Consider the following 72,089-nt stretch of genomic DNA (forward strand, 5'->3'; position numbering starts at 1 on the left):
TCATGTCATCGCTAGGAAGGCCTTAAGCCTCTCATTCTAAAAAAAAAATACAATAACACTTTAGTGAGGGGCTCTCACATCATATGAGAATGCTAAAGAGGCCATATACCTCTCTTACTCTAATACAACCACTCTCTAGTGGGGGGTCTTTAAACCACTATACCATCACCAAGGAAGCCATAATAAGCCTATCACTCTTCAGTGAGATCTTTCTCTAGTGAAGAGCTCTTAAGACCCATACTATTACTAGAAAGGCCACGGGCCTCCCATTATAATGTGATATCTCTTTAGTTGAGGCTTCCAAGCCCCTATGCTGTTGACAAGGAGGCCATGAGCCTCTTTTTACGACCATTAAAAGACTTAAAATATATTTCCCTCATCTTTTTAAAATATTTTCTAAGTATAAGCTCACACTCTTTGGATTTCCTTCCGCTTTTTAGAAAATTTCATAAGTATAGGTGTTGACATGGGCCTGTCCTATTCACCCTTTGAAAATTTTCTAAGTATAGGCGTCAATAGGGATTCGTTCCCCTCAGCCTCTTAGAATATTTTAAAGTATAGGCTCACCCTCCCTGAATTCCCCCCACCCTTTAGAAAAATTTTTAAATATGGGCGTTGACATAGGTATGTCCCCTCCATCCTTTGAAAAGTTTCTAAGTACAAGTGTAAATAGGGATTTGTTTCCTTATGCTCTTAGAATATCTTCTAAGTATAGGCTCACTCTTTTGGGGTTCTCCTCTGTCCCTTAGAGAATTTTCTAAGTATGAGTGTTGACATGGGTTTGTCCCCTCTACCATTTGAAAATTTTCTAAGTATGGGTGTTAATAAGGATTCATTCTCTTTAGCCTCTTAGAATATTTTGTAAGTATATGCTCACTATTCTTGGGCTCCTTTCTTTCCTTTAGAAAATTTTCTAAGTATAGGTGTTGGTATGGGTTTATCCCTTCCGCCCTTAGAAAATTTTCAAAGTATAGGCATTCAATAAGGATTTGTTCCCCTTCCTCTTTATAATATTTTCTAAGTATAGGGTCATTCTCTAAGTATGAGCTTCTTTTTCATGTGTTTCCTTTAGTCTATTAGAAGAATTTTCTTAGTATGGGTTCCTCCATGGTTCCCTTATATATGTTTAGAAATCCATTTTTAACCATAATATATGCCCTTATACATGAACTCTTTTCATACGAAGAAAATTCAAAAAACCTATCATACCATATATTTTTACAAAGTCTTTGCATATAAATATAACAAATACTTGAGGGATATTAATAAACTTAAACTTAATGAGTCTAAAAATATTGAAGGCCCAAAACCTATGGTCTCAAGCAACATGTCTTTGCAAAACCACCCATGAGCTCAACCTAGGGAAAAAGCTCAACCCTTATGGGCTTAACCTTGAAGAAGAGCCCAATGTCATTGGTTGAGCTTAGAGGATGAGCCTGACCCTCACGAGTTTAGCTTAGGGGGAAAAGCTCAACTATATTTTAGATCATGCTCTTCTTACAACCCTAGGTGTAAAAAACAATCTCCTAATAAGCCTACCATACTTTCATCACATTAATAATTCTATAAGAGATATTTATCCCTTATTAATGTATATGTGAAGGATATTTTCTCTCATTAATACTTGTATAAAAAATATTTATCCTTCATTAAAACTACCAGAGCAAGATTATACTTTAGCCCCTTATTTTCATAAAAGAACAAAACTTATAAACCATAAATACCCTATGAATCCTTCAAACTCTAGGTTCATAATCTTTCTCTAAAATAACATTATTTTCTCTTTCTAAAAAAATATTTACTTAAGTATATGAAAGTTCTTAAATCTACCAAAATGAATATTTTGCAAGTATCAACCACTAGCCACTTTTCCCTACTAGGCACCAAGAACTAGCTATCAGCCACCTTGATCAAGGGGAATAGATGGGATTGATAAAATCAAGAGATTAATTGATTATCCAACATATAAGCATTGCGTTTAAACTATTTGGACTTTTTGGGACATCATCACAAACTAAACGTAATCTAAGTGATTTTATATGTTAACATAGTTAATAATTATTGGAATTTTATTCATAATTGAGAAAACCACATGATTTAATTATTTTTTTAGCAATGAATTTTATTAAATCTTAAATCTAATTATTTCATTCCTATCTCATCTTTATTTTTATAGGTTTTACAAGGGTAAAAAATATTCTGATTTTTCTCACTTATGCATTGGATTCAAAAGAGTAGAAGATATACCTAAAAGCTTGTGTATGAAACATATGCAAAAAATTACAAAACAATAGAAAACACAACACATTTTATAAAACTCTCTTGTTGATCTAAGTACTGAAGCTCACAACATATTTTATAAACTAACTGACAAAAATCATAATGGGATTTAGTATGTTAATGAGGTCATCAACCTAAGCATGATTGAAGGTGATTTCCTACTTCTCCCATTTCTAAGATTCTCATTTTCTACTTTATCATGCTACACCATTCATTTAAATATGGAAATGTTTTTAAAGGAACAACATATCGACTTATTACTTTAAATGTATGTACAGAGAAATTTAGTTACCATGAAAATAAACAGTGATATGATAAATAAAATGCACCAAGATGCAGAGAAAGTTTGTGGTCCTGATTTGGTGAGAGTTGTAAAGATACAAAATAACTTAGCTCTTGTTGATCGTAAGCCTTTTGATTTGAAAACAACAAGTCTAGAAGAAGATCAGGAAAAGATTCAACAAAAAAATATGACATTCTTTATCAATGCTCCTTTGTCTATTGATTGATTTTGTATGCTTCATTTGATCAAAAAGACTTACCAAAATCTCTTTAACAAATAATGGTTGATGATGTTCCAAAATCCAAGATTCTTAAGAGTAAGATTTTTTGGCGGTTGGATAATAGGTTTAATTAAGTGTTTTTACTATTTGATCTATTTTCCATAGATAAGGAAGATGATAGCTTGATGTAAGAAGCTTGATACCAAAATAGTTCCCTTTTAGTGAATTTGGGGACTTTCTAATGCTTAAGTCAATATCTTTATATAGAGATAATGCAATAAACATGAAAAAGAGCATTAAATCTCAATAATAAGATTGTTTGTTCTTGTTTAGGTATATAATCAATGCACTGTAAGAGAAAATGGTGTTATATGTATATGTTAAAATGAAAAAAATTATAAACCCTTTACTTAGGTGGTTCAAGATGTATTTATATCTCTTGAATCTTGTTATTTTACTTGAATGAGAGGGTTGAAAAATTATTTCACCCTGACAATATTAATGAATGATAAATATCATTTACACAAATATTAATAATGAACACATATTATTTTTACGTGTATTAATGAGATAGAAATGTGATAAGCCATATAAAATTTTTATACAGTTAGGGGTGCGGGTATAGTATAGACATGTTGTGTACATCATTAAAATTATATGCAATAAGTAAAAAATACAAAATTCCCCAAGAATAAGACGCATATAATCCATTGGCTTTTTGGATCTAGGCTAATATGCTTGAGTTAGTCAAACAATGTTTAAGAGGGCTCAAGTTGTATGTCTAGGTCTAAAGATGTTAGTACAAAGGCCTAGTGTACATGACATAAGCTTGAAAGTCACCGAGCCACACGTCTAGCGCTTGGCCCAAGTTCTTCGATAAAATGGGCTTGAAGCCAATAAAAATAAATAAATAAAATTTAAAAATCCTTGTGCTTTTTATTCTGCTTTCACTCTTCCTTAATTCCTCAAGTAGATTCAAATCAAGTTTTTCGTTGGAATTATTTATGCAGATTCATTTGTTGTTGGAGAACAAACTACAAAATGAAAATGGTGCTAGCTTTTGGGATTAGCAGAATGTGATAACAAGTTGTTTGAAAACCATAAAGAGTACTACTAGCTGACATCTAGAAATTCTCATGCATTATTAAGAAAAATACTTCATCATTCAAGGGTGAAGTCTGTAAATTTACTGAATAATAAATCGAACTACTTAAGCCCTAATTCATCATTTTTTTTTTTAGGTTTAGTACTGTATTTGGGGGCACTCAATCATGTGATCAAGAAAAAAAAGAGTTCAATGAAGATTAGAATAACAAAATATATGCAAAATAGCAAGACAAAACAAAGTGTCTACATGACACAAGCATGCAAGTCCATAGTAAAACAACAACTAATGACTCATTAGCAAGCTGACAAAGACAGCCATTTGATTTTTTGCCAGAAAAATTGTCATTTAGCCAGGAACTTTATCATCCACACAGCCCATATACATTCCAACAACCGAACTGCTGAAAGGAAGTCGAAGCAGAGGAAAAAATGGGAGAGAAGAAGAAAGCCAAGGCAGTAATAGTAGGAGGGAGCATAGCAGGGGTGTCATGTGCACATGCTCTCATCTCAGCTGGATGGGATGTTGTGGTGCTCGAGAAATCAAGCCAACCTCCTAAAGGGAGCCCTACCGGTGCCGGCCTCGCACTTGACAGGCAATCTTTTAACATTATTGAGTCCTGGCTACCCCAGCCTCAGCTTCTCCAACAGACCACCTTGCCTCTAACAATTGATCAGGTTTGCACAAATTCTTCGTCCCTTTTTTGCCTTTCCTTAATCCATCTTTTTCACAGATTTTCCTCATGTTGAAATTGATTAAAAATTATTTGGCCTTGTGCCAATCGATTGAGATTCGAATTTCACCTGAATTAGAGGAATTAGTCCTGGGAAGGAGGGTCACCCTAGCTTACGACCTTATGTAAGAAACTGGGATCAGATTCCTTTGTTTAGAACAAGGGGGGTCAAATCATGAGAGGGAAGCACCTCATCAGTTGTGCAGCAATACTGAATGGCACCAGTAACTTTTCCTTCTCGGGCCTTTTGATATCTTACAGAATCAAACAGCAGATGGAGAAAAGGATGTCAGTAGGATATTAACAAGAGATGAAGATTTCAATTTCAGAGCTGCACACTGGGCAGATCTTCATGGTCTTCTGTACAGTGCACTACCAGCAGAAGTATTTTTGTGGGGACATTCGTACCTTTCTTTCAGGACTTCCGAAGACAAAACCTCTGTTACAGTTGAGGCTAAAGCTCTTCAAACTGAAGAGATTATTGAGATAAATGGGGACTTGCTTGTTGCTGCAGATGGATGCCTCTCTTCAATCCGAAAGACTTTCGTACCTGACCTGAAATTGAGGTTTGTTCACTAAGTCCCTTCGTATTTCAGACAATGTGCTGCTGATATGATTTATACTAGTTGATGGTAAGCATTGCTTGTTCTGCAGGTATTCAGGTTACTGTGCTTGGAGAGGAGTTCTTGATTTTTCAGGAAATGAGAATTCAGAAACTATAATGAGCATCCAAAGAGTGTACCCCGATCTTGGAAAATGCTTATACTTTGATCTGAACACTGGAAGCCACACTGTGCTTTATGAACTTCATAGCAAAAGGCTCAACTGGATTTGGTATGTTCATCAACTTGAGCCTGAACAGAAGGTGATCGTCGATTCTCACTCCATTAGTAAAATTTCCATTTCCCGGGCTTCATAGATTTAGTTTTTAACTGCGTATAGTCCATATTTCAAACTGTGAAAAGGTTCTAGTTTGAAGATGGATTAGGCACAGTTAAGCCACAGTTTCTAACAAGGAATGGTAAGAAGCATTAACGATGGGATGATGTATTGAAACTCTTATAATGTTCTGCAGCAGTTAAAGCTGCTGGAGGCTACAGCTCTGAAATTATTACTTGAAAATTTTTCAGGGAAACTCAGTGACCATGAAAGTAAGCAGTGATATGATAGAGAATATGTATCAAGAAGCAGAGAAAGCTTGGGGACCTGAATTGGTGAGAGTGATGAGAGAAACAAAGGAGCCTTTCTTAAATATCATATATGATTGTGATCCTCTTGAGCGAATCTTTCTGGACAACGTGGTGTTAATCGGAGATGCTGCTCACCCTACAACTCCTCATGGCGTCAGAAGCACAAACATGTCGATATTGGATGCAGCGGTTCTAGGAAAATGTATTGAGAAGTGGGGAGCAGAAAACATACCTTCAGCTCTTGAGGAATATCAACGCATTCGACTACCAGTCACTTCTAAACAAGTCCTCCACTCACGCAGAATGGGTCGAATCAAGCAAGGCTTAGCTCTTCCTGATCGCAAGCCTTTTGATCCGAAGACAGCAAGTGCAGAGGAATGTGAAGAGCTTCAGCACAAATGCATGCCTTTCTTTGCTAGTGCTCCTTTGTCAGTTGATTGATGTTATGCTCCTTGTCGCACGTTGTTATGACACTCCTCAAGAGCAGAAAACTCTTGATGTTCTTCTGCTCTTCTTTGTTTCTTAAATCCAGTTCTTTTGCTGGATTTTTCCCGTATAGATTCATATATCAAAGGAATAAAAACGAGAAGGCCTGTGTTTCCAGAGAATATAGATTGTATGAACATTCTGAAAGCATTTAGCTTTCAGTTCACAAGACAGCTTTCTCTCATGCAACTTGCAAATCATTTCACGATGCAGAGGGAAATTCTTAAACTTCTTGCCAGAACTTTGTTGGGATACAAATCATAGCTTTTTAATCCTCAGCAGTGACAAATGTTTTTAGTATCTTGAACATGGCTGAAATGAATCTCAATGTCATTATTAGCAAAAAAAAATTGGTTAAAGATAGTACAAACAGAGAGCGCGCCTTCTTATCCAGAAATTGAAATGAAAATTCACTCAAGGCCTTAATTGACAAGAACATATTAGTTTGCGCTTACAGAGAAGAGAAAATAGTTATGCCTTCCATTATTTGTATGCTGCTCAACTGGAAAAATCACTTCCTTTACAGCTCAACAAGGCAAATTCCACGACCCGGAACAACTCATATCAAGCAGAAGATTATTGAAATGACATTGTCTGCCAATCACCACAGAATGATTAAACACCCATCCTTCCACGGGCAATGATGCTTTGAGCCTTCCACCAGAGTTTATTTTCAAATGGGCAAAACTTGGACTATGAGAGACAGCATTACATTTCCACTCAAGTTTATACAAGCCTACTACAATTGAATGAATAAAATTCGAAGTTCATTTAGGTTACACAACATGTATTGATCGTAACTGATTTCTGCATTCTAATAAGAAAAACAAATTAAACTTATTTTGCAGGCCAGGTTGCTTGGGCTGACATAATAATTCCAACAATCACTCCAAACAACCCGAGTGCACTACCAAAGATCTCAATCACCAGAATCTTCACAAAAAGTGAAGAGTTTTGAGCATCAGACAAAGCACAGCTGCTTCCAATTATACCCACGCACAATCTGGTATCCAAACCAAAAAAAAAGGGCATGTATCATTAAGAAAATGATAGATTAGTGAACCATAAAAACATGAATCCTCCTCACATAATTAAAACGGTCAAAAGTTACAATTGATTAAGAGCATGCCATCTGTGTCTATTCATGAAACTTTCGTGTTAAATACATCTTGATGCTTAACATCACTCTATCATACAAGTATATGCATATAAGGGATATTTCAGTAGAAGATACAAGGAACACAGGTGAAGATACTGACCCGCAGACAAGGTTTGCAAAGCCCACGATAATCCCAGAGGCAAAAATTGCATATCCAGCTCTAAGAGACTCAGGGGCATAAATCTGTGAAGCTGGAACACTCTCTAACTTTGTTTGTAGAATAATTGCTACAATAACACCATATATTGCAACAGCCTCACAAAAAATCACACTGAGAAACACAAGTGATTGAGAAAGTCATTATTTGAAGTCATCACTTAAATTTTATAAATTCAATTATCATCACATATCTTTACAAGCAGAATAAAAGCAGGTTTTGCAATCAGATCATTCTTAACAGTTGCATGAAACTCAAAAACCTCCTAAAACTCAAATTAATACGACCAAAGTTCTGTTCCATTCATGAAATGGGACAACATTGCATGTAGAGAGACTTTGATAGGGCCTTGAAGACTGAGGAAATGAATTGAACTAATAACAATCAAAATCTAGCTAAAATAGCAATTCTTTCATCTCAGTGTTAAACCTGACACTCTAACTTAAGCCTTCTAACTCAACGTATCACAATCATCAGTTAAAATTCTCAAAAACTCTTAAACATATGAACATGCTCTAGCTACCTAGCATAAACTCAAAAGAGGCTAAATACAAATTGTGCAAGACTACCAATAAAAATACACCTCAAACCATATTTGCATAAGATAGTAACATGATCGTTCTCAAAATTACCTTCTAGAGTCTTTTTTCCATTCCAAAACCATTTTAAGAACCCCCTCTCTAAATAGTTCAGGTTACAAGGACTTGAAAAAACCAATTCACTAGTGAGATTCTGCAACCCAACACCAAAGAAATCAGCCGCCAACACCCCCCAACAGAGTTCCATACGTTTTAAAGCAATATACATTGCACAAATCCCTACCACGTCCTCCTTCCAAAAACAAAAGAAAAAATTTCACCGCCAACATTCTTCCTTCAAATCTTATTACTAAAAAAATGCAGCTAATACTCATCAATTTCGATTCAATTCTTATAACAAATGCAATCAGCATTAAAGGGAAAACATCAATTTGTAACACAAATAGATCCTATAATCAATCAATCAATCATGAATTTACAAAAAGAAAAACCCACAAAAAACAGATTAAAAAAAAGCCCTTGAAAATCAAACTTTCACCATTTCACACACAAATCAAATTGGAATTAAAAAGGAAAAAGAAAAAAAGAAAATTAGGGTTTATGTAATTTATAATTACCTGATGAGATTCTTAGAGGTAATGCGAGGAGCCTTGATTGCAGCACCAATTAAACTACTTCCAGTTATATAAATCCCCCTATCAAATAACATAATAATAATAATAATAATTAAAAAAAAAGGTGTTGAGCACACATCAAAATGACCAAGTCACTGTGGTACCAGGCAGCGCCGAGGACGGAAACACCGATGGCGACGGCGATTCCGACGGCGGAAAAAGTGTAAGGAGAGATCTTAACGAGTGCTTGCGACCATGAGCTTGTCATTTTTCTGATCTTATTTTTTTCCTCCGATCTGATTGGTTTCTATTTGCGATGAGAGAGGGGGACGGGAAGGAGAGGGAAGGAGATGGGTATAGCACGTGCTGTTCGCGAGTGTGTGAATATTTGAAGTTGGATAAACTATATCTTCGTCCCTACATTTTTAATTTTTACAATATTGTAGTCGTTGTGATTGCAAGAACTTCCAAGATGGTCCCTGATCTTAAATAGCCAAGGAAAGATAATACTCTAACTAGTCCATTCTTTTCTGAAAAAAACTGTTTTATGATTTTTATTCTTTTTTTTTTTTATTATAACACTAGCTTTGGTGTCCGTGCTTCATGAGTCGGGTCATGGACTTGATTGAGTTAAACAACTTAATTTTATTTTAATTAAATGATAAAAAATAAGCATTGATAACATGTGAATCAAATAAAAAAAAAATGATCACAATAACTTGAGAAAAAAAATATTACCCATTAAATACAACAAGATGAAATACAGTAAAAAAGACTTAAAAATCAGTTTTAATCAACCTGAATTAACATGATGAACCTGTAACCTGATAATCAAGGCCAAACAAACCCAAGATATCTCTCCAAACTCATAGCCCATATTATAAAATTAGAATAACTTGATAGAAAAAAAAAATAAAGATAATTAAAAAAAATATTAACCCATGTTAACTTTTCAAAATTGTGATCCAAGTTATTAAACCCAAATTACTCTATTTAGAAAAAACATGAAACTCAATTTTCAATCAATCAAAATTTAAAGGATGAAATTGAAGAAAAGAATCTCAATTATACAAAAGGATTCAAAACAAAATAAAATAGCAATTAAAATAATAAAGATCAAAATTGAAACACAAAATAAATTTTATATTTGATTGAAGGGTGAAATAGAAAATAATGAGGACCAGATTGGTAAAAATAATATACCATAAATTTAGATTTAACAATGAAATTAAAAAAAAAAAAAAACTTTTATAGAAAAGCCAAGAAAAAAATTGAAAATCAAAACAATGAAGAAAAAATTAAAAAAAAATGATATCATAAATTTAGATTGAAAGATGAAATTGAAACCAATAAAAATTTTTTAAAAGGTTAAAAAAAATTAGAAATTAAAAAAATAAAGGTTGAAGTTTAAATACCAACATTAAAAATGACCCAACTGTAATTTTCAGGGAAAGATAGGAAAAAAAAAACACACACACTAGCAACAAACTACCACATCACCACTTACACGTGTCATATCAATTGAAAAAGGATATTACGACACTTTCAACGACATAGTAGAAGGGCATTATTAATTATCGGGAGGCGCCGCACATATTGTCTAAAGTGCATGGGCATTTCCCACGTGCCGAGGAGTGCCCTACGCACACTTATATTTTTTTGTTATTTTTTATATTTAACCAAATATCAAGTTGCTCCTAAGCTAAGATGGTAATAAAAAAAAAAACCATTGTCAACATATTAAAAAGCTCCTTAACATTATTTTTAATTTTTTTTGTATACTTATTTGCTCCCAATTAATTCAGTGGTGATTAATTCACCTTGTGAAAAGACCTTACTACCCCTAATAACTGGTTTTAAGATCTTTTGTGTGAAGAAAAAATTATCATTACACTATTTTAGTTAACAATATAAATAAATCTAACTAAACAGTGATTTTCAAAAAAAGGTTTAGCTTTTGTTAACTCTTAAGTTGAGTTTGGTATGGATAAAGATTTTATTTTTTATTTCAAATAATGTATCTATTTTGAGGGCTAATTAGAGTTTTAATGCTCATATTGTAGTTTTAGATTAGATTATTAGCTTATATATATTTTTATTAACGTAAACAAAATTTTTTGACGATAATGTGACTTGGTCAGTTTGACGAATTTCTAAATATTGTTAATACTTTTCTAGGAGAAAATTTTTTTTAATTGTTTTAGGGTTGATAATGTGACTTGGTCAGTTTGACGAATTTAAAAACAACTCAAACAATTGACAAAAACATAGCTTGATTAAAACGGATTCAAGATGATATATATTTTTTTAATATTAAGATAATAACAAATTAAATCAATTAAATTAATTCAAAAAAAAAATTATGGAACGAAGCAAAAATGGTTGATCTAAGTACACCTGTTTATTCAATAATCTAGACCCTTTTTGGGTCTGTCACTTGATCAAATCTGAAACTATGATTAATACTAGTAAGCTTCTAATAATAAATAAATAAATAAATTGTTAATCAAATGTTTGGGGTGACCATGTATATTGGATGTGAGTCTTGTTAGATGCGATCTCTAAAAAGGATCATGTATATTGCCGATGGTGAAAGATTATTAATTAATTAATTAATTCGAGTAATCAAGAATACATATCCCACTACGTAATCTAATCAAATAGTTTTCATGAATGGCTCATGAAAAAACCATTTCCACAAATGCACGAAGGTTGTTTTTTCAGGTAGCCATAAAACAAGGAACCCCCCAAAGCTCCATTAATTCCACCATCTCTGCCCTATAAACTGCACTCTCAAAATCTACCAAAAGCCACTCCAAGTCTCTAGCATCCTTCCTAGCTAGAAATGGCTGATATCACCTACATTTGCAAACGCACTGTTGTTAGCACAAAACCAGTGCAACCAGGAAAACACTGCTCGCTTTCAGTTTTAGATCGCCTTATGGAACAAAACCACCTAAGATCTGTGTACTATTTTCGAACCCCGGGAGGGAGGGAGCCTGGAGAATTAACCAAGAAGCTAAGAGAGTCTCTGTCGGAAATGCTTTCATGTTTTCCTATAGTGACAGGCAGGCTGTTGAAGGACCCGGAGGGTCATTGGATGATCAAGTGCAATGATGCTGGTGTAAGAATGGTGGAGGGTAGAATAAAAGGAAGTGTTGAAGACTGGTTAAAGAGTGTAGATAGAGAGAAGGAGCTTAAGCTTGTTCACTGGGAAGAAATGTACCATAAACCCTATTTTTGGTCTACCTTCTATGTCCAGGTGAAAGAGAATGTCTCTTGATCAATGGCTAATTAAACATACGTTCCATTTTATGACATTTTTATTCTTGTTAGAATTTCATGTGTGTGATTGGGATTTATCATTGCTAAAACCCTGTTAAGAAATTAGGGTTCTGCTCATTTTTTATTGCCTTTCAGATAACTGAATTTGGAGAAGGTGGACTAGCAATTGGCTTGAGCTGCTTTCACCTGCTAGCTGATCCCACTTGTGCCGCCGTGTTCGTTAAGGCCTGGGCCGACGTGACACTCACCGGGAAAATGCTCAACCCTCCTCTTTTCCATCAGCTGCCGCCTCGAAGACCCGGCGGGAAGAATCCCAACCACGAGCCTCACATGGAGTTGATCAATTGCTATAAACCTATTGCTGATAAAACAAATTTGGTATCTGACACAAAGCACGCGACTATTGCTCTTGCATTTTCGGACCCTATGGTCCGAGCTTGCGTGGCAAATGGTCAAGCCATGAACGCACTCGATCAGTCGTCTAGCCCGTCACCGTTCGAGGCACTGGCCGGGTTATTTTGGGTTTGTATAAGCAAATTGAAAGGAGCAGGAGACGGTCTGATAGACATGTCTATATGTTCAGACATGAGAAATGTGTTGCAGCTGGATAATGGATTCTTCGGAAACTGCATGGTATATAACAAAGTTAACTCAAGATCCTTAAAAGAACACAAGTTATCGGATGTTGCTAAGGCAATCGGAGAAGTCATGGCAAAAATGGACACTGATGGGATCACTGACTTGATCGAATGGCTTGAACATAATGGCTACCAATCTCCTCCTCCGATGAATGGCTGTGAACTCATGTGTGCTAGCTTGGAAGCCGTGGACCCCAATTTAGCTGTGTTTGAAGAAGGATTTGTCCCGATCCGTATGTCCTCCTATGTGGAACCAGTTGTGGGGGCAGGACATGTTTTAGTCCTTCCATCGCCGCCATGCGAGGGTCCGTTGAGCAGGACAGTCATGGTTACACTCCCAGAAGATGAGGCGGCTAGACTATGTGAAGATGATCTCATTCTGCATTTCTCTCCAACTATTTTAATGGGGGTGAATAATTAACAGCTTATCACAAGTTATTATCAGAACTCCCAGAAAAGCTCTTCAAAGGTTGTTGGATGCTGAACTTTATGCATAATCATTGCATATGGATATTGCTGATATCAGTTTGGATATTGTCAATGATCATAATTAAGTTTCTCGAGTTGTTCATTTCAGGTTTCAAATTTAGCAAGATTAATTGGAAATATCAATTACCATTCTAATCAAATTTCTCTATTTTATACATTTCCGTTTCCAAGTGGTCAACGACCTGTGGTTGGAAGGGATGAAATGCACCACATCTACAGCATCTCTCAAGCCTTCCAAATACCATGACCTTCCCATCAGCCAACCTATCACGTGCATGCCATTTCAATGACGAGGCTTTAAAGGTATTGTTTGAAAACATGGTGTAAACTATATTCTCTTAAATTTTGAATTTTATTTATTTAAAATAATTTTTATATATATTTTTAAGTTGTTTTAATATGTTAATATTAAAAATAATTTTTAAAAAATAAAAAAAAATTATTTTGATACATTTCTAAATAAAAAATATCTTAAATTACTATCATTATCACAATCTCAAACATAAAATCTAACGATTAGTTCTTCAAACCAATTGGATGGAAGATACACTCAACGATGTGCATATCTCACATTAAAAATATGGAGCCATTAAAAAAGGTCACATGCTCGTCAGAACAACTAAGAGGATGTTTGAGAGTGTGGTAGCAGTTGCTTTTCAAATAGCTTTTCGTGCCGAAAAGCATGCCAATAATATTTTTTCATTTTTTAAAAATCATTTTTGATATCAACACATCAAAACGATCCAAAAAATACAAATTGCACTCAATTTTAGCAAAAAAAAAAAATTAAAATTTTTGGAAAAGCAGGTTTGACCGCAATACCAAACAGACACTAAATATGAGCTTTGCATGCTCAGCCAATCTTTTTCAATCCCTAGAATATAATTTTTTCTAAATTTGATCCCTTAAGTTTCATGCAAGTTCCAATTCTGTCTTTTCTTGTTAAAGTTTGGTTTGATAATGTTGTTAGCTTTGGCAATTGTTGTGGCTCTAATGACATTGTTTGACAATGATAATAAATTATGATATGTTTTCCCTATAAATACCTTACATATAATGTTTTTCCTTCACAATATATCAGAAAATACTATTTTTAACACTTTTTTTCTCCTATCTTTTTCTATCTAAACCTGGTACATGCGATGGTATTAATTGACATTAGAAACTCTTAAAAGTCCAAGAATATAAAACAAGAAAAAAATGAAAAGGTGATCTTGTCTTAATTGACATTAGCTGCTTAACAACAAAGCTCTATATTGAACAAAATTTTAAAGTCTGGATTGAAAGTAAGTTTTAAGACCACAGGGGCCAAAATGAAATTTTAAAGGAAGAGTTTAGTGAAATCAAATAAGAGAAAAGAAATGCAAAAATGCGTCTGCCGGGAGTCGAACCCGGGTCTATTGCTTGGAAGGCAATTATCCTAACCGTTGGACTACAAACGCTGCTTTATTACTCATCCCGAGGTTAATTAAATAATATTATATAATGTTGCGATACTGGAGAGTGATAGTCAGCAAGTCAACCCACTCGAAAGTTTCAGTCGACTGGAGAATTTCATGGTTCTTTTCTTGTTGCCAGGATTTGACCTTACAAAGGTATTTACGTCCGTTTATTTTTATATTTTAAAAAAAAATTAATTTTTATATATTAATTTTAAAAATTAATTTTTAAAAAAATAAAAAATATATATTATTTTGATATATTTCTAAATGAAAAATACATTATTAAAAAAAAACCGAAACTATATTCTTAAAAAAATACATTAAATGAACCGGGTGTGGGTGTCGAGATATATATATATATATATATATTATATATATATATATATATATATATATATATATATATATATATCGAGATAGAGAGAGGGGGAGGGGGGGTTTGTGGGCTAAACTAATGGACTACAAACATGGGCTTAATTTAACGAGCTGACAATAAAAATAATCCCTTGGGCCTCACAAGAGAGCAATAGGAATCTGAAGAGAGAATGACAGAAAGTAGGAAAAGAGAATGGGAATTCTGTCCAGCACAAGGTGCGGCTGCCCTCGTCTTTATTATTAATAGTGGTTTGCTTTGCTTTGCTTTTTCTTTTTCTTTTCTTTTTTTTAATTAATGTTTTTTTTTCTTTTTAATATTAGATTTGTTTTTATTTAGTTATTATATTCTCATAATACAAATTTTAAGTTTGACTAGTTAATCTAATTTGATGGGTTAACCCGATTAACTTGGATTTTTTTTTTATTCCTTTTATTTCGTCATTTAATATTGATTTGATTGAGAATTAAACTTCATGATTTATTCTGTATACTTTTCATTAGGTTATCCTAGTTTCATGAACCGAAAATAGTGCTTAATGGGTTAATATAAGTTGATTCGAGTTGTTTTTTGTGTCTTTTATTTAATTGATTTTAAAAAAATTATCATTCAACATTAGATCGTTTGATAATTGAGCTTTATAATCTGTTTTGATTTACTTTTTATGAGAATATTTTAGTCTCACGATCAAAGTCACTGGTTTTGGCATTTTGACCTTGGTTAAATCAAGTTATTTTTTTAATTTTTTTTCTAAGAGTTTATATCGGTTTCATGATCCAAGTCACGTGTCCTTGAACATTGGACTTGCTTTTTATTGGGTTGTTCTCGTCTCATGACCCAGGTCACGGGTTTGATAGGTTAACACAATTGACTCATTTTCTCTTTCTTTTTTTTAATTGACTTTTTTTTTTCAATTTCATCAATTAATATTGTGTTTGATTGGAAATTAAGCTCTGTGATTTGTTTTGGTTTGTTTTTCATTAGGTTATCTAGGTCTTATGACCCGAAAATAATGTTTAAAAGTTAACTCGGGTTGACTTGATTTATTTTTTATGTCATTTTTTTTAATTAAGAATTTTACAAATTTCGTTGTTCAATATTGGGTTTGACATGGGCGATTGAGAATCGAGTTTTATAATTTTTTTTTACTTTCTCTTTATGGGGTTATCCTAGTCTTAAAACCAAAGTCGCAGATTTGATAAATTAACTCAGGTTAAATCATGTTATTTTTTTTTATTTTTTTTTATAAGGTTATCTCGGTTTAATGGCTCGGGTCATAAGTTTGGTGAGTTGACCTTGACTTGGGTTATTTTTTATGTTTTTAAATTGATTTATTTTTTAATCTCGTCTCAATATTCAATATTAAGCTGGTTAAGGATTGGAATTCATAATTTGTTTCAATTTACTTTTCAAGAGGTTTTCTTGATCTTATAACTCAAGTTGCAAGCTTGACATGTTAACTTCAGTCATTTTTTTAGGTCTTCATCCTTCAATATTGGATTGATTGGGAATTAAGCTTCATAAATTATTTTAATTTGCTTTTGTATAAGTTAACATAGCCTCGTAACCCATGTCACAAATTTGACACGTTTAATCTAGGTTATCCTAAATGAATCTAATATGTTGTTATTTTAATATTAAAAAAAATATATCATTTTGAAATTTTATTTAGCCAATTATTGTTTTCACACGTTATATGAGTTGTTTTTTTGAACTAGTAAAGTCAACCGGTTTATATCAAATAAATTCTCCCATGATTTAATTTTTTTTCCACTATAAAAAAAATATTAACATTTAATTGTCATTTTGTCGAATAATCATCTCAACCTAAAAGTTTAAGCTGTTAGATGGAGTTCCAAGATATGATTTATATTATTCTCTAACACACTCCCATAAATGAAAGTTCTTCGGGCTTGAAACTTGCATAAACTCACATTACCTTGGACTTGATTTTTATCAAATAAATAAAAATTGTAAAATTTAAATTATTGATCGCTTGATCATCAAAACTCCGATACAATATCGAAGAATCATCTCAACATATAAACTTAAATTGTTAAATAAAATCATAAAATATAATTTATATTATTCTCTATCAATTTTTTTACATTAAAAAAAAACTTAACTTAAAGCACAACATGGTTTAATCATTTGGTAGAACAACGAAATCACACTTTCAGCTCGTAAATTTGGCGTCCAAATTTTGTTGGTCACCAACAGGTTCAGTTTAATGCTATACCACAACTAATTTCATTTTCAAGAAATAGCATTTACAAGAATTTATTTCACTATATATAATAAATCTATGCTAGAATTATATCCTTAAGATTGTTTAAAAAAACTTAATCTTAATTAATATATAAATTAATAAAAAAACAAAACAAAAAAAAAATTATTTGCCCTGTTATGCCTAAATCAATGAGGATAATACCAGTTTCCATTGTTAGTTAGAATATAAAAAATGGAATTGAATGAAAAAAAAAAAAAAAAAAAGTTTGAAAGAAAGGGATTTGAACGGTGGTCAACCTTTTACTTTTCTAGTTTTCATTAATCTAAGATTTGAGTAAAAAAAAAAAAAGAAATCTATCTTAAATTCTTAATATGAAAAAAGTCATCGGGAAGGCACTCTCGACTTTTATATTAGAAGATAACAATGATTGGTACCAACGGTGAGACTCATCAATGAATGGTGGAGGAAATTGAGTGATGCTCTCGGACCCCGAATTGGATGGGTTCAGAAATCCAATCATTCTCTTAAAAAAAAAAAAAAAAAAAAAACAAATATCTCTAAATGGGTCCTACCAATTAGGGATTAAAACAGTGCCCATGTCGTTGAAAAAAGCAACCAGGCAATAGTCACAGGCTACATGACGGGCAATCATAAATGTTATTGAACCGATGCATGATCCAGCAGAGCGCAATATTAGAGATGAGTAAAAAAAACTAAAAAATTAATTAAATTTAAAAAATATAAAAAAAATAATTGAAAAAACCAAATTAAAAAAAAACCTATCAAAATTTTAACAAACCAGCCAGTTTGATTTTGGTTTTATAAGCAAAAAACCGAACATAACCGAACCGAAACCGGAAAAAAACCAAGCCAAAACCGAAAAAACATAGCTGAGCCAGTTTGAACTGGTTTTTACCTTAAAAAACCGAACTGAAACTGGTCGGTTTGACCGGTTTCGGTTTTTTTAAAAAAAATTCAGTTTAGTTATTTTTTTTTTATAAGAACCAAATCAACCTGAAAATGATCACCTCTACCTAATACGTAAACGGCAGCACATGCAGGTCAAGAATGGAAAACTATCCAATAACAAAATTCACTGCTTCAAAATGTTAAACAGAAGATCAAGCTGGTCATAATTCAGATTTACGACTAATTATTATTCATATTGATGTACAAGGGTTTTAATCACTTGCAGAATGATGAAATACAATGTTTCTGTATATTTGTTTGATGGTGATTTCTGACTCCACCAAAGCCAGTTGCAAAGTGTCCATGCTTGCTACAACATTCCTTCATGTAGCTCTTGCAACATCCATCTCTCTCTTCTCCATGCTCATACAAGCATGCATGGTTGTTGGCTCTATATCAACATTTCAAAAGTTAATTGTGCAAGATCGTTTCTTAATTCTTGGGAAAATATTGGTTGACAACATTTGCCAATGGACAATATCGACTATATATTATTATTATTATCATTAATTAAAAAAAAACTAAAGGAGGAGATTTGGGATCGTTTGAAAATGCAGTTCAACCCGCGTTTTTAAAAAATAGTTTTTCTAAAAATTAATATTTTGATGTTTTCTTGACGTTTTGATGTGTTAGTACTTTGTTTTAATGCAATTTTAAGTGAAAAGCACTTTAAACCACAACCATAATTCCAAACAGACTCACAAAACACTATTTATTTAAATAATGCTTTGTTTTTTTTTTTTCAATCAAAGTTATTTTTTTATTATTTAATATTTGATTTTTTTAATATTGGGTGTGATATGGCTTATGCTGGTTTCAATTAACCCGCTTGGATGGATGCATGTACTCTAAGCCTCAAAACAATACTAAAAAAAATTTGGGAACACCGCGTTCAGTCAATCAAGTGGGTCAATCAAGTGCCCGAACTCTAAGGAAAAATCATTGTTGATGGTCCAAGACCATACATATTGATAAATGGAACTGCTATTTATTTGCTGAATAAACAGATCAGTCGAAAAAACCATAACTATACTTAACAATAAAACACTGGGAAAAGCCCATATACGGTGAAGCTTTTTTGTTGACACCGGAAAAAGTAGGAGTCCCATTCCTATTAACATAGGGACTGGAAGTGTAACGAAAGATATAATCCATAAATATTGATATGTATGTTCCATAAAAAAAATCTTATTATTTTTAATTAAAAAAAAATGAATTCTTTCTTGTTTATGATTCATTGACTCTTATCTCTTTTTAATTTTTAAAGAATCAGTCAATCAAAAAAAAAAATGAATTAAGTTTAACTTATTTTATAACTGTCTTGACAATTTTTATTTTTAATCACTATAGAAAATAGAACCTTTGATGCCTTCAATCCAATTTAAAGAAGTACCAGGTAGATAAAAATGTGTAAATTTTGACTGATCTAGTTTAGATCATATGTTTGGGCTGGATAATGTATCAAGGTATATACATTAAATTAGATAAGATTTTTCAATTTTAAAGAATTTAAAAGTCCGGAACAGAACTCTAAACTTTTTTGTTATATTATATGTCCATAAATCAATACCTAATGGAGTTGCTAAACCTTAACACAAATTTTCTACCTAACGAAACCCTAAGGATTAATACAATAAAATAGTTTCAGAAATCCCTTGAATGGAATGTTGAAATTGAAAAAAATGAAAAAAAAAATGAATTTTTTTCATTAATTTTAATGTTTCTAAAAAAAATATTACATTGAATTAACTCCTTCAAGCTCGCCGATTGAATAAAAAAAGGTTATTATAATTTTGAGCAAGCCGCCATGGTGAAATCGGTAGACACGCTGCTCTTAGGAAGCAGTGCTAGAGCATCTCGGTTCGAGTCCGAGTGGCGGCATAACATTTTTAAATTATCTATTTTTAAATTATCTAATTATTAAAAGGATAGAATAAATCCTATAATGAATTCAATTCCGTATGTAGAATTATGGATAATTAAAGTATTCCCCCTTTTTTTTTATGATATTTTTGACTTTAGAACATATATTAACTCATATATCTTTTTCGGTCGTTTCAATTGTAATTATAATTCATTTTCTAACCTTATTAGTTAATGAATTCGTGGGACTCTATGATTCGTCAGAAAAAGGCATGTTAACTACTTTTTTCTGCCTAACAGGATTACTAATTACTCGTTGGATTTATTCGGGACATTTACCAATAAGTGATTTATACGAATCATTAATATTTCTTTCATGGATTTTCTCTATTATTCATATGGTTCCATATTTTAAAAAACATAAAAATTATTTAAGCACAATAACCGCACCAAGTACTTTTTTTACCCAAGGCTTTGCTACTTGGGGTCTTTTAACCGACATGCATCAATCTAAAATCTTAGTACCTGCTCTAAAGGATCCGATATACAAATAATCGGATTTGTATCACGTCAAACTTTCCTATTTTATAGGAGTCCAATCAAATCAATTGTAAAGATTAGATTAGAAATCAACAAAAGAAAAAGTAAGTGGACCTAACCCATTGAATCATGACTATATCCACTATTCTGATAGTCAAATTCGATATAGATGAAATTGGAACAGTAGATCCGCTTTTTTCTTTCATTTTCATATTTCTTTGGACTCCGAAAAAAAAATTTGTCGATATTTCTGATTCAATCTTTTTGTTCCTAGTTATCTAGTTATTCTATAGGAATAAATTACTATTTCCTTCCTCCATTCCACAGAAAAGTTTATTCGAAGTCACAACATAAAACATAATAAGGGAATTCAAAATATCTTTCTTTGATTCCAGAACACAATTTCTATTGATATTATTTATATTGATATTTATATCTATATAATATATAAGATTAATAGGTGCGATAAAAAGACTTTCGTTTCATTTCAAATTTCCTATTATTTATTTAATATTGTATTGAATTTAATAATAGAAAAATTCATTCTCCTTTTTCTTTTCTGACAGATAACAGATATAAAATAAAGTAAATAGAAAAAAAGGTTCGAAGTGTCTTTCGCGCTTTGACCTGTGAAAGGGCGTATTCTGGGGTTTTATCTTCATCTGAAGAAAAAAGAAATATAAGAAAGACGACATTAAAATTAAAGAATACTAAAATGAAAGAATAAAGTATAAAATAAGAAAAGTATATGATATGGTAGTAGTTTAATGCACATAGAAATTAGAAGAGTACATAAAAATATTTCTTTTTATAAATATCACAAACAAGATCCAAGAATAAGATTCGTTTGATAGAATGAGATCTGAGGATCAACTGGTAACGAAAGAGGGAATAACTTGTTCCTTGAATGATTCTTTCAAAAAATTCATCTATTGGATTGATGAGTCGTCATCAAAAAACTCACGGTTCATATGGTTATTAAGACTAAGAAGGAATAACCAAATTGAGTTCATGAATTTACCTAAATCAGGTTATGGACCGATAAAAAAATTTTGATCTTCGAAACCCATTAGAAATTAAAGGGGGCAATGTACAAGAAATCAAATCATACATAAATGATAGAAGCTTCGAAGGCCCTGAAAATGCTATGAGGTGTTCGGAAATGGTTGAAGTAGTTGAATAGGAGGATCACTATGACTATAGCACTTGGTAAAATTTACCAAAGATGAAAATGATTTATTTGATATTATGGATGACTGGTTACGGAGGGACCGTTTCGTTTTTGTGGGTTGGTCCGGTCTATTGCTCTTTCCTTGTGCCTATTTTGCCTTAGGGGGTTGGTTCACAGGTACAACCTTTGTAACCTCATGGTATACCCATGGATTGGCCAGTTCCTATTTGGAAGGTTGCAACTTCTTAACCGCCGCAGTTTCTACTCCTGCTAATAGTTTAGCCCATTCTTTATTATTACTATGGGGTCCTGAAGCACAAGGAGATTTTACTCGTTGGTGTCAATTAGGTGGCTTGTGGACTTTTGTTGCTCTCCACGGAGCTTTCGGACTAATAGGTTTTATGTTACGTCAATTTGAACTTGCTCGATCCGTGCAATTACGACCTTATAATGCAATCGCATTCTCTGCTCCAATTGCGGTTTTTGTTTCTGTATTCCTGATTTATCCACTAGGTCAGTCTGGTTGGTTCTTTGCGCCTAGTTTTGGCGTAGCAGCTATATTTCGATTCATCCTCTTTTTCCAAGGATTTCATAATTGGACACTGAACCCATTTCATATGATGGGAGTTTGATTCGCATTTCCATAAGAATGAACACTATGATTCGCATTTCGAACAGGCATGAATACAGCATCTATGGAATAACTTCCGTCTTGAAAGTTTTTTGGCGGTTTCATACAATAGCCACGATTTCTCTCGATTTCTAATCCAATATGCAAATCAATCGGTTCCCTTAAGCTAGCGATATGTTGTGTATTATCAATGATTTCCACAGACGGCGGTAAGATGATGTCTTGAGCAGTTACACATCCAGGACCCTTGACACAAATAGACGCGTTATGAGTTCCATATAAATTGCTTCTCAATACAATTTCTTTCAAATTCATTAAAATTTCATGTATTGATTCTTGAATACCCGTTATAGTAGAAAATTCGTGCGGTGTAAATCATGTTCTATAAAAAAAAAATTATGATTAAAAATTAAAATTTTTATATGTTTTGGATTGTTTTAATATACTGATTTCAAAAATAATTTTTTTTTTTTTAAAAAAAACATCATTTTGATGTATTTCGGTACGAAAAACACTTTAAAAAGCAACCACAACCACACTCTCAAATAGACCCTTTAAAATTTAAATTCCATTCTTGGAATTTCTTTATAAATGTGTTTCATAAAATTTTAATTTATTATTTTATAATTTTAAATTATTTTAATAAATTTAAATAAAAATATTAAAAAAAACAATTACTATTATATTTTCAACCATCCCGTAGCAATGATAAACGTTAAATATTATAAGATATGATTGATTAAAATAAAAGTATTGACCATAAACCCACAGATTTATTTTATTTTTTCCGGATCCATGGGGATTTTGAACACATGGTACGAGCACTGCTCGGTTTTTTGTTTTCAACGGTGCATTGCATCTAATCTTTGTACAGCCTTGGTTAGCTACCTTTAGATAGCTGGATATGTTGTTGTTGTGTGCATGAGTGGCATTTACCCTATATTTCTTTATGATAGCTTACCATTTTCTTTCATGTTGTTCATTCCATGGAGAGTGATTTTGTGTTTTCTATTTTTTTTTTATTTACCATCAATAAAAAAATATGTTTTTAGCTTATTTTCAAGAATTGTTTTTATTATTATTTTGGGTGGAGTATATTTTTCAAATGTTATAAAATATTTAAAAATATTATGTTATTTGTTGATTATATCTAATTTGATTTTTAATATTTTAATTGATACATTTTTTTGAATTTTTATTTTATTTTATTTTCAACTTTATCCCTTAAAATTTGATTTAATTTGATTTTTATATTAACTCTAGTCCTTACTCTTTTGATTATTATTTTTTTCCTCTTATTCTTTGTCTTAATTGAGATTTTTTTATCTATCAAGCTTCGTCTCTATTCTTTTTATTGTTATCAATATTTGAAATTATATTATTTTTATTTTTCACCATTTTTAAAAATTTTATCTATTATATTTAGTCTCGATTATTTGGATTATTATTTGTTTATTTGAAATAATTTATGTATGAAATTGGATTTTTTTGGTCATGTTTCATCATATTTCAATCTTTTTATATGTCAAATTTAGTTTTTATTATTTTAATTGTTATTTATTTTATTTGAAATAATTTATGAAAATAATTTTTTTTTCAATTTTATACTCCTTCAACTTTTTTATTTGTCAGTTTTAGTCTTAATTCTTTTAATAAAACTAGAAAAAAAAAAACTAAAATGTTAATAAGTAATTTTTCAACTTATTTTTCATTGTATAATAAAACGCTAGAAATTATTTTTCAATTTATTTTTCATGATATTATCATACATAAAAAAAAATCAATTAACTTTTCATGAAAATTATTTTTAAAAGAAAAATATTTTTCAAGTCTGAAATAAAAAAGAAAAAAGGAAAACATGTTTGAAGTGCATAAACAAGGGGAAAGACACCACAATTTCAAAAAGAATAGCGTAGTGCTGTTGTATAATGTTTTAATGTATGGTGTGATTTGAACGAAAAAGAATGATGGAGACAATACACCACAATTTCAAAAAATGGGTTGGTAGGCATTACCATCTACTTTCTTGTTTGAAATCATATATTATTTAGTGGATGTCTGGAATGCATTTACTTCTTTTTAAAAAAAGAAGTAATTTAAAAATATATTTCATTTAAAAAACATTAAATTAATACTTATTTTAAATATTTTTTAATAATTTTAATATATTGATATCAAAAATAAATAATTTTTTTAAAAAATTACCATATATCATAATTTCAATCTTTTCAACACGGTGGGTACAATATCCTTAATAACCTAAACTTTGTAAATCACATGTTATGTGTCAACGTAAATGGAAAAATGATGGCATTATCCATCTTATGTTATTTTTCTTTCAACTTTGAGCCTTGTAATGTCAAGACCTCGATGCTGCAAATGCCACGTTGACTTTAATTTATTAACACATATAAATATATGTCAATAATATATATGTTTATTGATTTTAAGATTTGTCAAGCAAAAGTACTCTATATCAACAAAAAGAGTTTAGCACATGAATTATGATGGTTAATAATAATATATTCTTCATTGAAATAATTTTATTATCAATTAGTTTTCTTTTGACGAGTGTATTTAATATCATGTTATTTTTTAAAATTCTTTTTTATTTAAAAATTTATTAAAATAAAATTTTAGAGTTTTTTTATTTTTAATGTTAGTGCATTAAAATTATAAAAAATACTAAAAATTATTAGTTTACTTTTTTTCAAGTAAAATATAATTAAAAAAAAAATATTCCACTCCCAAAAACAAAAAATTACTTGATTTTAAATATTAATTGCTTATTTAATAGTGTGGTTATGATTGTTTTTTCAAAATATTTTCTGTGTTGAAATACATTAAAATAATATTTTTTTATTTTTAAAAAATTATTTTTAAAATTAACGAATGAAAATGATCCTAAAATATATAAAATAAACTGCTTTTTAATAAAAAAAATATAACTACATTTCCTATCATTCAATTATTAACAGCAATCACGAAAAGTAATGGTTGTCAACCAAGAAAACAGAAAAAAGAAACTCCCTCAACTTTCGTTTTGGATTTTAGAAAGAAGCTTTAAATAAATTAGTTTCGTACTGATTAGAGTTCATCATTAACATCTCTTGCCCTAATGCTTTTATGGAAATTAATCGATCAATGTCGTCCTTTTCTAGGACAACAAAATCTCCTCAAGAACATGGAGAATCTGTTACCTAACTCGTCAAAAGACACTTACCTGAAAATATATAGGCAAAAGCTATGGTTTTAAAAATAATTATTTTTGTATGTTTTTAAATTGTTTTATTGTGTAAATATTAAAAAAAATTAAAAAACTATTTAAATATACTTTCAAAATAAAATAAAAAAACCTAAAAACTTAAAAAAAACTCATCACCAAACTCTACTAAGCAATGATTTCTCTTTCTTTTGGCACCCTAAAAATGAGAGAGGTCTCATTCCCTAGGAGAGTGTTTAAGATTTAATAATTAAAAATGTCATCATTATATATTTTAGGTTGAAGCAAGCACATATACAAGTTTAGGGGTGAGAAAAAAAAATTAAAATTTTAAATAAAAAAAAAACCAAAAAGAAATTAAAATACTCAAATCATAAAAAGAAAAACCGATTAAATTTATTAAAATTTTGAAAAAAACTGAACCAAACCTAAATAAAAAAAACCGAATTAAACAGGAAAAAAATGAGCCAAAACTAGTTTGAACTGGTTTTTGTTCTAAAAAATCAAACCGAACCAAAACCAGTCGGTTTGAACCAGTTTCGGTTTAGTTTTTTTTTTTTTTAAAAATTGATTTTATTACTATTTTTTTATAAAAACCAAATTGAACAAAAAATAATCACCCTAATAAGTTCTATAAGCTTTTTTTTCTTATATATTTTCCCTTTGGGTGCTCTATATTTAACGTTCATGCCCAAGAACCTATCTCTTTTGTTTCATTAAATTAAATAAAATGCCTAGAGTAAATCGACATTAATTATATTAATTCATTTGTTCACTTTAGTGTTACCAATAATAGAAAAATTAACAAAAAAAATTATTTCCACCTCTTCTATAAGCTTTGCTTATAGATTTTTTGTGTTCACATTGCCAGCAATCATTTATTAGAAAAATAAATAAATAAAGGTTGAGCAGATCATAATTTTGTTTCATTAATTGTGTTGCAATTTATTTCTGTTTAAAGTTACAAGGGTGCAGATTTGATTCGGTGGAGACCCACGTTGCATGTACAGACAAGATCTTCTTTCTGGGATTTGGTACAGCTAGGCAGATTGATTTGAACCGTCGATTCTGTAGAATCAAAATCCCACCAGGAGTTTTGACCTGGAGCTGCTGCTAATGAATCTTCCCTCACATTCGCATTTAAAATTGAGCTGTTGACCTGGGTTTTGGGTTTGTTCCGATATGTTTTAAATAAAAATTAAAAAATTAAATTAATATTTTTTTCAATAAAAAATAAAAAAAATTTAGAAGTGATATGATAAGGTTTTAATAGAATAAGACCAGACAATTGAGTTGGCTATATTTGATTAAATCAACTCCATTTAATTATGTTAACTTTTAATATTATTCCATATAAAACTTAAATTCTATTAACGGGTTAATGAGTTAATTTATCAAGCTAAATTAAATTAATAACTATAATTAAAACATATTTTAATTTTATTATACATATAAAAACTTGAGGGGAAATTGAGAAGTAAAATTTTAAAAATTATGTTTTTAATAAAATCAGAAAAAAACAGATGTCATTTTAATGAGGGGTGATAAAAATTAATTAATTAGTTATTCATCTCAACAGATAAAATATTTAATATTTTACTAAATGTTTTTCCTTTTTATTTATTTTTTATTAGTGTTTGCTATCTCTATTATTATAACACTATAGCTGTCTCCGATTAATATTAAAGAACACTTAGAATATTTTCGAGCGAGCTTAAATAGAAAATTAATAGAAACATACGTACCAAGTGAAGTAATAGATGACAGGTCGTTAGGATACCCTTAAGATTAAGAGTGTTTAAAAAAAATCTTGTGAAATAGTTATTTTATTAACTCATGCATGCATTACCAGTTACATTGAGGCGACCAAAAGAAAAAACAGAATAAAAAATTTGTACATTATTGTGGTTGACTTCTTATCACAGATTAGAAAATATTATTAATAAATATCTTATAATACTTTTTTTTTTTAATCCATAGTACCTTTCTATAATTATATTATTTAATTTTAGTTTACTATAATTTATAAATAATGCAATGTAAAATAGAAATCTCAGTAAGTTAGAGATCAATATTTAAAACTCATGGTAAACTTATAGAGAAATTATTTCAAGAAAATGAGCATATAATTAATTTATGCACCCTTAATCTTCAAGGTATAACTAATATCTGCGGTCATAAATTATATCAGATAATTATAAAAGGCTTCATTTACTTTAAAAATTAAAACAATAAAAATATTCCATATTGTAGTTTTTAACTTCTAGTTTTTCCTTAAACCCAATTAAATAATAAAAAAAATTATTGTTATTTTACTTCGAAGAAATCCCAGAGTTCTTTGGGAATTTGGCTTTGCTTCCCTACTACAAGCAACATGCGGAAATGATAATACAATAGAAGAAAAATATATATATATATATATATATATATAAAAAAGTGTAATTTAAAAAAGAAATAATTTTGAAGGACAAGATAAAAAAAAAAATTAAAAAAATGACTTCTAAAAAAACATGAGCCACCTGGAATAACCTAATGATGATAAATGAAGTTTTTATAAATAATTGAAACCAACTCGATCCAACCTTCATAATTTGTGACATGAATTATGAGGTTCGGATCACAACGTAAAAAACAAAACTTGAAAAAATAAAAATATAAAATTCTAAACCAATCAAAATAATTAAGGATAAACTTGAAAAAAACAAATTGAAAAAAAAATGATTTAAAAAATATAGATTTTAAAAGAAAGAAAACCAAATTTGACACAAAAAAATAAAACTATATTATAAGGGATGAAATTGAAAATAATTTCAATTAAGAATAGGATAAGAACAACTAGAAATAACAATAAAAAGAATGAAGACCATATTTAATATTAAAATAAAATATCAATTGATGACATCCAAAAAAAAATTAATTCAATAAGGGATTTAAGACAAAAAAACATCACACTTAAAAGAGATAAAGTGTAAAGTGATGAAATTAAAAAAAAAACATTAACTTAATAGATGATCTAGGATCAAATACGTTGCAATTAAAAAAAAAAAAAAAGAGAATCAAACATGATATAAAAATAAAGTATTAAAAAACAAATTAACTCAATAAATAATTTAAGACAAAAGACATTGTAATCAAAATAATGAAGACCTAATTTAACTTACCAAACAAGTAACTAGACTTTCTTGTTTTTTTTTTTTTTTTTTGCAATAATCAGCATAATTTTATATGAGAGAGGAAAAAGAAAGAGGAAATGAATAACTCCTTGCCGAAGCTCATTTGCATGTCGTCAAAGAACATGCACCTCACCACCATGACAGGGGTGGTGAGACGCATCAAACGCCGTCTTAGAAAGTGGAATTCAGTGCTGTGTGGGTGTCACATGCGCCACCCAAAAAACACGAGTGGAGCTCACTTATTAATGTGTGCATAGCATAGCATAGCATGTGTTAATCACTTTTAAATTTTAATATTAATTTTTATATATTAAAATATCAAATCACTTCTAACCACACATGAGAATTACAAAAAAAATCATAGCAAAAAACCTAAATAACCATGCATCTATAAATAAAAAGAGCTTATTATTTAGGAATATTTAAGTAATTAACCTACATACAAAATATGAAAACCCCGAAGAGCTCTTAACCTAAGGGAAAAAAAATTTTCAAGGATCATTTAGTAATTATGATGTAGAAAAAAAACATAAAATTATTGCTTAACACTCTTCTTTAATGTAATTATTAATAAACCTTGTGAAAAAGACTTTTATATCCCCTAAACTCAAGTTTGCTCACCAAGATTAGAATAATAATTTTACTATAAATTGCACTGCGTATAATTTACCGTAAAACACGGTGTGTTTTAGATTTTTTTGTAATTAATAATAATAATAATAATAATAATAATAAATGTTAGAATAGTTGTTTCCACGTTGAACACTTGCACATGCATCACTTGTCAGAGTTTTGTGGCCGCCTGCAACTCTTGTCGGTAATAACTATATCCATAATTAATTCTATTTTAAAGAATTTAATTTGTTGTAAAATTATTTAATAATAGGCATTGCATTGATCTTCAGGGGGATTTTTGAAGATGAATTGCAATACCACTGATTTATTAATATAAAATTTTAAGTAAATCGATACATAAGAACTTTGAAACTCGGCCAATAATTGACTGTTAAGGAACCTTCAAAAGTGGGCAACATTATTTTAATTATTTTTCGAATCTTTGCATTTCATCATCATTGATTTTACGAAAATTAAATTGGTTGCGGATTACTATAAAGATCTTGACTGTTCAAGATCATAAGGCAATCCATGGAGATTGAAAATAATTTATTAGCCCTTTTCTCACCCCAACACATGCTCTTGAAGGGTAACTTGCACTTCAGATTTCTAAATTAACTCCAAGAAAGATAAGATGCTTAGAGATCCCATTTTTAATTGCTTCTATCTATTTTATTTTTATTTTTATTTTTCTAGTATAGTTAAGTGTAGGGGTAAGAAAAAAATTTAAAAAATCAATTAAACCGAGAAAATAAAAAAAATAACTGAAAAAACCAAACCGTGAAAAAAACCAATTAAAATTTTGAAAAAACCAAACTGTTCGGTTTCTGTTTATAAGTCTGAAATAAAAAAAACCAAACATAGCCGAACCCAAACAAAAAAAACCATAAAAACGAGTCAAACCAGAAAAAACCGAGCCAAACTAAAAAACCAAGTCAAACCGGTTTGAACCGGTTTTGTCTAAAAAATTGAACCGAATCGAAACCGGTCGGTTTGAATTGGTTTCGGCTTTTTTTTTTTTTTTAAAATTTGGTTTGATTTTTTTTTGATAAAAACCAAACCGAACCTAAAATAATTATCTCTAATTAAATGTTAAAAATTTTGTAAATTTGTAGATAGGAGTTATTATTAATTAAGGTATTATATTGCATTGTTTCTTAAATTATTTTTAGGATGCTAATTTAAGAGGAGGTCATTAAAACAATTTTTTTTAGGATCAAGAAAGCAATTAGCAATCTCGTGATTCATGATGACACCATCTCACTATATATAAAAAGAAAGAAAAATCTCACTAATTATAATAACAAGAAAATCCATAAAGATATCGATGCTGTTAAATAATTAATGTTGTTTTTACTCGATTTCTTCCAGAAATTTGAAGAAATAATAATAATAATAATAAAGAAATCCCTTTTTATCATAAGTAACATTATACATCAAAATATTATTTAATATCATATATTTCATAAATTAATTATATAACATGTGATGTTCTAAATCTCATATATATATATATATATATATATATATATATATATATATATATAGAAAGTGCCATTTCTTGCATACAAAGCATCTTCAAATAATTAAAACTCACGTTAATTCTTCGACTGAAAGGACAGAAAAGACAGCCATCTTATTGTCCATACTCTCTCCACCATGAACACTTGAAATTGAGAAGACAGAGAGTGCCCATACCTTATGCCAAGCTACTGATCAAACTCCTTGAGTTATTACAAAGTTCGTGTGCCTTGTTTTTCTTGCATGAAAGTTGGAGAAACTTCAGAAGTTGTTCATTGTCGAATGATATTGGCAACATTGTGAAAGAGAAAAAGAATGGACGGTGGAGGTGATATATTCAGAGTAAGCAGCGCACGTTTAAGCAGTTCTTCTAATATATGGAGGAATAGTACCTTGGACGTTTTTTCAAGATCTTCTCGTGATGAAGATGATGAAGAAGCTCTAAAGTGGGCTGCTTTAGAAAAACTCCCTACTTGTTTACGTATGAGAAGAGGTATATTAACTGAAGAAGAAGGTCAAGCAAGAGAGATTGATATAGCAAGCCTTGGTTTGATAGAGAAAAGGAATTTGTTGGAGAGGCTAGTTAAAATTGCTGAAGAAGATAATGAGAGATTCTTGTTGAAGCTCAAAGAAAGGATTCACAGGTATTGGATCTTGAAACTTCAAATTCATCCCAGTTCCTGAAAGATTTTCTTTTTCTTTTTGATACATCGCTGCTTCTGTTTTTTTTTTTTTTTTTTCTCTAAACTGGTTTTGGAAACAGAGTTGGACTGGATATACCAACAATTGAAGTCAGGTTTGAACATTTAAGTATTGAAGCAGAAGCTTATGTTGGGGGTAGAGCATTGCCTACGATTTTCAACTTCTCTGCTAACATGTTAGAGGTACAAAAGCTGCCATAGAAATCATGCTTGATTTATTTTCTTTTTTACTAGGCTAAAATTTCCTCAAGTATTGTGAACTGAACTCACTGATTGTCCTGTATTCTACCTATCTCCGAAGGGGTTCTTGAGTTTCCTTCACATACTTCCAAGTAGAAAGCAACCATTTCCCATTCTTCACGATCTCAGCGGGATCATCAAGCCGCGAAGGTCAGTGAAATTATTAAGTTAACAGTATATCTATATAGAGAATGCTGCAAAATGGTTGGTTTCTCATATTCAAGTTTTGCAGAATGACACTGCTTTTAGGCCCTCCTAGCTCAGGCAAGACCACGTTACTTTTGGCGCTGGCTGGAAAACTTGGTAAAGATTTGAAAGTAAGGAGACACAGATTTTCGGTATTTGTTTTTAAGAAATAGTTTTTTGCCTTGTGATCTGACCTTGATATTTGTGAAATTTCAGAGTTCAGGAAGCGTTACTTACAATGGACATGGGATGGCAGAGTTCGTCCCACAGAGGACATCAGCTTATATAAGTCAATATGATCTTCATATAGGAGAAATGACTGTGAGAGAAACACTGTCTTTCTCTGCAAGATGTCAGGGGGTTGGACCACGTTATGGTCAGTAAAACACCATTGTTTCAGCTTAGCAATTGTTTAATCAATGAAGGATTTGATTTGAATTACTGTGGGATTGTGAAAATATGCAGAGATGTTAACTGAATTATCAAGGAGGGAGAGGGAAGCAAATATCAAACCAGATCCTGACATTGATATTTTCATGAAGGTGAGAAAGGACTACAATAGAATTGAGTCCATAATCATAGTGAGAAAAGTGTTTTCATCATTAAAATATGCCCTAAACATTTGGATTCTACAGGCAGCAGCACTAGAAGGGCAAGAGACTAATGTAACAACAGATTATATTCTCAAGGTACTGGATGCAAATCTAACCAGGCCAGGGAGTTGCAGGATTACACAAAGATACACATATGGATATAACTAATCCTTCTGCTTCTTCAAATCAACAGATTTTAGGACTTGATATATGTGCTGATACCATGGTGGGTGACGAGATGATACGAGGCATCTCCGGCGGACAAAAGAAGCGAGTCACAACAGGTTAAGCATAAGGCAACATTTTGTTATTGTTAGGAGTAATTTCTTATGAGCATAAACCAGAACTTGGTGTTTTCTGGTCTATCTATGTGATGTAGGTGAGATGCTAGTTGGACCAGCAAGAGCACTTTTCATGGATGAGATATCAACTGGTTTGGACAGTTCAACAACATTCCAAATAGTGAACTCACTCAGGCAAACAACACACATTCTCAATGGAACTACTTTCATCTCTCTTCTTCAACCAGCACCAGAAACTTATGATCTTTTCGATGACATAATTCTGCTGTCGGAAGGACTGATTGTTTACCAAGGTCCCCGCGAAAATGTTCTTGAATTCTTTGAATCATTGGGCTTTAAATGTCCGGAGAGGAAAGGAGTTGCTGACTTCTTACAAGAAGTAATTCTATCCATAACTTCAAATGACATATTTCCCTTACAGATCTTGGAACAGCTTTGAGCTTGTTTATGAACTTTTTTCTGGTGATATCAAATAGGTGACATCAAAGAAAGATCAAGAGCAGTACTGGGCATGTAGAGATCAGCCTTACAGCTTTGTTTCAGCCAAGGAATTTTCTGAAGCATTCCAATCATTTCATATTGGCCGAAAACTAGGTGATGAACTTGCTACACCATTTGACAAGTCCAAAAGCCACCCTGCTGCTCTAACAACTGAGAAGTATGGTGTCAGCAAGAAGGAACTCTTGAAAGCTTGCATTTCAAGAGAATTTTTGCTCATGAAAAGGAACTCATTTGTCTACATTTTCAAATGCACACAAGTGAGGATTCTTTTCTTGTTTTCTGAAATCATAGCCATTCCATTCATAAGATCAAATTCTGTGCTCTCAAGGATTTGCATATGTTCAAAACTAGAATAAACTTCAAGCGCTTCATTGTTGTGACAATAATAACTTGTTCTTGCTTCATTTTCAGCTTATTATCTTAGCTTCCATAACAATGACTCTATTTCTAAGAACGGAGATGCATCGCAACACAATAGTGGATGGTGGGATTTATCTCGGAGCTCTTTTCTTCGCTATCATTGTCATCATGTTCAATGGCTTCTCAGAGCTTGCCATGACCATCATGAAGCTTCCTATTTTTTACAAGCAAAGAGACCTTCTCTTCTATCCTCCCTGGGCATATGCCATACCTACATGGATTCTCAAGATCCCAATCACGTTTGTAGAAGTTTCCATATGGACAATCATGACATATTATGTTATAGGCTTTGATCCAAACATTGGAAGGTGAGAAAATGGAACTTGTCAATGAATATGTTTTCTAGTCCCTTAGACTTCCATAATTTGCTGAAAGCTCTTCATGGCAGGTTTTTCAAGCAGTACTTGATATTTGTGTTGGCTAACCAGATGTCATCGGGGCTGTTCCGATTGACGGGAGCACTAGGAAGGAACATAATTGTAGCAAATACATTTGGTTCATTTGCATTGCTTGCAGTACTAGTTTTGGGAGGATTCATCTTATCAAGAGGTGGCTTGGATACATTTACTCTTATTTATTTTGTTAACTGTGATGAGATTAAATTCTGATTGTGAACCCTATATTCTTTTGCATTAGATAATGTGAAGCCATGGTGGATATGGGGCTACTGGGTCTCGCCGTTAATGTATGTGCAGAATGCGGCGTCTGTCAATGAATTTCTTGGGCATAGTTGGAGACATGTAAGAAGCTCCATGTTCTTGAACTCTGATGACAGGAAAACACACACACACACACACACACACACACACACATTGAAGACTCGAAGAAAATGCTTCAGCTAATACTAATACTAATAATTGGAAATATCCGTGCCACAGATTCCTCCTAATTCAACAGAGTCACTAGGAGTTGTTCTCTTGAAGGCTCGCGGAATTTTCCCAGAAGCACATTGGTATTGGATTGGAGTAGGAGCTTTGATAGGATATACCTTGCTGTTCAACTTCCTTTTCACCTTGGCTCTAAAATATCTCAACCGTGAGTGTCTACATTTACATGTTCAGTTTTGAAAGTTGAGCCCACCATTCTGATGATTGAATTGATTGCAGCATTCGGGAAGCCCCAGGCAATGTTATCAAAAGAGGCCTTGGCTGAGAGAAATGCAAATAGAACTGGAGAGTTGATTGAACTATCAACAAGAGGAAAGAGCTCTTCAGGTAGGTCAATAGACTAACCTATATAGATAGTTGCTTCTTTTCTTTTCTATCTTGTATGAAGGAAGCTATAAGTTAAACCTTCTGAATACATTGCAGTAAGAGGGATTGACAGCAGACGAAGTTCCTCAGCCAGGCCACCATCTTTAAGAATGCATAGCTTTGGTGATGCCAGTCAAAATAAGCGAGGAATGGTTCTCCCTTTTCAACCCCTTTCTATCACTTTCGATGAGATCAGATATTCGGTAGACATGCCACAGGTACCTTAAGGCTCTTTAATTATGAAGTAACAAAAAAGATATCAGCAACCTTAAAGAACAAATGAAAATGCTGAACTTTCTGGGAGTTACTGACATTATGGATGAATTGATTTGCTACGTAATTCTCCCAATGTCATTATGCAAAGACTTTCTGAATCTGTAGGAAGTCTCTAAATTTCTGAAAATACTTATTTGCTTTTTTGCAACCATTCTATTGAAATGCTGAAGGTGTGCATCCTGGCTTTTGCGCCACTCTTGCAGGAAATGAAGGCTCAAGGAATTCTTGAGGATCGTCTGGAACTTTTGAAGGGTGTCAGTGGTGCTTTCAGGCCGGGAGTCCTAACAGCTCTAATGGGTGTTAGTGGTGCTGGAAAGACCACTCTAATGGATGTGTTATCTGGAAGAAAAACCGGTGGTTATATTGAAGGAAGAATCTCTATCTCAGGGTATCCAAAAAACCAACAAACATTTGCTCGGATTTCAGGATACTGTGAACAGATTGATATCCATTCCCCTCATGTTACTGTCTATGAATCCTTGGTTTATTCTGCATGGCTTCGACTTTCCCCCGATGTCGATTCAGAGACAAGAAAGGTACATTTCCTTCTTTTTCTTATTTTTATTGTAGAACACGGAGGGAGGGATGAAGGAAAAGGCATTCAAAATCAAGGATGCAGCACGATTCTACAACTTTCCTGTTTTCTTCAGCCATCAGGTTAATGGCTCTAAATTCAATCAATGTGTTGCAGATGTTCATTGAGGAAGTCGTGGAGCTTGTGGAGTTAAACCCTTTAAGAGAAGCGCTAGTTGGATTGCCTGGTGTGAATGGTCTCTCTACCGAGCAGCGCAAGAGGTTGACAATTGCAGTTGAGCTTGTTGCTAATCCATCCATAATTTTCATGGATGAGCCAACCTCTGGCCTTGATGCCAGGGCAGCAGCCATAGTTATGAGAACAGTGAGGAACACGGTGGATACTGGGAGAACTGTAGTGTGCACAATACACCAGCCAAGCATAGACATATTCGATGCTTTTGATGAGGTGAGACATATTTCTCACCCTAATGGAACTATCAAACGAGTTTCTGTCATCTTTGTAGATTCTCTAATCCGTTATTTTCACATTGCAGCTATTTTTGCTGAAACGGGGAGGTGAGGAAATTTATGTTGGTCCAGTAGGCCGCCATGCTTGCCATCTAATCAAGTATCTTGAGGTTAGGATAATTTGCTTGATACAGAAGATACTCGAATCTTACCTTACTTGTTGCTAAAATGCTGACATTGAGGACCTGAACTTTACCAAGGAAATTGAGGGAGTTCCAAAGATTAAGGATGGCCACAATCCTGCAACTTGGATGTTGGAGGTTACTTCAGCAGCACAAGAAGCACTTCTCGGGGTTGACTTCACTGATATCTACAAGAATTCAGAACTATGCAGGTCAGACCACCTCACATTTCCTTTATTTATAAAAAAAATAAAATAAAAATAAAAATAGGAGAGAGTGGAAAAATAAAAGAGAACTTTATGGACCGTGTTTATATTCTGAGTTGAAAATGCTGTAACTGGAAAAAAGAAAAACAGGTGAAGCTTCATAAGAATCTATCATTTTCTAATGCACACAAATACACATTGTTACAAGGCTATTGACAATTTTCAGTGAATTATTCAGGAGAAACAAAGCATTGATCAAGGAACTAAGCTCTCCACCGCCGGGTTCAAACGATCTTTACTTCCCTACTCAATATTCGCATTCCTTCTTCACCCAGTGTATGGCTTGCCTATGGAAGCAGCACTGGTCCTATTGGCGCAACCCGCCATACACTGCTGTCAGACTGTTGTTCACAACATTCATAGCTTTAATGTTTGGGACAATATTTTGGGACATGGGCTCCAAAAGGTACGTAGAAGTTGCAGCGTATTCTTTACACAAGGGCTAAACCCTCCTCTTTTGCTCTCTAACATAAATGAAATGTTCTGAACTGCAGAAGGAACAGACAAGATATCTTTAATTCGATGGGTTCTATGTACGCTGCTGTTCTTTTCATAGGGGTGCAGAATGCTACATCAGTGCAGCCAGTTGTTGCTATTGAGAGAACAGTATTTTACAGAGAAAGAGCAGCAGGAATGTATTCTGCATTGCCATATGCCTTTGCACAGGTAAATTGATTTTGTTACTCAGCCTTTTTGTCTTCGTGGAAAGGAATTCATTGATTCATCAATGCATGATCCATCTGTCAAGATTTAAGGTATATAAATACAGGAAACATGCAGAAGAGACTGCTTAATGCTTGTTCTGAGATTCCAGGAAAATCAACCGCAAGGTTCCCTCACCTGGGCATTTGTTTTTCTATGCAGGTTATGATTGAAATACCATACATTTTAGTTCAGACTCTTATATATGGAGTTATAGTGTACACCATGATTGGTTTTGATTGGACAGTTAGCAAGTTCTTCTGGTACATCTTCTTCATGTACTTCACTTTATTATACATGACTTGCTATGGCATGATGACTGTCGCCGTCACGCCAAACCACAATGTTGCTGCTATAGTTTCATCTGCTTTCTACGCAATTTGGAATCTTTTCTCAGGATTCATTGTTCCTCGAACGGTAACTTACCCTCCCTTGTGTTTCTATACCAACTAATCTAAATCAAAAACAGACCAGGACTAAAGATGATTAACTCTTGTTTCTGACAGAGGATTCCTATCTGGTGGAGATGGTACTTCTGGGCATGTCCGGTCTCTTGGACCCTCTATGGATTGATTGCTTCGCAATATGGAGACATTAAGGATAAACTAGACGGTGATGAAACAGTAGAAGATTTCGTGAGGAATTATTTCGGTTTTCGACACGACTTCGTTGGAATTTGTGCAATCGTAATTGTTGGGATCTGTGTGCTATTTACATTCACCTTTGCATTCTCCATTAGAGCATTTAACTTCCAGAGAAGATGAGATTTTTTTCTGCTTTTCTACATTGATAAATGTATAAAGCAATCAGAAATTTATCATTGCTTCAAGTTCTATTGATCATAATTTTTGCTCATGTTGGAAACGTGGTTTGTGTCTGCACGCGCGAAAGCAGATCTATGTCAAACTTGTCTAAGAGCATCTCCAATGCAAAAAGCTAAATTGATAAAATGAGCTTTTTTAAATAGTATAAATATAGTTTTTTTGATTATGTGCATTCCAATGGTAAAAAGCTATTTAGAAAAGCCATTTATATTTTAATATATTTCATGTTAAATTCATTTTTATATAATTATGTAACTAATTTAGATATTTTATATATAATATAATTATGATGTTATTAATTATATAATTAATATGAGTAATTTATAAAAATAATATAAAATTTAATGAAATAGTATGAAAGTTAAAAGATATAATTTAAAATTAAACTTAAAATTTATTTATATAAATATTTTTAATTTTTAGTTTTATATATTACTGTTAAAAATTTAATTTTTTAAAAGTAAATTCAAATTCAAACTTTGAAAAAAACAACCAATATTTTAACCTTAAAAAAACCATCAAACTTTTAAACTTTGAAAAAACATTAATTTTTTTTTTGTTATTTCTACAAAAATTTGTAGAAATAGCTCTTCTCAATTTAAACAGCCATTTTGAATTTTTATTGTCAGCTTTACATTGGAATGATAAATTAAAAAAAACAAAAACTTAAATGAACACCTTTTTAACTTTGCTTCCTTATTTACCTATTCGGTTAGAGATGCTCTAAAAGGTGTAGTATCTTAAATAAAAATAAAATGGTAAACAATAGTTTTTATCCATACATAGTGTTAGTTTCAAAACATTCACTTCTTTGGCCCGTCTTCTTTTCCTAATATGGCAGGGGTCCTCATGAGTCTCTTTTCAAGGCTCAAGTCGTAGTATTTATGAGGAAATCAATCTAGCATTTAAAGGTGTTGTGGGTGGAAGAAAGTGTGTGAGAGGACCTAGGACTGGTGCCTGGTGGTTGTGATCGTCTCCCAAATTTAGTAAAAGCTTAAATTCTTGACCTTACAGCAACTGCTCGCAGAGATTATCCTTGCAAGATCTTATGTCCTGAATTTTTGCCCTATATGACTTTGCTTGAACTATAAACTTCCTTGTTTAAACATGTTTATGCTTGGACAATAAAACCTTACTACATCTAGTTAAGTACATGTTCAGAATAAATGCTTTCATGGTTGCAATGACCAGCAACGAAGTGAAAATGTTCAATTCCATAACAAACATTCTAGACTCGAGAGGACGACTGAGATGGGGATGGAGAGAGAGATAGAACCACCAATATAACAAAATCAAACACCCAAACCACAACACAGTAAATGCTCCAAGGATTGATGAACAAGTTTAATACCGCACAACAAACCATCTTCACGAAAAATTAACTCTGTCTAGATCAGGCCAAACAAAGGCTGAAACAAGATGAACTTCTAACCGAGCAACAAACCGCCGCATATGTTACAATTGGAACTCAATTCTCTCATTATCTAGAACTACAACTAAAACTCTAGATTAGAAAGAGAAGGAACATGTTACTGCCTCATTTTGCCAAGTCATCCAAGAAGCTCTGCAACTCCCTCAAACCCTCGGCAGATATGCTCCTGTGCACCCTTGGACGTGGGGCAACCAAGTTTCGGGGAGGATCAGACTGGAAGCAAACCACGATAACAGCTAAATTATCCCCACTCTCCCTCTTCAAGGCTTCATCAACTAGATCTTTGCTACACATGACTGGGTCATTGTGCTCTTGAAGCCTCCGCCTAGCAAAATCCACAGCATTTTGGCTCCTGAACACATCCCAAATCCCATCACAACCTATAATGAGGAATTCATCTTCCTCAGTCAATTGCCTAGTCATAAGCTCAGGCTCTGCACTTAGTGGCCCACCATCACTGCCATCACCTTTCAGTCCTTCCATGTGCCAGTCTCCCAAAGCACGAGCCACATTGAGTAGTCCATTGAGATAACCATCATAAATGTACCCCCCAGATGCCTCGATGCGCTTCCTTTCTTTGCTGCACATTGGTTTGTGATCATTAGACATGTCGATGGCATTGCCACGACGGCATAGCACTGCCCGACAATCTCCAGCATTTGCCACAACTAACAACCTGTCATCAGAAATAAATAGCATTTTAAGTAGTCGAAAACTAAGTCCTCACAAACTAACTGTAAGAGAAAAACCACAGACCCCGCCTTAATGAGCTCTTATGTGTGAATTTGGAGATACGACCTAAGGGCAAGCATTACCATCATTTAGCTGCAGCCTTTTTATTTGCCTGAATAAACTCATATTATCAGCCTCCCTAAGAAATATCCAGATGGACGCTTGCCTTTGAATATAGAATGTGATTCAACCTATTTCAGGTTCATAAAAAGCCCAACTATAGCTTGGATAGCTCATATCTACCTTGTTACTTAACTCAACAGTAATGTAATTGGTGAAACTAAGCACCAGGGATAAAGATTCTTAATAATCTAACTAATAAAATGTACCACAGCCTAGTTTGGTGAGCATTAAATGCTCCAGGAAGAGCTGAGTCGGTTGGTGGATGGGTAAAAGCTAACCTCCCAACAACAAGAGCTGCTAGTGCAGTAGTTCCAGAAGCAAGGGCTGCATCCAGGGAGCAAGCCTTTGCAAAAGCAGAGTCGGTTTGCAGAAATGCAGAAGTGACAACCCTCTCAACCTCCATGGGGAAGTCTTCATCCTCAGCAATGAGTCTTGGCAAATGGTAGCATGCAAAGTCAGCAGCATGCTTTCCTCCATGTCCATCAAACACCTAGCCATCAGAAACAGAACCGACTTAAACTAATACTTGTCATCACAATAGCTGATATCAATATCATAACCAGCAACGCACTCGCAATCAACCATACATAAACATATTTTTTTACCATAGCCATAATTGCAAAAGGATGCGTTCAGCTATGGTGTGTGACAGCAGAGTTAAAGAAAACATAAAACTATTGTGTTTCTTGAATATCAAGCAAAAACAAAAGGCTATATTTTGCAAGGCCTCAAGTTTTGTCTTACAGCTTTCTATTCACTTAACTGAAATGGTATTATGGTGTGAATTGCAGATTTTAAGAATTTTGATACGAGAAAATTTACAAATAAACGAAAAGGGCCAATGCTCCTAGGAAATCACAAATATCTCGCACATCATTTGAACCAAAGAACAGCCAACAGTTTCTTGAATGTCCCACACAAGGAATCATAAGAGGAACTAAGTGAAAGAAAATAGTACCCCATAAAAGGAATTGGGCCCATCATTAGCATTCTTGAGTCCATAATCACTCATAAAATTGTCAGCACATATATACACATCTTCCATACTTGAGCGAAAGCCAATATCCGCACATGCACCAGAGCGGATAATTGGAATGAAAGCCGCATCATGATTTTCTGCACCAAGCTGAGGTTTAACAGAGATATCCAACGTCTTTGTCTTCACCTGCACAAAAATCAGGTCAAAATCTCGGCAACAAGAACTGTAGATCACCATTGCTTACAAATCTCCACGGTTGTATTTGCGGGACCCACTTCTTCCATGGATGAGATGTTTAATCAAAATTAGCATTACTCCTCGGAAAACATTCTCATTAAATCACTAACAACTTCCTTGTCAAGGAGTCCACTTCAAAGAGTCAATAATTACAGATACATTACATAGTGATATTAAAAGAACAACACATGCTAGAAAGAAAGAAAAACAAGATCAAACGTAACAAACCAATTCAACCCAATCAAAAGTCAAACTTGAATTTCTCGAACAACAAAGAAGGCACAACACATTAGAAATCCAACTAAAAAAAAACCCCATTAAAATTACAGAAACATAAAGAAAACCAAAACCCAATTTCTTTAACCACGAAAAAAAAATCCAGATGCCAAAAAGGTGTAAAATTTAGAAACTTACAAGAGACTGGTGACGAACCAGAGTCTTTTTACAGCTAACAGGCACACGATCAATGCTAAAACATTGTCTACACGACGTCGTAGTAGTAGAAGCAGAGAGAGGTATCGGTGGTCTGCTACTATTTTCACTAGAACTCCCATTATTTCCTTCCATTTTTTCACATTCCTAACAAAACCCACCGCCAATAAAAACAAGGGACCAAAAGTGTGACTCGCTGAGTTCAGTTAATTGAGCGGTGACTCACTGAGTCCACTCGGGTCGAAATCGAGTGTTGGAGGTAGAAAGATTTGAACTTTTTTCGAGAATGCGATTGGCGGAGAGGACAGTTCGGGAATTTCTCAGAGTTAGGGTTTTAGATTGGAGAAAGGGAGAGAAATTAGGGTTTTCAAGAGACGCAGCTTTAGTGATCCAGAGAGAGAGAGAGAGAGAGAGTTTGAAACGAAGGTGCTGTGTTTTCTGTCGTTGTAGAAGCCTGAAGGCGAGAGTTATAGCTGGTTTGATTTTTAGAAGTTGACGGTGACGACGTCGTTTTTAGTCATATTTGGTGCTGCGGTTTTCTTTGTCATATCAATTATTATATTATTTTGTTGTTAAATGGTATTTTTGAGCCAGCTTCTCTTCATATTTTCCTGACTTTACTATTCCATCTCATGGAATAAAATATTTGTTTTATGACATAGGGTGTTTTTGGTGAGGTGGTTACCCTTGTTTTTTTTAAAAAAATATATTAAAAAAATTATTTTATTTAGAATTATTTTTTATATTTTTTAATTATTTTAATATGTTGATGTTTAAAATAATTTTTTTAAAATAAAAAATACATAATTTTAATATATTTCTAAAAAAAAATCATTTTAAAAAACAACCATGATCATATTTCAATCATCTCTAATATAATTTAATTATTTTTATGTATTCCAACCAAATTTATCTTATTTAAAATATCAATATCAAACAAATTAATAAAAAAAACACTAAATTAAAAATACCTCATAGCATCAAATAAAACAAAAACACGCACACATGATTGGATCTTGGATTGTCTCCGATCATGAAGAAGCCAGGGAGGAAGAATGCATGTTCCAGCTAGTTGTGGATATGGGGAAATGGAAGTGAAATGATGGTGTCCTTTTCCGGTGGTTGTGTAGACCTTTTAACGGTGAATCTTGAGCTTATTGTATTTTTTTTATATGGACCGACATTTAACCATATTTGGGGTCCCAATGTGATCGGCATGTGAGAGCACTTGATCATTGCGATTGCTTGTTTTGAAGATAAAAGATTCTGTCTTGGACCAGTTATGTGCATGTTGCTCCAAAAAGTCAACCCTGTGGATGATGACTTTTTTTGCTCCTTTGGGTGAGAAAAAAGAGAGGATAGGGAGATCAGGATTTGGACAGGCGAGCATGTTAGGTCGGCATTTATTACGACAGAGAAAATGGGGGAGGCGATGTCACTCAGTGCATTGTGTACTCCTCACTTCCTCAAGTTTCAATGTGGATTTAAGGTGGTGAAAAACTGAAAGGAGGAGGGCGGGGATGGAAAAGTCAATGAAAATTGAGGGTGGTTTTGAAGTTTTTTTTTATTCCTAGTTTGAGAGGGGAAAAAAAGTAGAGTTATCGGATTTTGATGATATATAAAGAAAATCTTGGTTGATATCAATTTTGGCCATTAAAATAGTTGATTTTGGTATCAACAAGTCTCATTTGATGAGAGGGGTTCTACTAAAAAGTTCTTTAACATTACAATTCCATGAGAAAGTAGATCTAAACTTGAGAAATATTTGTCACCCGGGTGGATCTTGAGTTTTTGAATCAATTTTAAAATTGTTTGAGGTTATAAATAGATTTATCAAGGTTTTTAGGTATTGTTTAAGTGTTTTAGAAAAAAAATGAAAATGAAAATCTTGGAAAAAATAAATCATTGTCTGTATTCGAAGGCTCTAGACAACATGTATGCCCTGCCTTGTTTTGCTTTTTTATGTTTTTTTTTTATGTTATCTATATTTTACACTCTAGCTTCTTCTTCTTCTTTTTTGTTATTTCATGCATTTTAGTCCCTAATTTTTTTTTAAATATTTTTTATTACATACTATATTTTTTTAATTTAACTTAAAATAAATATAAAAAAACCTCCTTGTGTTATTTAACTTATAAAAATTAGGCCTATTTTTACTATCTCTTCGTCACGTTTGTCATGGTTGTTTCTTTTTATTTTTTAAGATTAATTTTTTTATAATTAAATAAAAAATAATCTCATAGATATAAAATTATTAAATTTAGTGAAATGCACGACTAAAGTTATGAGTTTGGCTAGTTAATTTGGGTTCACTCAAGTTGTTTTTTTAATTAAATATTATTTTTTATCAATTATATCTTTTAATATTGAGTTAATTGGATATTGAGCTTCCTATTTGTTTCAATTTATTTTTTATATATATATAGAATTATAACGGTTTCATGATACAATTCTAGATTTCACTTATTAACCTAATTTAATTCAAGTTGGATTTTAATATATTATCATATTAATATTAAAAAACTTTCTCCACATGCAATATTTTCTTTTGGTTAAAAATACTTTATTTATTTATTTATAATTGCTACCATTATTTTCATGCTTGAGAATGTTAATTTACTCCATAAATTTATAAAATCAATGTATTGTACAGACAGAAGATATTCGGGTGGCCCTGATGCTCGGCATATGGTACGATATTTGAAGAGTTTCGATATGTCATGAAAACCATTTGTTTTTGTTCTTGAGAAATGATAGTGAGACTAAAAAGTAAAGCTCTCGTTTTTGTCATGGTTTCATTTTCACACCTCTCTCATTGCAAATAGTTATTACTGTTTTTGGATCCATGTTTCGTTTGCGGGTCTGAATTTTTTTTTTTTTTAAGAATGATATTCATATGCTGAAAGTGTGTTTTAAAAAATGAAGAAAAATACATGACTTGAGTTATAAATTAGATTCAGTCAAATAAATTAATTTTACTTTAATTAGATAAAAAAAAAGAGGAGGCAACAACAATAAATGAAATAAATTAAAAAAATAATCATGATAACATGTAAAAAAACATTTTTTTTAAAAAAAAAAACAAACGATATAATTCAATTATCATTCCATTAAATACAGAAAGATGAAATTGAGTAAAAAAAAACCTTAAAAAGTTGGGTTTGAGCCAACCTGAGTTAGCATTACAAAACTATAACCCTGGTAATAAATGTCAAGTCGTCTCGGGTTATCCCACCAAACCCACAACTCCGGTCGTGAGATCATGATAACTTTATATTAAATTTAAAAAAAAAATCATAAAGCCTATTTCTTTTCTTAAAATAAAAAACTAATCAACTCATACTAACTTTTTAAATTCGTGACCCACAACATTAAATTAGAAGCATTTTATCTGGAAAAACCATGAAACCCAATTCCAATCAATCAAATGTTGAAGAATGAAATTGAAAAAAAAATCTTAATTATATAAAATGATTCAAAACAAAAAAAATAGTAATTAAAAAAATAAAATCAGATTTAAAGTACAAAATAAGTTTTTTCTTTGATTGAAGGGTGAAATAAAAAAGAAAATTCAATTTGACAAAAAGACAAAAAAAATCAAAAAATAAGGATCAAAATTAAAATAAAAAATAAAAATAAATCTTTTATTTAAGAGTGAAATTAAAAAAAAATAAATTCAACAAAATACCTAAAAAATAAAAATAGTTCAAATTTCTCTCGATGAAACAGTTAATAACAAACAAAAAAAAAAAACATAGTGAAAAGACCAAAAATCCAATATACAATGTTTTAATTGTTTTCCTATCAAAGGTAAAGTTATTATTTTATTGTATTTTAAAAAATAAAAAAACATAAATACCTTTCTATATCAATTTCAAATTTTTTTGATTTAAAGGATAATTGAGTTATTTTAGTGTGTTTAAAAATATATCCCTTATCAATTTTTAAACAACTAATAAGTATTAGAAAAAAATCATAAACTATGAAAACATTTAATTTATTTTTTTAAAAAGATGTCATTACACTATTCTAATAAAGAATACAAATATCTATATCCACTGTATTTTTAATGCTTAAATTAGCTTTAGTTAACTAGATCGTCTTATCGTGAAATCTTGCATGTTCATGGCCAATTCTTCGAATCGCGTGGAAGCTATAACAGATTAAAAAATCGAGGAAAAATGGCCACCACTATGGACTGGTGTAAGACTCTCCAAATTGAAAATCGAGGAAAAATCGAGAAAAAATGGTTAAGTTTTCGGGTTTGAGTAATGTGAATGTTAATATGATGATTATTAAAAATTTATATTATAGTTAATTTTAAAATTTTTAAAATTAGTAAAAATACATACAAGCTAATCAAAATATTTATATTAATAAATAAATAAATAAATAAATAAAAACCTCTCCAAATTGAAGCATGAAATAGTTCCAGTGTTATGGAAAGCATGCATTAACTGTATGGAGCCAAATTTAATGTTAATTTCACCAATATCACCTTCATTATCTTTTATCCTCAACCATTCATTTTAATAACAAGGATAAACTTTAAAAATATCACTCAATTATATATATAATCTCAATGTTACCAAAGAAAAATCAGTATTGATTTTACCCTTGAAATTTTGAAAATTCTCAATTAAAGGTTTAATCTATATTTCCATCCGAATTGTGCTTTTTGATTTTTATTAAAAAAAACAATGTTTTTTTTTTACTTCCTATTAATTAATCTATCATGAGCCTTAATTGAGGAATACAACTAATTTAGTAGGAAAATTGATTAAAAAAATAGTCTGGATACAAAATTGTTAATACCTCAATACTTTGGGTAGTTTATTTGATGTTTGCACTACAATCAATGGATTTTTGGACCCTTTCTGAATGAGTTGGGCTTTAATTGGGCCTCAAATTTAAACTGGCGACCTTAGCAGTGGGCCCTTTTTTTTAGAATCGGTGTTTGAAAATCCCAAGCCCAAGGAAGAATTTTTCCAGCACATGCCAGTTAAGCGAGCTCTGATTCCTGCAATTAAAAAAAGTCATTCTCCACACCACCGTAGCCGTGGTTGAAATTGTATTTTATTTTTAAAAAAATTAATTTTTGTATGTTTTTAAAATATTTTGATATATTAATATTAAAAATAATTTTAAAAAATTAAAAAATATTATTTTAATATATTTTTCAAGTTAAAAATATTTTGAACCACAATTGATATCACATTCTCAAACACCCCATAGCCCGTTGAATGTGCTAAGCTGGCTTGAGTATAATCCATGTTCTCTAATCGAGGCGGCTAAATTGTGCAGAAATCATTAAAATAATGGAGAAATCGTGATTTTACATGATTTCATTCGATTTTATTTATTTTGAGTTTTTTAAATAATTTTGCGTGTTAAGCCTATATTAATTTGTAAAATCATATACTTTTACGAGTCAAATTGGGTATTTTAACAATCTTAGATTGGACATACTTTGAAACCCTTTATGCTTGGATAGAAAGGGATCTAAAAACTTTTCTTAACCAGGAAAGACAACTATATATATATATATAGTAGTGTATCTATCTCATAAACAAGTAGGAAGGATATTTGGAAATATTTGTTAACATTGCCTCACAAATATTCCGCCATAGCCTATAAAAATAGTATCGGCTCCCCCCATTTCTATACCATAACTATTTAATTAAATACATTCTAGCGTATAAATCACTGTTAGGAAATGCAGAAAGCTTCTTTGAAACCTGTCCTCTTGCTCATCCTCTTGGTTCTTACGTCTAGTGAGTCTCTCTCGCTTTCTTCTCCCCCCTCCCCCCCTCGCTTAGGGTTTGTGTGTTGGAAAACTGATGTTTTTTCTTGAATATTTATGCAGGTACTGTAGCAGGAAGATCAGTGGAGGCAGCAAAATGTGTTCGTGATATTGACTGCTCCTTTCAATGTCCATCAGGACGAGGTGTCTGTGTTGATAAAACACACGAATGTTTTTGCCTACCAAGAGAAGAAACTCAGGTGGAAATGGAATCCACCACTGCTTGTGCTCATGATGGAGGCTGCAACTAAGATTAGTTTTTCGTTATGGAATGTGGCTGAAAGTGCTTGTTTTTTCAAATATTGATCAATAACAATGTACTTTTATCCAATTAATTCAGAAGATCGGTTGAGAATATTAATAAATTTTAGCCTCATTTTTATCTAATAATTTAATTTACTACAAAGTGGTGTTTTTAGTATATATGATACTAAGTTATTTCTAGTGCTATGATTGTAGATTGGATAAAAAAAAAATTGAAACATGAAAAAAATTATATCTAGATGAACAAAAACTTTTTAATATTTTCATTAAATTTGGTATAAATATATATTCAAACTTGAAAAATCCCAACTCAACTTTATAAAAATAACAGGCTAAATTCATTTTAGTCGGTCTACTAAACCCGTAACCTGAGTTGTTGAGTCCAATAAATTGAATTATTTTTATTTTATTTTATTATATGATAAAAAAAAATACAAAAACTAATTCACAAGCAACTCAATACTAATAAAAAAAAACCTAACATTAAAAGATAAAATAAGATAAAAAATAAAATATTAAAAAATCTAAAATTAAAGGATGGAGTTAAAAAAAACCAAAAGATAAAAAAAAGCCATAAAAAATCAAAGGACCAATAAAAAAATCCATAGGCAAGTTACAAAAAACTCATTTATATGGGTCTTTGCTTACTTGGATCTGTATCTTTTTTCTTTACTACTTTTTTTTTTTTTTTTCTAAGAGAGAAACATGGATGATATGTCATCTATAATATAACACAAAATATTGTCACAACTAGTGTTTGAACTTATGACCATGCGCAATAATCACTCGAGTCACGACATGAAATTGTTATCTAAACATTTTTAAAAAATATATTAACACGTTTCAACATTTATATCAACATTTAAACGGATCTCATTTGTTTTTAGTTGTTTTGTTAAAATATTTTTCATATTTTCTTTTAAAAAATCATATAAACTCAAATACTTTATTTACCTCTCTTTTTATTATCATTAGATAAAATTATTAAAAATTAATCATAATATTTTCTTATTAAGAAAAAAATCAAAAGCATCCATAAAATGCATCATTTAAAATAAATCAAACAAGGAAATATTCATTAAAATGACCTTTTAACAACACATTGAAACTTATAATTAAAAGAGATGTTTTAAAAAAATCAATTGTTGGACTTTTTGGACAATTTTGCTACATGCACTTTTAATCAAGTTCATAATGTCATTTTTCTTACGGAGGAAGCTTTCATTTACAGAAGGGTTAAAAATGTGTAACATTAGTATTTCAAGATTCGTTTGACAACTTCTACATTTTTTTTTTCCATTTATGATTAATACTAAGAATAAAAAAATAGGAGTAAAAGAATAATAAAAAAAAACAACTACAGCAGAAGACAAATTCCATGTAGCCATACACACTTCATTGGGATTTTTCATTTGTTGACGAAGCTGTTTTTTTCTTTTTAAAAAAATAAAATTACATATAATTGTAACTAGATCTTTGATGGGACAACCAAGATTGTTTGATGATGTTTTACATCATTATTTCAATTGAACAGTGTCTTATTGTCTTGTAATATGTTTTTATTGATTCGATTGAATTTAATTTTGATGTGGCAGAGGAGGTTACAGCAAGTCATAGTTTCCACTAAACATGACCCACGCTATGATGGGGATTTGTATTTTTTTGCGTAAAGAATGATATCAGGTGTTGCAATTAAGTTTCAAAGAAATAAATAATTCAGGTTATAACATGACTGGATTTAATAAGTTAATGTTATTTTAATTAGATGATAATTATTTTTTAATAATGATAGTAAATAAATTTTTTTTAAAAAGACCACGACAATTTAAAAAATTTGAAAGTATGTAGTTTGGATAAAAATAAAATAAAAAAGCAGCTCGAGTAATCTCGAGATAATGTGATAGCTATGTAATTTAGGTAATAAGAGGCGAGTCAACTTGGATTAACCTGTGAAACTTGTGGTTCAAGTTATGAGCTCAACATAATTTGATAGAAAAAAAATTAAAGAAAACTGTAAAACTATTAAAAAAAAACAAAATTAATGTGGAACAATAAGATAAAAAATAATAATTTAAAAAAAAAATATCGACCTGCATTAACTTTTCAAACCGTGACCCGAGTCATTAAACCAAAAGTATCATATATGAAAAAACCTGAAAGTCAATTCTCAACAAATCAAGTGTAAAGAATTAAATCGAGAAAAAAAATCAATTACACAAAAGGTTCTAAAATAAAAGGTGGCAATTGAAAAATAAAAAACACTCGGGTTAACTTGTAAAAACATAGCACCATAAACTTTGATTGCATGTGAAATTGAAAACTATCAAAATTTTTACAAAAAAACAAAGAAAAAAAAGTATAAATCAAAAGAATGACCGCATTTAAAAAATTATATATGATAAATTAGAATTAAAGGATTAAATTGAAAGTAAATAAAAATTTAACAAAATGGCCAATGAAAAAAATTAGAAACCAGAAGAACAAGGACTAGAGTTGAAATATCAACAATAAAGAGGACCAGCTTATATTTTTTAAAGTAGGATAAAAAAGAAAAAGAAGAAGAAAAAAGAATGGTTGATAGGCGACAAATTGCCCCGGTCCACCACTGTTGACATGAGCGTCAACGAGAGAAAAAAAACGTGACAGTGCATCCAAAGACATGGCAAACAAGCATTCTATGCCACAAGGTACTACATGCACCACTCAAAGTGCATGGGAGCCTCCCACACACCATCAATATTTTCAGAATAATTAATATTTAATTGAATTAAAAGATAAAAAGGACCTAGATTACACTATTTTAGAGAGTAATGAAATAAGTTTATGCGCACGTGTTTTTGCCTTCAACTTTTGCTTTTTTTCTCTATACATGTGTTTGTATGTGTGTGTATATATATATTAACTACTTTTTTATCTAGTGATGGTTTAATTATAATACAATCATTTCATGTATATAATGTCAATCAACTTTTTTTCTCTATGTGACATTATATATATGAAATGATTGTATTATAATTAAACCATCACTAGATAAAAAAGTAGCTAAACTCGCTATATATATATATATATATCATTGTACACCTATACACTCCTCAGCAGGGAAAATGTATTTCGAAGCATCAAAAACCTTTTTCTTGCTTGTAGACTCCATGAAAACACCAAAACGTGTCCAAATGATTGCCATGAGAGCACCTCATGGCAATTATTGAATGAAAGAGCTAGCTAGCTTAGGAGTGCCAAGTTTCTTGTCACCAATAAATAGTTATATATGTAGGCACAATAGCATCCGACAACAGGAGCTAGGGTTTCCACCAGCTGCAGTGGTAGCAGTGTCATGGACCTCAACAGAGGCCTAGAACGAAGAAGATTTCAATGATCAATATTCAATTAGAAAGCATATTCCAACCATGCAAGAGAGTGCCTTGCCTAGGTGCTGGTCCAGAATAATATGAGGAAATATTCTTTGCCATGTAAAGCTTGCAAAATGGGGCCTGATTCTTCTAGCATCGCACATAGTAATCACGCCGCCATGATCACCAGCTTGAAGAATTTGCTGAAGCTTTTTGCGAAGGCCAGTGATAATTTGTTTAGTTGTTTCTTTCTTCCTGGGGTCCTTGTTGTATCATTCAATATGGGAAAAAATAAAAAAAGAGAGAGGATATTTGCTGCAGCAAGATTAATGGGGTGCAAAGTTGCTAGCAAGTTGGAGTCCAAAGTCTTGTCTTGCTAGTTAGCAGAAAAAGTTATGCGCATGCATCAATGGAGCCAGGAAATTGGAGGCAGCTTATTGTGGATTTATGTATGGCTACAAAAAGATTTTTAGGTTACAGCTCAGCTCAGTCTATTTATGTATTTTGAAGAATATTCATGAGGGAGCAGGAAATTAATTAATAAAAAAATAAAGTAAAACCTTGCGCAAATACTCACAGTTTATTGTGGATTTATACAGTATTTACTGATTTATCCTGCCTCCAATTTCTCAGGATACAAATATTGTATCCAAATTTAAAAGGGACATTGTGGTCATCTTATATTCTTATTACACATTAAAATTACTAAATCACCTTTAAAAGTTACTTTCATTTAATTAATATTAAAAGATATTTTTGGTTTTTTACTTTATTTAAAAAATTAGATTGACTAAATTTCCCTAAAATCAAATTTTCTAAGCCTTGTATCCAAGGGTGTTTATGTCATTCCAATGGGTTTTTTTTGTTGTTATTAAGTTGGGTAGGGGAAATATAATTTTTTTATTTTTAAGAAATTATTAAATAAAAATTGTTCACAAATGCTATGTATACACCACCTCACGCTTTTCAAGTGGCGTGTGGGTCATTATCCTATGAAAGAATGCCAACTTCCTTTACGATGTTGGAAGCCACACGACATCCCTTTCCACATGGGCTAGCACGTGTGGTTATTATGGTAATGGTTTCTTGTTGGCTGCCCTTTTTTTTTTTGTTCCATTCTCTCTCTATCCCCCTTTTAAGTTTCGTGGTGACTCTTAGAAAAATCATATTTGTCTTATTTTAGGACATTTGAAGTTTAACCTTTAATTTTTAGTTTTGATTCTTAGTTCTTTTATTAAAATTTAATATGTTTTTAGTTTCAGCCTTGGATTTCTAATCTTGATCTTTAATTTTTTTTTTTTCAAATTTGATCCTCATTCTCTTAATTTTTATTTTTATTTTGGACTTTTTTGAGAATTTGATTTTTTTTTTTAATTTTTCCCTTCAATTTAAAATTTGATGATATTTAAGGTTTGACCCTTAATATTTTGATTTATAATTTTGATTCTTATATCTTATATCAAATTTTAATTTGTTTTCAATCTCATCATTGGATCCATAATCTTGATTTTTTTTTTTGTTTTTTTCAAATTTCATCCTCATTCTCATGGTTTTTGTTTTTTTTTTTTTGGATTCTTTTATTAATTTGGTTTTTCTTTTCAATTTTTCTCTTTCATTCAAAACTTTAGGTTGTTCTCTCATTTATTTATCTTCTCAAATTAGGTCTTCATTCTCTTAATTGCTACTTTTTTATCCTGTTATAAAATTAATTTTTTTTCATTATTCGACATTTGATTTATTTGAATATGGTCTTTGTGGTGTTTCTCATAGTTTTTAAACCTAACCTGAGAGTCGATTTAGGTAATATACAGGTGGGTTGGCTAGATTTAACTCAAGTCAACCAAATCATTTTATTTTATAACCAAATTAAAATGATGTCATTTTAAAAAAAAAAAGAAAAAAAAATAGTTAATGTATTTTGACTAGGTTTTCCTAGGTTAACTTGGTCGTGGGTCAATGTTTTACTGTTTCACACCTTGTCAATTCTCCCTCAATTTCTTTTAAAACCTAACCCAACCTAAACCTCATATCGAGTCGAGTTTTAAAATAGTGGCTTTTTAGATGGGATGCATCCAATTTCATCACTAGCTAGGGTGATTGTTTGGAAAATTAACATAAGTTGATATCATTTTTTTTTTCCAATTACATCTTTCATAGTTGTTCATTTTGATAAATGAACTTTGTTATTTTCTTTTGTTTCCTTTTAATCAAGTTATCTTCGTCTCATGATCTAGACAACAGGTTTAGTCGAGTGGCTCAACTATTTTTTTAGGTAACCCTTTTTTTTTTTTTATTATTTTTTTGGTTTTGTCCTTTAAAATTAAGCCTCTTTTTTTTTGTTTTGTCTTGCTTTAGGCTATCTCATTCATATTATTTCACTCACAAGTTTTGATGAATTTACTTGATTTTGCTGGTTCTTTTTTATTTTAGACTTCCTTTTGTTCATTAAAATTTTTTTCTTTGATATCATCCTTCTATGTTTGAAATCTTAAGAATTGGCAATTGTTATTTTTTTTTCAATTTTTTCTATGATGTCAAGTCATGGATTTTTTTTCCATCACTTTTTTACGTTATATTCTATACTTGATAATCAACTGTTAAAGATAAAAGTTACATATAAATCCATACAATTATTATACTCTCAACTTTTTTTTAATGTTTTTGAACTTTACTTTTTCAATTGAATTTTTCTATGACGGAATTAGATAAAATTAGGCTTAAAACTATGATAAATATATCAAATTAAAGAAAAAAGACTCAAATATAAAACATGAAAAAAATATACATAATCTGAAATTCTCAATAATATTTTTATCCAAAAATTCATTTTTTTTCTTTCTCTAACTTTGAAAGATGATAGAGAAAGTCACATCAAAATAATGAGAAAAGATTTGTTATTCTACGTGTTAACAGGTTACATTCAACAAGAAGAGTTTGATGGTGATAGTTTTTTTTTTTCTCTAAACATCCCTAAACAAGAAGATCTTATACCATTATAATTTTTTTATTGTGGGTTTTTAGGTGTTTTGGGGGTGTTTTTAAGATTGGTAGGTGGTTTAGATGGTTTTTATAATGTTTAAATGTGTTTTCATGTGAAATAGGTTGAAAATACAAAAAAAAAAAAAAACCCTCCCTCAGTTTTTCCATCACAGGATGGGGGTCAAAATCTAGGATGCAATTGGCAATGTGTCATATGTTAATTTAAAAAATAAATAAATAATAAAAAAAAACCTAAGTGTCTAGGCATTTTAGTAAAGACTTGAACACGTTTAGCCATCAAGTCATACCTACATGCATGGTCTTTTTTTTATTATTTTATTTTATTCATTGAATTCTTCTTTTTCTTTGGGTGGGGCTTTAATTTATTTATTTTTTATTAGGTTTTCAAGTTTCTTAATTTTTTTTTATTATCTATGTTTTGGTTTTTTAAAAATGAATTTTTATTTTATTGATTCGATGACATTTTCTTCAAAATAAAATATTATGACATATAAGAGAAAATTTGAATAGGTAAGGACGAAGAAGTTTAAAATAATTTATAATTTTATTTTATTTCATTGTATATTTGAATTTCTCATCACAAATTTTTTTTTCTAAAAAAAATGATTATATATATGTGCAATAAAATTGATAATTAATGATATATTTACATTTTTTTAAAATATAATTAGTTTTATAAAAATAATATAAAAATACAGTAATTAATATATTCACCACGTGAAATGCATGAGCAAAAGACTCATTAAGGCGTCATTTAATGTATTCATCCATTTAAAAATACAGAAACAAAGGATGTAATTGCAAGTTCTTCAATTTTATGGGCGGTGATTAAATGGTCAGAATGTGAGGGAGCAAAACATTAATTTTAAAAGTGAATCAATCATGTCAATACGAAATGTCAAAATTGCACATTCTGATTCATCCCAGCCGTTAGATCTACCCTGGAGCTCGAAATATGTCCCTTTTAGCTGTCCATTCAACGGCTCAGATGTGAGCAAGTCTTGTAACACAAAGATCCAAATTTCAAGCTTAAACACACCCAGTCAAATCATACCATAACAAGCAATAACTACAGGAAAAAGTTCTTGACACGTGTAATTCTTCAATATGACCGAATTACCCTCAACCGTCAAATCAAAATGCACTAATCCTTATACAAAAATAACGAGGCACTTCTTTAGTCCAAAAAACTAAAAAGTGTATTTTTCTGTGCTTCAATCACTGTCAACAGTCGAGGTCGTTTTCGTCTTTTCAGATTCAACGGTCATTAAAATTCTATTGGCGGTTAGAAATGCCACGTGACTTGATGGGGGATGACGGTGGGCTTATATCACGTGACATCAGCCTTGGGGCCCAGTGACAGATGACACGAACTTGACCTTGGCCTATCATCCAAATATATCCGTACAAGCTATTTCATTGCCCCAGTGTTATTGCATAGTAGGAGCAGCTTCTTCGTTTGGCTCCTCCTGCGAAACAAAACAAAACAAGGACAAATGACTACCAGTATTACCTGGTTTTTTTTTTTTTTTAAAATATATTACATAAAAATATTTTATTTTTATTTTTATTTTTATCTTCTAAATTACTTTAAAAATTGATGAATGTAAATATTTTATAATTAATTCTTCAAATTAATTAATTTATCTTTTAAATATTTTACACAAATTAAATCATTTATAACATTATCTAACCATTTCAATTATTATTATCCTTATGGAAGATATTGCAATAATATTATTGTTGTTATCGTTATAAAATATTACAGTTATCTTTATTATTATTATTACTTTTATAACTACCATTAATATTATTTGTTAATTGTGAATATTGATGTTAATTTACGTACACCTCGACTAATCTTAAGACTTTAAAATTAACAATCATGTAAGACTTCAATGATCTTAAAATTTTAATAATTAAATTAGTAATATTTAAAAAGAAAACTCAGAATCTGATTAGTTTAATCATTATTATTTTATCATCACAAAACATCATCGTTATGTTATATTATCATGGTATCTATCACCACATTATTGATCCTCAAAGATCATTTTTATGCTGTGGTATTGAAAGTTTCTGACCTTGGCGCTGAGACTTGTATTCTTGATGTTTCTAAGGTTTCTTGAACTCAACAAAACATGATGACGTATACAATGCTGCTAGCTTCTATGATTGCAGGTGTTAAGGCATCAACCGATGAATGACGTGACTGATATGAGAGGTGAGAATAGAGCTAGAACTCTGCTGTCTGATATCTGCAATGGTGAATTTGCAGCCAAAGCTTGCTCTCTTTGTTTTTTCCACCTGAAATTTGCTCGGTTTTTTGACTCGACATGAAGCAAGTGACAGTAAAAATATGAACAACTCTCTCGTTCACAGCAGCTTCCTATGCGAGCAGGGGTACTTTTGAACAGTCATATATGAGCTCGGGACCCAAGGAGATACCCAAAGATCTCATTTGGGAATTTCGAATTGGAATGGCGAAAGTCCACCAGTGAAAATACCCTGTCAAGTGTCAAGGATGCAACAGTGACAGACAAGAGAGAAAGAGAGAGGACGCTGGGAACACAGTGGGGGACCTGCTCGCCTCGGTGAAGAGATGTTAGTGTCAATGGCATAAAAGAGTTTTCATCGGCTCCAAGAGAATGTTTGAAATAGGATTCCAGCTCTCTTTAGTCACCCTCAGCAAACTAAATGTTGTTTGCTAGAAAAAAAGAAGTGTTTTGTGTGTATTATTTAGGGTACGCTTTTGTGAATTATACATGCTTGATTGACTAGTTCAACTTTGAAGTCATGTATTCTTGTTTTTATATGTTTAGATGATAACAACAAAATAGAAGATAGACTAATAATACATTTGGTTAAAAATAAGTTTTACACATGTTTTATATAAATAACATATCAACAAACATCACGGATTATGTGAAGAACTCAATCTGGAAGTTCGAAAGTTCAAGAAAAGAAAAAAGTGAAGATTTGGAATAAACATTCATTTTAGTGATTAAATGTAAATCTTTATATCTTACTTGATAGCATAATTAAAATGAACTCACATATTTCACTATGCATGCATTAAATGATTGATAATCATCAAATAAAATTCATGTTAGACAGTTTTAAGAATTCACCCAAGTTAAATCGTTAAATTTGAAATTCTGCATGAATTGGTCAATCATTTGGAGTTACTAAATGAACCATTTGACCACTTATTCATCAGTGATGATTACTTGGAAATTCTGCAGGAACCGGTCGACCGATTGGCTTGACTAATATGAACCGACTGACTGTTTTTGTTGTCAGATGATTGATATATATATATATATATATATATATATATATATATATGATTGTAAAATTAGCAAGAGAATCTATATTTGTGTGGTTTACAAGCTATTTTAAAAGTAAAATAACATCAAAATCATCAATTCTTGATCATACTCTAGTTTATGCTATTAAACCTTCATATTTTAACGGAAAGAGTATTCAATCTCATTGTCACTACACTTAAACACTTTCATATCTTATAAGTGTTATCTAGTGAGGTATAGAGATATTAGAATTTTAAATTGTAATATCCACTCTATTGAGAAAACAAAATCATCATCATAAATATTTAAGTGTCAGGTAAAAATACAATATTCAAGTATGATTTGGTATTTGAGGTGTTGATATAGGCTTGTCGACCGCGTTAAAACAAGTTTGCACATTCATTTCCTTAACTCTTTACCTTAAGTACTTTGATTATACTATTGATTATTGCATTTACTTAAAGTAATTTATTTAAAGTGTAAAATTTAGTGATACATCTAATTCACATTCATTTAGATGTTAGTTGTCTTGATCCTTGAACGACATAACTTACTCAAATAACACTTAGTAAGAATATATTATTGAGATATATTTGTATAATTGTAATAATATTAGAAAATTAAATTAATAAAAAAAAATTGAATTCTAACATAGGTTTGATATTGTACTTTAAGTCATTCTTGTCTATCCTAAAATCTTGATTAAGATCTGTCATGGCAAACAATGGCAATAATTAACACAACATTTTGATTTTGATTTTATTTTTTATTTTTTATTTTTTTGATTTTTTTATTCAATGTCTTAATTCTCTACATGTTTTAGATATACTCTTTTAGGCAACCTTTTCCTAGTGAAGAAGACAACAATTGTCACTGTTAATCTTTTAAGATGAATTTAGCTTTTTATGTATAGTCCACCACTTTGCCAATTTGCTACTTTAAAGCTTAATCCTTTCGAAAATTAAGGTTTTAATTATTGATTAAGTGATGTTTGAAATGATAGATCATGGTTGTTGTGTTGACATTCAATTAATCTAACTAGAACTATATAGGAAAAACAAAAAAAACTTTGTCAGTACAACCCTTGGATTTTTTTTAATCATGTTTTTAGACTTGAACAACTCACTAGTGAATGAATTAATTGGTTGACAAATTATTACTGCACAATCTTTATCACTTTATAAATGTTACTTTGGTAAGTGGGTTGATTTTTTTTTTAAAAAAATTCTAATGTCACAACTAACGTAGTTCCATAAGATAGGGCATCAATAATATCTTGTAGTAATTTTTTTTTCTTAATAGGGATTAATATTCTTAAATATAACCATTCTTATTTGCTTTTTAATTAAACTATGCTTGATAATTATAACAAACATCCTTTGCCACTTCCTTGATAATTATAAGAATATTCGGTGGTTAAAACATGGGAGAAAACAAAGTTGATAAAGTAGGGCTCATAAAGGAATCAATTATGCCATGTATAGTGTATATGTGTGTGTGGGATGCAAATTACATGATGTATAATTATTATAAAAACTAAAAAAACTAAAGGTCAGCCATTGTTCATATGAGTAGTGAACTTCTTATCCAATTTCTTTTTATTTTTAATTTTTAATTTTTTTTTCATTCAATTAGATAATCTTATGGTCTAATTATATGAAAGTAGGCTTTAAATTAAAACTTGGAAAAAAAATACATGACACACCCTAGATTCATGAAAATTTTTATTTTGATCTAAAAGCTCATTTTGTTAATTTTTCAGTTCTTGATTAGAGAGATGAGAGAGAAAATTACTAGAAAACAACAAAAACAAGAGAAAATAGCTAGTTGTCGTGATATCAACAACAAACATTGTCTAACTTGGTGTTAATGGGTTCCGTTCGATGAGAAGAGTTTGACACTGGCAGGTTTTCCCTATCAACATGTCTGGAAAAAGAGATTGAGTTCTATTTTGATTTCTTTTAGGTTCTGTTGGTTTTGGTTTCCTTGGGTGATTTTAGGGTATTTTGAGGTTAATAAATGGTTTAGAAAGACTTTCATGGTGCTTATTATGTGTTTTTAAGTGAACATAGGTTGAATAATGGACTTTCAACTCAAAAAACACTACCTCGTGATTTTCCATCCACCACAGTGGTGGTTGGATTATGAGTTAGGCATAGTAGGTGACGCACCGTCTGCCCTAATAGACAACATGTCGCCTATTTATTTTAAAAAAAAAAAAAAAAAAAAAAACCTTCAACATTGAGTTTTTTATGATTATTTTTTTTTCTTTTTAGTCTCATCTTTTAGTATTATGTTATTGTATCAATATTAAAAATAAATAAAGTCAATTTTTTTTAATGTCAAACCCATTTTTACCGATCATTTAAGTTGTCTTTAAACTCATACATCTTATCTTTGTTTTTTATATCATTTTTTATCCCTTGATTTTTTTTTTTTTTACCCATCAAGTCGACTTGATTGTCATAACCCATTTTTGGGTTATTCTTCAAATTCACTTTTCTCTTCCAAAAAATCAAAATAATATTCGAACTAAAAAACAAAACAAAATCCAAAAAATAATAACAATAAGAATAAGATGTCAGAGCGCCCAGAAAATGACTAGAAGTTGGTTGATGAGGCTAAAAAATTCAAAGATTAAAATTTGACTTTATATTTTTTACAGATGAAAAGTCCTATTGACAAAGAAAAATTCAATTCGAGGAAAAAAGTTCAAAATCAAATGTTTATGGACTCAATTAAATTTTATTAGAGGTTTAATTGAATTTATATAGGGTTTGATTACAACAAAAATTGATTTTTAAGTCAATTTAGGCTTTAATCAAAAGAAATTAAAGTTCTGGGGTCAAAATAGAATTTTTGATATTGATGTGGTCAAATCAAGGGCTTAATTGCATAGATATTGAAGTTTGATGGCCAATGAGGAACTTGACTGAATAAATCCAAAACCAATGACCAAATTGGAAAATGCGCAAACTGAAATTGACCAAATCAGGGGTCAAGTTGAAGAAATTGGAAGTTTATTGATCAATTAAGGGTCAAATTGCATAAATCCGAAACCAAGGACCAAAGGAAAAAATGCGAAGAAATATGGGGTTGAAATTGAAGTTCTTCATGGGTAAAATTGAACAAAATTAAAAGTTTAAAGCCAATCAAGGTAGTAGATAGAAATAAATAGCAAATTGAAGGACTAAATCGTAACGCATATTTTTCTTCTTCTCCAGCAAGGCTGGTTGGGTGGCCACCTTCCCAAGGCATTTGGCGCCTCGTTTCGTCACCAAATTGCATGAAACATACACAAAAACGATCATGTGATACCTGACTACACGCTAATGTAAGCCGTTCAGGTTGATCGAGGCTGTTGAAGCGGTGGCACCGCCACAAGGTGGCCAACCCGACCATCCATTTTTCCTGCAAAACTAACAGTTCATCATTGCTACTTTGAGTCAATGGTTGGGATGCTTTCGGGTCGAATCAAGGGTTGAGATTTTGCACTAGAAGAGACAAAGTGTCCCTCTTCCACCACCTATAAATAGATTTGATATTCATGCTCCAGGGGTGGAGAAAATTGGGTCCAAAGACAGCAAAAAAACTAGCCTTCCTCCCCAGAATTCTTCCTTTTTTGTCGTTTGTCTCTTCACACTCTCTCTCTCCCCGTTGTCCAGGCCACCACTGTCATCACCGTTAGCTTTTCAGCCACCATATCCACCACAGGAAGCCAACACAGCCACCGTCCAACCACAACATCCACCGGTCCTCTCCCCCTACATATTTTCTTTTTCTTCTTTCTTCCTGCCGCAGCAACCATCAGTCACCGCCGCTTGCACCATGTTGTCCTCTGCCACCGTCAGAACCACTGCAGGTCAGCCTTCCCCCTTCTTCTTCTTCTCCTTCTTCCCCGCTGTTCACTGCGTGAATAGTAGGCATCAATTAATTCATGCCTTCTATTCATGCATGAACAGTGGGATTCGGCCTAGAATTGTTTTTGGGCTGGGTCCGGCCCAATTTCAAAAATTTTCAAAAAAATATTTTTGGAAAAATTTGTGATTTTTCCGTGTATTTTGTTATGAAATTTTTCTTAATATTGGTTTGTATTTTTATACCGTAAATATAGAAATACGATATTAAAATACCCGGCTTTCGTCAAAACATTGCAAAAAATTTATAAAACAAAAAATATATATTTTTGTTTTCATGCATACAGCCAAGTCTCTCAAAGCTAAAAATCATATTATATTTTTATTTTTATACAACAAAGAAAACTTCAATATATATATATATATATATATATATATATATATATATATATATATATATATATATATATATATATTTTAGCATGCATTTTGGCTTTGATAACTAGTCTATTAAAGTCATGAGAATCTTGGCTAATATTTCAAAAAAAAAAAAAAAATATTTTCTTTTGTTTTAATGTTTGAAGATTATGAATTTATACGTAAAATGTATTCCCGATATTAAAAATATAGTTCTTTTATAGACATTAGACTGACTATGTTTTTACTTATTAAGGAGGGCTTTTCTTGAACTATAAGCGAACCAATATGATAAGACCTTAGATTTTTTATCAGCCAATAAAACAATGCAGCTTACCTTAGGTAGGGCATATTTGGGGTGCTAATACCTTCTATTTTCGCAATCAGTCTCCGTACTTGATCTCTGAGACCAGTTAGGGCTCCAAGTAACCAAAAACTAAGTTACGACTCCCATTGCATTTTGTTTTTTTCCTTGTCTCCCCACATTTACTAGATATATATCCATACATTGAGGGTAGACGATCTCCGTGCGACATGGATTACATCATAACAACTCCTAAATTATTTATATGGAAACCTACATTTGGCAAAGATTCGAGTCAAAAGTTTTCAAGTTTGACTTGTTAGATCGGGTTTAATGACAATGTCAAAAAATTTCATACAACTAGGATATTCTTTTCTTATGTTCAAATTGTTTTTGGCCCAACCCGCAACACAACACGAGAAGCAAACTAGTATAGACTCAATAAAAAAAAACTTACATTGATCATAAATGCTTCCACCACTACCATGTTCCACCATTAATTCAAAACCTATAAAAACATGTATTTTTCATCCCTATAAAAAAAAAAAAAAAAAAAACCATTAACTAAACACTCTAAAAGAATTGGGGTTTCTTTTGATGCTTTATTATTCATAAGAACAATAAAGTACCTTAATATTTTTTTTTATTCATTTTATAACAAATATATATTGTAGCTCAGTTAATTAGCATGAGTGACAAGTAATAGATCACGTGTTCAAGCATTGGAGTGCGTCATCTATCACTTTGTTTTATAACAAATATAGTACATCCAGGAACGCAAGCGTGGCCTGTTATGATGGGCAAGGCACTAGGTTTGGCTCGTTACTGAAATTTGCTTCTTTTTTTCTTTTTCCTTTGGTTTTTTGACACTCTAACAAAAATTTACCATATTCACTTACTCTTTAATTTTGACATGGTTCTTAAATACTATTGTAAATTCTTATTTGGATTTTAATTATTGTTTTTCAATTATTATGTATCATTATTATTATTATTATTATTATTATTATTATTATTTCATGAAAAATCGATTGAAATCATTTTTTTATTATTAAAATACTTAAGTAGATTTTGAACATAATTTTATGACATTTGGAAATGTGACATTAAAATGTGTTTACATGCTTAGATATTGAACTTACTCAAAGAATAATAAATAAATCATGCAAGATTAAATATCCAAGGTTATTTTTAGTTAATATTCTATGAAAAAAGAAATAGATATAGAAAAGACAAAAATATTTTTAATTGATAAGATAGAGATAAAAAAGAAGTGTAACAAACCCAATAATTCTAGTAGAGTTTACTAGGTCAAATTGTAAACTTGAAAGTTTGAGATTGAAATTGACTAGTATTTTTATTTAATTAAAAGTAATTCTCAAATATAAAAGATGGAATATATATATATATTGGTGACAAATTTGAGGTGGGTCGGCCTCTAAAAAACTAAGTCTAATTGCTAATAAAAAATTTCCATACATTATTAAATGAGAGAGACTTCCTTAAATGATCAACTAAACTATGTTTGAATTTTAAATTGTTGTTGCAGATTAGGGAGACCATATATTTTGTTTTGCACTAATTAGATATCTTTGAAACTTTCATTTTATGTTGGTTATCCCTGCCAACTATTTTTTATTATCATGCCATATGTCACACATCTAACCGCTATTAATTCTCCAATATTGCATTGCCTTAAACCTAGTTATAAAATCTCATTTTCTTTGTACTCTATACCTTCTTTTTTTTTCAACTACATGATCTTTCATTTTCTTTGTAAGAGCCACCAAATCCTTTAAGATTCCCTTCTAATTGATCTTGAAAAACTGATTTTTTTTTTGTAAAGACTTGGTTACATTCCCTCCACTTTCTAACTCATTGTTCGTAAGGTAAGGAAATTTTTTTTTGAGCCATTTTTTGGTCACTCACACTGTATCTTCGGTGTTTTGTCTGTGGAAGCACTAAAGGTATTCTTTCTTACAACATTTTCTAGTTTTTTTTTCCTCGTTCTCCTATAACTTCTTTCGGTTCAAGTTGTGGAAGGCCTTCCTCCAGAGTAAAAAATTTAGTCATTATTTGATTGGTTAAACCAATCCTCCTTTTTAGCTATAAAATATGGAAAGTGGGATGAATTTTCACTCCTTCTAGCAACTGTAAATGGTAAGCTACTCTACCAATCTTCTTATCAATTTAAAAAAGCCCATAATACATGGAACCTAACTTGTTGTTTCTTTATTATGGTATGCTCAACTGATAATGAGGCTTGAGTTTCAGGTAAGTCCATTCTTTTTATTCAAATTCCAGTTCTTTTTTTTTTTTGTTGCATCTCTCGTCTGCTTTTGTAAAGCCTTGTCTAAATTAATTGTGATTGTTTTAATGATGTTGGATATGTCTCGTAAATGCTCTTCAAGTGCCAAGTTTTTGTGAGACGGGGGATATAGTTGATTAGGGTAGGTAGATTGCACCTTTATAATGCCTCAAATGATGTAGTTTACAAAGACTCGTAGGTAATATTTTACTAAAATTTTACCATAGCTAACCATCAAGACCAGTTTCTAGGGTTTTCTCACCTTAGATAATTTTTCAATATGTTGTTAACTATTTTTATGTGTCCGTTAATCTATAGATGATAGGTTGTTGACATTAATGAGTCCACTTCTTGGATAGTAAATAACTCTATCTATTACAATATTAATTGAAAAAATTTGGGCTACTTTACTTGTTGTATAGAGATGAATCATAACTATGAAGTGAGAATACCTTTTAAGTTAATCAACCATTATAAAAATAACTATATACCTTTATGAAAAGGTTCACCCCTCTATAAAATCTATGGAAATGGATTTCCATGGCTTCTATGGAATTGGTAAAGGTTGTAGTAGTTTGGATGGCCTAATGTTCTCTATCTTAACTTGTGGACACATTTCACATTCCTTGATATAGTTCTTTAAACCAGTCTTTATGCCTACCCAAAAGAAATCTATGTGAGCTTTTCATATGGTCTTTTTAAATCCTGAAAGGCTGTCATGAAATACTCCATAATTTATAGCTTAAAAGGACATTCTTTACTATGGAAAATTCTTTCTTTATACAACAATACTCTCTCTTGTAAATCGAACTTGATTCTTTGTAGTGTATCTCCTTTCATTTGCTTGAGAACTTTTCATACCTTAGAATCAGTAGAATAACTTTCCTTTAGCTGGTCCACCTGGTCCACCATAGATAATGTGATAACCTATAATTCACCACTAATTATTTCTTTTGTTTAAACTCAACTATGAAATCATAGCTTAAAATATTGGATACCCATTTATATTGTATTCGTGTGTCAATTTTCTAGTCCAACAAAGACTTTAGGTTTTTCAAGTCTGTTTTGATTTTAAATGGTTGACCTAATAAACAAGGCCTCCATTTTTTTCCTACTATTACAATAGAAAATAACTCATTTTTATAGGTTGAAAACATCAATTTCTTACCTTTTAAACCTGTACTTCAAAAAGATAAAGGCTTGTCATCTTGCATGAGAATTGCTTATATCCCAACACTAGAAATGTCACACTTCATTGTAAAAGGCTTAGAAAAATCAAGTAGTGTTGGAGCATGTGGATAAGTAATAATATACTTTCATTGATTGAATGTTTTCTTTGCATATTGGTCTTAATAAAAAGCCCTTTATTTAACTAGTTTGGTTAAAGGGCTAGCCATAACTTCGTATCCTCTAATAAATCTATAGTGGTAACCATTGAGACCCAAAAAATCCCTTAAAACCTTGAGATTAGTGGTCTTGAACCAATTAAGCACAACTTTAGTTTTCTTAGGATCGACTCATATCCCGTCTTTAAAAACAATATGGCCCAAATATTTAATTTTTTTAGCAAAAAAAAAAAGTGCACTTAGACATTTTGGCATATAATTTATGTTGGGCCAATACGATTAAGACTAACCTCAAGTGAGCCAAGTGTTCTTCCTTTAATTTACTATAAATTAATATGTAATAAACAATACCAAAATAAACTACCTAGAGTACGACTTAAATGAGTCATTCATGATGCTTTAAAAAGTAGAAAAGGCATTTATGAATGTTATTTTAGGAGTATCCTTATGTCACATATGAATTTGATGATAACCTGACCTTAGATCCAATTCAAAAAAATAATTGGACTCAAGAGACTCATCTAATAATTCCTTAACAACCAGAATTAGGAACTTATCTATGATGGTTTCTTTATTTAATACCCGATAATCAAAACTAGAGAAGAAAATGAACTTACATTAGGTCGTATAGTCCTTGATTGTAGCAATTGCTTTGCTATCTTCTTAATTGTTATTTTTTATAATATGGGTGCCTTTGTAAAACCCCTTCTTTCATTGTGATGGAGTGATATGAGACTCTTGTAGGAGTAAGCTTCTTGGGCTTAAACTATACCTCTTGAAACTCCTTCAGCAAGTTCTAAATCGGAATTGGCGGTTTGTTATTCATATGGGCCTAAGTCTTTTGATCCTAAATGTATAACATCAGCCTTTTATCAGTATTATTTAATTCCTTTAAAAATCTAGGCCTACCATCCATTGTAGATTCTTAGATTTCTAGGCCCTTCAATAATATAATAATGAAACTCTATACTAAACCTCTTGAAAATCCCACAAAATCATGCCCCAACTTTTAAGCCAGATTATCCTTAGAACCATGTTACAATTGCCCAACAGGATTAATAAAGCATGAATTTTGAATGTGTGTCTTCGAGCCTTAATTTTTATGCTTGGACAAATTTCCTCATTGGAAATTTTATTTTCATCAGCAATTTTCACCTCAATATGTGAATCTTCTTCAATACTGACCCATATTCTTCTAGGCACCTTGAGATGGATGAAATTATATGCACTACTCATATCTATTTATGCTAAACCTACTTAATTATTAATCATCAACCTTATCGTCATGGTTATAGCACTATGACTGTAAATCATAGGAAATTTTAACCTCCTAGACAAATCAATTACCACCTATGTTTGTTGGGCAATTTTTTTCTCCCTCTGGGCCCTCACATTTATGACTTGGCCTTTATCTTTGATCATACTTGAAGCATAAAATTTCTTTCTTTCTTTCCCTTCATGTGTGTAGGTGTTAATATTTGAATTGACATCCTTGACCTAATCAAACTTTCGAGTTAAGTTATTGAATTATTTTTTTTTCCTAAAATTGTGCTTCTATTTGATTTCTCGTGTTTGATGCCTATTTACTGAAGTGATAAGTGTTTTAAGAGGGGAATCAATAAGTATTTTCCCTTGCATTTTAGTAAGTTAGTCAACTTTAACTTATATTTGTTGCAGATCTTGAACAATGTCTTTTAAGACTTGTTATTGTGTTCATTGCCTTTGTTGTTAGTGTTCTTGTTGCTACCTCATTCTAGCAACAATCTCAACTAAGTGTGATTCTCTTATTCCTTTTACCATGGAAATGAGGCTTTGACACCAATTATAACAAATCCAATGCACTGTTAATTGTTGTTATTTATGGATAAAATCACTAATGGATTGAAAAGTCGTTAGTGTTTTTTGGTGATTTTTTGAAAAAAAAATTTAATTAATTTAAAATTTTCATTCAAATATTACAAACAAAATTGCCGACGGATTGAAAAATTATTGGTGATTGTTGGCGGTTTCTGATAACTTTTTATGAAATTAAAAATTTAAATTAAATATTACAAACAAAATTCCGTCGGTAAAACCGTCACTAATTCGTCCCAATAAAAAGCCTAAATCCCTTTATTTCACAAGAGACAAACTCATGTCTTCTTCTTCTTCCTCTTCTTCTTCTTCTTCTTCTTCACTACATGTAAAAAAAACATCAATATCTATTTCTTTCTCTTCTTCTCTCTCCTCATCTCCTTCTTCTCTTCTCCTCCATGCTCAGGTATGTCTTCTTTTTTCTTCTTTTATCCTCTTAGTTTTTTTCAATTAATATGCTTTACGATATTTTTATCTCTCTCCTTAGCTTCACTTGCAACTACATTAAGGTAAGATTTTTTCTTCTTTTTTCATGATTTTTTTCACTATATTTGTTTTTTATTTTATTTTTAATTGTCATTGTTCTTAATAATTGTATAAATTTTGTTGTATGATTTTTTCATATGAGATCAAATTTTTAATTGACTTATTTATATGATTTTTAAATTTTTAGCAGTTGCTACTTTAGTTGTGTTTGTTTCCCAAAAAAAGGTTTCCGGAAAACCACTTTCCAAAATTTCCTATGTTTGTTTGCCATTAGAAAAGTTGGTTAACGGAAAACACTTTCCAGTCAAAGAAAAATTTGGCTTGGTTTTCAGGAAAGTGTTTTCCTGAAAAATTTGAGCGAAAAACACTTTTCGGAAGTTGTGAAAAATTTAGAAATGTCATGTTATTTGCTGATTTTATTAAATTTGATCCTCATACTTTTGATTGCTATATATATTTTGGTTTGAATATTTATTTTTCAATTTCATTGCTTAAAATTTAATTTTTATATTAACTTTGGTCCTCATTTTTATAATTGTTATTTACTTTTCCCTTATCATTTTTTATTGAAATTTTTTTATATATCAAATTTGGTCCTCATTCTTTTGATTGTTACTTATTTTATTTGAAATAATTTATGAAATGTTAATTATTATTATTTTAATTTCTTCATCTTTTATTTTTTTTTTATTTTTTAAATTTGATCTCTATTATTTTGATTATTATTTATTTTATTGTAATAATTTAAGGAATTAATTTTTTTTTTCAATTTCATTCTCATTGAAATTTTTAATTTGTAAGATTTATTCTTCATTATTTTAATAAACTTGAGAAAAATAAAACAATAATAAGTTATTTTCCAGCTCATTTTTAATGACATAACCAAACACTGGAAAGTGCTTTGCAACTTATTTTCCATTACACTATCAAACATCAGAAAATAATTCACTTTTTCAGAATTTCGTTTTCAAGAAGAAAACTACTTTCCAGCAAACAAACAGGGCCTTCTTTTTTTTTTCATATGAATTTTTTTAGTTGATTTTTTTTTTGTTTTATTTATTTGTTGCAAATTTGTTTGAGTTGATTTTCTTATTCTTTTTTCCAAGCATTTTGAGTCTATGTTATAGAGTGTTCATTTATGTTAATTTAATTATTTTATAATTTTATAAAAAAAAAAAAAATTTTTTTTTAAATAATTACCGATGGAATTACTTATGGTATTTTTAAGGGATATACCGACGGAATAAAGTGGATAATTTTTTTTTACATGTCTGTTCTGTCAATAAATTCGTCGGTAATAATATATTTTTATTATCAACGGATTTACCTGAAAACAAAAAATTACTGATGAAAGATTCACTGACGGAGTATTTCCATCAGTGATTTCGTTGGTGAATTAATTACCGATGGAATATGTGTCTTACACCGATAAAAAAATTCGATCGGTAAAACTATTAAATATTGTAGTGATATCTCTCTTTACTACAAAATTTTTTTTTTTAAAAAAATACTAATTAAAATTGGAAGGAAAAAAAAAATAGAAGGTCGTAAGTGTTATATTAATACAAGACAGCAAAAAAGGGATTCCAACTATGTATATATATACATGCTAACATATTTCCAACCCTAGATTTTCTCCTCTCTACTATAGATTAGGTGTATCCAAGCTTCCTAGATGCTCATTTCCAACATTATCAAGGCCGACGTTGCAAAGATCTCTTTCCATTCTCCACTTAATAATTCATCATGTCTCTCTTAATGCATGTTGGGTTTTAGAGTGTGTTTCTCGTTGGCACGTGTGATAATAGTTGTTTTTTAAAGTAATTTTATCTAAAAATATAAAAAAATAATTTTTTTTTTTTATTTTTTTTTTAATATTAACAAATTAAAAGATAAAAAATAATTAATTTTTTAAAAAATAATTTTTTAACGAACAGTATTTTAACACAATGACAAAGAGACTCCTGGACAACTTAATGCTGCATATTGTCTTGAAAAGATAGAGCTAGTCTTAGTCTGTCTTGTATCTAACAACACAACCCAATTGTCAAAAATGTTAACATCAACTTGCAAGAAAAAAAAAACACACACACAAAATAATAAAATTAGGGCAGCACATGAAAGCTAGACTGGCCCTATGTATTTGGCTTGTAGCTTTACAATGACGACAAGCATAAGAGCTTGATGTTTTGTCTTTAATTTTTAAAAAGATATCACTTTTTTATAATTTCCTTAATTAATTGAAAAGAAGAATTTATTACTTGTGTGATGGAATAGAATGCCACGTATTATATATCAGAGATAATCAATTGTGACGCCTGCTCACAAACCTAAATATATTATAAAGGAGTATAATCCAATCTCTTGCAGGCTTAAAACCCTAAACAATCTGCTAATAATGCCAGGTCCGGTAGATATTATTCTTTTGAATTCCATCTTTTAATTAAAATATTTTTTTTATTTTTTATATTAATTTTTCTTTTTCTTTTTTAATTTTTTTATCCTTTAACGAGATTTTTTCTTTTTTTTATTTTCACCATTCAATCAAATATAAAATTTATTTTATTTTTCAATTTTGATCTCTATTCTTTTAATGGCTATGTTTTTTTTTTTTTAATTTTTTTATATAATTAAAATTTCAATTTTAACATTCAATATTTGATTGATTGAGAAGTGAACTTCAAGGTTTTTTCAAATTGGGTGCTCCGGATCTAATAACCCGTCATGAATCTGAAAAGATAACATATTTTTTTAAAAAAAAAATAAACAAGGCATGATAATTCTCTTGATTGTTTTATTAGGTTATTCTAATCTAGTGATCTGGGACATGGGTTTAAAATGATATCTTGGGTTGGCTCGGTTCTAATTACCATTATTACAGCTTTGCCATGCTAATTCAAGTTGACCAAGACTACTTTTTAATGTCTTTATTTTACCTCATTTTAGCATCTAAACATCATTTTATATTAAAAAAAAAAAAAAAAAGTTTGGCCTGGTGCCCAAATACGGCCACCAAGGCTAATTAGAAAAAAAAAAAATAAAGGTGATGAGAGATTATTATAGTTCAAGACTCAAATTACTATTTATTGAAATAATAATTTAATGATATTGCCCTCGCTTAAAAAACTTTGAGCTTGACATCATTTTTTTCAAAAAAATAGTATTTTTTTTTTTCATTTTACTTTGATTTTATTTTAGATTTGAAGGTTATCTATGGTCTTTTTTATAATTAACAAATATTAAATATAATTAAAAAAATTGTTGGTGTGCACGTGGCATGTGTCAGCATGTGAGGCCATTTGACAACCAAATGCAGCCTTCTAAGATGCCATTTGAAAGATCCTGGCATCCCCGACCTAATGAGGCAACACATAATAAAATTTTCAGGGTGATTTGACGTTGCTAATTATTTTTTTCTTCCCTTTCTTATCTCTCTCCCCACCTAGATTTTCACATAAACCCCTTAAAAATTTAAGAACATTCTCTTTAATTTGT

The 72,089-nt window shown here is 31.0% G+C and overlaps 5 protein-coding genes and 1 non-coding gene across 6 annotated transcripts; 3 read left to right on the forward strand and 3 right to left on the reverse strand.

Moving 5' to 3' along the window:
- The first annotated feature begins 4,243 nt into the window (after window positions 1-4,243).
- LOC118051091 (uncharacterized) lies at window positions 4,244-6,466 on the forward strand. Its single transcript, XM_035061631.2, has 4 exons — window positions 4,244-4,565; window positions 4,883-5,187; window positions 5,276-5,486; window positions 5,752-6,466. The coding sequence occupies exons 1-4, from the start codon at window positions 4,320-4,322 to the stop codon at window positions 6,250-6,252; spliced, it is 1,263 nt and encodes a 420-aa protein (XP_034917522.1). The 5' UTR covers window positions 4,244-4,319; the 3' UTR covers window positions 6,253-6,466.
- Window positions 6,467-6,694: 228 nt separating this feature from the next.
- Window positions 6,695-9,142, reverse strand: LOC118051092 (V-type proton ATPase subunit c''2). Its single transcript, XM_035061632.2, has 4 exons — window positions 8,931-9,142; window positions 8,770-8,847; window positions 7,557-7,727; window positions 6,695-7,300 (listed from the first exon to the last, which is right to left on the reverse strand). Exons 1-4 carry the CDS (start codon window positions 9,032-9,034, stop codon window positions 7,135-7,137), a joined length of 519 nt encoding a protein of 172 aa, XP_034917523.1. The 5' UTR covers window positions 9,035-9,142; the 3' UTR covers window positions 6,695-7,134.
- Window positions 9,143-11,611: 2,469 nt separating this feature from the next.
- Window positions 11,612-13,110, forward strand: LOC118051283 (protein ECERIFERUM 26). Its single transcript, XM_035061912.1, has 2 exons — window positions 11,612-12,028; window positions 12,187-13,110. Exons 1-2 carry the CDS (start codon window positions 11,612-11,614, stop codon window positions 13,108-13,110), a joined length of 1,341 nt encoding a protein of 446 aa, XP_034917803.1.
- Window positions 13,111-14,548: 1,438 nt separating this feature from the next.
- On the reverse strand, window positions 14,549-14,620 carry TRNAG-UCC (transfer RNA glycine (anticodon UCC)). The gene has a single exon. It is a non-coding gene; the product is annotated as a tRNA-Gly (tRNA).
- Window positions 14,621-31,011: 16,391 nt separating this feature from the next.
- Window positions 31,012-38,390, forward strand: LOC118051090 (pleiotropic drug resistance protein 1). Its single transcript, XM_035061630.2, has 24 exons — window positions 31,012-31,573; window positions 31,693-31,813; window positions 31,932-32,020; window positions 32,103-32,187; window positions 32,273-32,432; window positions 32,522-32,598; window positions 32,692-32,745; window positions 32,843-32,933; window positions 33,029-33,330; window positions 33,428-33,709; window positions 33,864-34,180; window positions 34,261-34,421; window positions 34,509-34,612; window positions 34,751-34,907; window positions 34,979-35,086; window positions 35,183-35,343; window positions 35,605-35,937; window positions 36,093-36,383; window positions 36,472-36,555; window positions 36,646-36,779; window positions 37,012-37,239; window positions 37,328-37,499; window positions 37,698-37,952; window positions 38,042-38,390. The coding sequence occupies exons 1-24, from the start codon at window positions 31,245-31,247 to the stop codon at window positions 38,297-38,299; spliced, it is 4,353 nt and encodes a 1,450-aa protein (XP_034917521.1). The 5' UTR covers window positions 31,012-31,244; the 3' UTR covers window positions 38,300-38,390.
- Window positions 38,391-39,643: 1,253 nt separating this feature from the next.
- Window positions 39,644-42,757, reverse strand: LOC118051088 (probable protein phosphatase 2C 22). The gene is made up of 4 exons (XM_035061629.2): window positions 42,277-42,757; window positions 41,605-41,811; window positions 40,925-41,136; window positions 39,644-40,467 (listed from the first exon to the last, which is right to left on the reverse strand). The coding sequence occupies exons 1-4, from the start codon at window positions 42,427-42,429 to the stop codon at window positions 39,897-39,899; spliced, it is 1,143 nt and encodes a 380-aa protein (XP_034917520.1). The 5' UTR covers window positions 42,430-42,757; the 3' UTR covers window positions 39,644-39,896.
- Window positions 42,758-72,089: the final 29,332 nt, after the last annotated feature.

This window comes from Populus alba, chromosome 18 (assembly GCF_005239225.2).
Source record: "Populus alba chromosome 18, ASM523922v2, whole genome shotgun sequence".
NCBI lineage: Eukaryota > Viridiplantae > Streptophyta > Magnoliopsida > Malpighiales > Salicaceae > Populus > Populus alba.

Bases quoted from the DNA above. Each gene is read 5' to 3' on its own strand.
- LOC118051091 (XM_035061631.2), top strand. From the start codon at position 4,320: ATGGGAGAGAAGAAGAAAGCCAAGGCAGTAATAGTAGGAGGGAGCATA. The intron at 4,566-4,882 runs GTTTGCACAAAT...GATATCTTACAG, and splicing joins TGCCTCTAACAATTGATCAG to AATCAAACAGCAGATGGAGA. The intron at 5,188-5,275 runs GTTTGTTCACTA...CTTGTTCTGCAG, and splicing joins GTACCTGACCTGAAATTGAG to GTATTCAGGTTACTGTGCTT.
- LOC118051092 (XM_035061632.2), bottom strand. From the start codon at position 9,034: ATGACAAGCTCATGGTCGCAAGCACTCGTTAAGATCTCTCCTTACACT. The intron at 8,848-8,930 runs GTACCACAGTGA...GTTATTTGATAG, and splicing joins TCCGTCCTCGGCGCTGCCTG to GGGGATTTATATAACTGGAA. The intron at 7,301-7,556 runs GTCAGTATCTTC...TTTGGATACCAG, and splicing joins TTTGCAAACCTTGTCTGCGG to ATTGTGCGTGGGTATAATTG.
- LOC118051283 (XM_035061912.1), top strand. From the start codon at position 11,612: ATGGCTGATATCACCTACATTTGCAAACGCACTGTTGTTAGCACAAAA. The intron at 12,029-12,186 runs GTGAAAGAGAAT...ATTGCCTTTCAG, and splicing joins GGTCTACCTTCTATGTCCAG to ATAACTGAATTTGGAGAAGG.
- LOC118051090 (XM_035061630.2), top strand. From the start codon at position 31,245: ATGGACGGTGGAGGTGATATATTCAGAGTAAGCAGCGCACGTTTAAGC. The intron at 33,331-33,427 runs GTAATTCTATCC...GATATCAAATAG, and splicing joins TTGCTGACTTCTTACAAGAA to GTGACATCAAAGAAAGATCA. The intron at 34,422-34,508 runs GTGGCTTGGATA...CTTTTGCATTAG, and splicing joins AGGATTCATCTTATCAAGAG to ATAATGTGAAGCCATGGTGG.
- LOC118051088 (XM_035061629.2), bottom strand. From the start codon at position 42,429: ATGGAAGGAAATAATGGGAGTTCTAGTGAAAATAGTAGCAGACCACCG. The intron at 41,812-42,276 runs GTAAGTTTCTAA...ATTTTTGTGCAG, and splicing joins TGGTTCGTCACCAGTCTCTT to GTGAAGACAAAGACGTTGGA. The intron at 41,137-41,604 runs GTACTATTTTCT...TCTGATGGCTAG, and splicing joins GGCCCAATTCCTTTTATGGG to GTGTTTGATGGACATGGAGG.